Below are 72,089 nucleotides of genomic sequence, written 5' to 3' on the forward strand. Positions count from 1 at the left end.
ATTTCAGCACATCCTTTCTTAGATAACCGGCCCAAAACTGCTCACAATACTCCAAGTGAGGCCTCACCGGTGTTCTATAACCCCTCAACATTACATCATTGCTTTTATATTCTAGGCATCTCAAAATGGATGCTAACATCACATTTGCCTTCCTCACCACTGACTCAACGTGCAAATTAATTCCTACATGAGGGCTCCCAATCCCTTTGCACCCCAGATAGAGGACTACAGCACAGAAAGTGGCCCTTTGGCCTATCTGGTCCATGCTGAGCTGTTATCCTGCCTAGTCCCATTGCCCCCCCACCTGGACCATAGCCCTCTATTCTCTTCCCATCGTTGTAATTACGCAAATTTCTCTCGCCGCAATCAAACCCGCATCCATCACTTCCGCTGCCAGCTCGCTCCACACTTGCACCACCTTCTGAGTGAAGAATTTCCCCCTTCAGGTTCCCCTTAAATATTTCCCCTCTGACTCGAAACCTACGACACCTACTCTAGGGTTCAGATCTGAGGACTCAATTTGGTTCGGAATATTGCCTGTTTACATGATTTGTGTTTTTTTTTTCTTTCTCTTGCGCATCGGGTGTTGGTCTAGTATTTTTTTCTCTCTCCTTTAGTTGGATTCTTTTGGGTTTCTTGCTTTCTGACCGCCTCTGAGTGGACAAATGCCAAGGTTGCGTAATTTGTATGTTCTTTGACAATAAAAGTACTTGAACCATTCCTCCCACATTCGGAAGACGTAGGGGTTGGGGTCAGTAAGTTGTGGGCGTGCGATGTTGGTGCTGGAAGGATGACGGCACTTGCAGACTCAGCCACAGATTGTGGCGGTCGTTGAAGCAAACGACACGTTGCACCGTATGTTTCAATGTGCACGTGACACATAAAGCGAATCCTTAATCTTTAAATCTAGCCTCGCCCATTCTGAGGGGAAATAACCCGCACATATTCCTCTCATAATTGATACCTCCCATAGTCGTATAAACCTTTATAAGATCTCCCCTCATTCTCCTGTGCTCCAGGGAAAAAAGAGAGGTTGGAACGATTAGGGTGGGTTTGCTCGGAAAATCAAAAGCACGCACACACACACATACACACGGGGTTGTCTTGAGAACAGGGAGTCGTTTGCTGCACTGTGCTCGAAGTGTGTACTCACAGCAACTGGTAACGAGGAGCTTATCGCTTAGTGCTGAGTCAGAGTGACAATCACGCGGACATCTGCTGCAAATAACAATCTCCCTGCACTGTCTAGCCCTTTATTATACAAATTCGACATTTCACCTCCTGTGCCTTTATGCACCCGGCTCCTCAGTGCGATAAGTTAGGCAGTCTTCTGTGAACGGAGGGGCTTAAAAAAAAACGCTGCGCACGGGGCTTTTTTCTGTTGTTTTGATTGTTAATTAAGGCGACTCTTTATAAAATATTTTCCGCCACTATTGTGAGCCCGAAAACAGACTGTTGATCAAAGCTTCTCTCTTAGCCATTTGAAAAGGAATCAAAGGGGGTATGGTTTGTAACGCTGCTGGCCTGATTCAGTCACAGTGCGCAGGGAAATTGATAACCAACAATGCAGAGTACCATTGCAGATGCACTGTATTTGCAGGGAGCAGAGTTGATACGGTAAAGATTAAAGGTTGGCTTTATTTCTCACACGTACCTCGAAACGTCCAGTGAAATGCGTCACTTACATCAGCGACCAACACAGTTCACTTTTGTGCCAGTGACAGCCCAAGAGTGTTGCCCTGGCGTGCCCATAACTTACTAACCCTAGTGAGATATCTCTTTAGGACTGTGGGAGGAAACCAGAGTGCCTAGAGGCAGTCACGGGTAGAGCGTACAAGCTCCTTACAGGCAACAGTGGGAATCGAACCCCCATCAGTGATCACAGGCGGTGTAAAGCGGTTGCAATAACCGAAATGCTACTGTTCTGCTGGGCACACTTCCTCCCCCCCGCCACCTCCCCTTCCTCTATTCCCCAAATCTAATCTCTTATTTCCTCTCACCTGTGCAACTATATAACAACTCAATAAAGGCAAGCACGCAGGAGATGGCTTTAACTGGTGTATTCACGTTGCAGTGAGAGAGAGAGACCGCAACACATAGACAACAATCCATATGTAGTGCTAAGGGGAGTCATCGCTCTAAAAGAAATAGATTCTTACATTACACCTCTCCTCCCTTTAGTTTACTGTAACGTAAAACTGTATATGTAACAAAACATTCAAATTCCTTTCATAAACTATGTTCCAAATAAACATGCTTTCACAGTAACAGTCCACAACTAATTCACAGGTTCAGTCTGTTGGATGGCACTTTGTTTCTTTCAGGATAGCATCTCTGGACCTGTGGAGTGGCATCAGGTTTGGCAGTTGTCTTGTCAACGATGACGTTCTCGGTTGCCGATGTCACGCTACTACCGGTGGTAGTAGCTTAGAAGACTCAAGTATGACGTGAGTTGTGACACAGTTTCTGGTTTGGGTGCCTGTAGCACTGCTTCATTCTTCTCTTGTGACTGGTTGTCAATAACGTGTCCCCAATATGAGATTTCATTCTTTTAAAAAAAACATATTTCTTTCTCTTTGTGCACAGACCATACTCACTCTGCCTGGTAAGCACTTTACCGAGGTTCTGGAGGTGCTCTTCATCATTCCTCCCAGTCACAATGATGCCATCAAAGTAACATTGTGTTCCTGGGATATCTTGGATCACTTGGTCCACTGCTCTTTGCCATATTGCTGGAATTGGTGTGACACCAAAGATGAGATGATTATACTGGAATACTTGTGAGTGTTGATTGTGAGCAACTTCCTGCTTGATTCCTCACTCTCCATTTGGAGATAGGCTTGGGACAAGTCAATCTTCAAAAACCCCTCCCCACCTGCCAAAGATGCCAACGTGCCTCCTATTCATGGCAGAGGATACTGCAAAGTACGCAGCACCGGGTTGATGCTCACGTTGAAATCCCCACGTATGAGAACAGCTCTGGCCTTCACCTTTTAGATCACCAGGACAATGGGCATGGCCCAATCACTCCACTCAGCCTTGGAGAGAATGCCAGATGCCTCCAAGTTCTGAAGATCAGCATCCACTTTAGGACGTAGTGTGTAAGGCACTGGACACGTTTTATGGAATCTTGGTATTGCAGCTTCATTCAGTTCAATTCTGTCCTTCATGTCTTTGAGTTTACCAATCCCCTTCTCAAACACTTTCGCAGTAGCAGAGACTGTGCCAGTCTCTGGCTTACTGTTGTCTATTGATGACACATTGAGATCTTTGATTGTTTGCCAATCTAGTTGGATGTTTCTCAACCAGTCACATTCAAAAAGTGCTGACCCTCCACTTTTCAAGCTCTAACTGCTCTGTTTGGTCTCATGTACTTTCAGCTTGCCTTTGGGAGACACTTTTTTACCTGCACCACTGAGGTCTTCTCTAATGGTAGCTTAGAGAACAACCTGTTGTAGCCAGCCTCTGAAATTATAGACAAAGTGACCCTGTGTCCAGTTCCTGTTAGTATCTCCAGTTGACCTGTTGTCTTTTTGTGTGTTTCCCCCTAGCTGTCAGTCTGTGGTTTTGTATTGCCATGGGCTCCTGTCCCCGCTCCTGCTCTGCTCTGGCCCCTGTGTTACTGAGTACTCAGTCTCTCATCTGCTTCTCATTATTACCTGTATTGCTGCCGCCTGTGTCTCATTGTGCTCCACCTATCATCTGCCTCTCTGTTTATTGCTCGGTGTATTTCAGTCCTGTGTTTTCACCTGTTTGTTGTCAGATTGCGCCAATGAATTCTCCTGAGCTTTTCCAGCATTCGTATCTGTACTCTGTCTGTCTAAATGGCACAACCAAAGAGAAAGCCCCACAGGGCGAAAAGATCCAAGCACAAAACTAAGCAAATGCATAAAGTGACCGATTCTGGTTTTTGGATTTCGCTGGATGTTTTGATTTCTGCCTGAACTTTGACGCCAACTTTGTTTGCACCTCGGGATTTGTTACTCAATTAATATCACTGTGTGTACAGTAGGGGATCTGTGATTGGATTCCTGCTCCTGACAGTTCCATTTTCAGTTCTGCACCAGACGCATGTATCGTGATCCATATAATTTTGTAATCTGCTTCAGTAATGCTATCCAGCTGTAGGCATAACAGCTCACCTTTGTCAGACTCTGTGTTGTCTGATTCTATTTCACATTCCATCACTTTATGCATTTGCTTAGTTTTGTGCTTAAAACTTTTCACTCTGTGGGACTTCCTCTTTGGTTGTGCTTTGTGCTTTTTGTCTGACTTGCACACTCCATTTGTGTGATCTTCTCTGTAACACTTTCTGTAAACGTTTTCTTTGAACCGACTGTCATTTGCATCATTTCCCACATCAATAGCATTTTTGGATTTTTGCACCATTCACGGACATATCGTGCGTTTGATATTCTAGCTTCTTTTTCTGTAGTTCTGCTGCATTCTCTAATGATATTGCAATAGACAATGCCTGTTCTAAGGTTAGGTCTCTTTCTGACATTGGCCTCTTTTGAGTGTTTTGACTCTGCATGCCATATATGTAATGCTTAGGGCTACCAGCTTGTGTTTGTCTAGGGGAAAATCCATCAAACTGTGTCTCCCTTTTGTGTAGATGCTGCGTAATGCACTCTGGTACAAACTCGCACATTCAATATCGGACAGCACACAATGTACGTTTTACAGTTTACACTTTATAAATCTTACTGGAACTATGTAATTAATAGTGATAGAATAGAAAAAGAAAGAAAAGGGTGCCAAAACTTATCAGAGTTCGATCAATGTGTGTACAACCGTTGGAGCTCAATTATCAGAGCCTTCAGTCTACCATTCGATCTTCTCCGACCTCCTCAACTCGTCGCCTGGGACTGACCTCGGTGGTCGACCAGAACGTGTCCAGTATGTCCTTCCTCTTCGGTTCTCTTCCTGAAAAACCTGCGTACTGACTCCAGGTTCCCATACATACAGGTAGAATAACATTGCTTCCATTGGTTAATTCCTCCGTTATCAATAATTATAACCCAGTCATTTCAACTAAACAGAGCAATACCTCATCAGTTACATACAAAGAAGCCATTTCATTATAACTCCACAGTGAAGCCATTTTATATATGCAGATAACAGTTAACATTACAGTTAATAATCTGAGAACCCTGCACAAACATGCATTAGAAAGTCCATTCGTAAAGTCATAGTACTGGAAAAGTTTGCACAGTTCTGCAATGTATTCAGAAATGCTTTCATGCTTTAACTGGTTCCTTTAGTAAAATCTAAATCTCTCAGCAATTACTAGCAGTTTAGGGTTCAAACGACTTTTTTAAATTGTAACAATTTTGTCTAACGTCTTGCTTGCTGGCTTTCCAGAGGTTACTAAGCTGTGTAAGAGCCTGGGTGTGCTAGCAGCCATTCAGCTACGCAGTGTGAGGCCTGTCCTTCCCTCACCCACATTGTTCATGTTACAATACAGTTGAATCTTCTCGATGTATGACTCCCAGCCTCGTTAGCATTATTGAATATGTCAAATTTCCCGACCAAAGTCAGCACACGTTATTTCCACTTTAACTTTGATAGTTGTGCGTCTTTCACTGTGTTCTATGCGGTTTCTCAGTCATCCCTTTGTCAGCATCCTTGACAACTTTCTCCTTACTGTTTAACTCTTTCCTCTCACTGTCCCTTCTCGTAATTGTCTCATAACTGCCAGTGCAGCTGGTGGTATTCTCTGACCTTCAGACTCATACGCGTCACCAATTTGTTGCGTCTGTGCAACTATATATGACTTCAATAAAGGCATGCACGCGGGAGATGGATTTAACTGGTATATTCACATTGCAGCGAGAGAGAGTGCAATGCGCATGCATAGACAATAGTCCATATGTAGTGCTAAGGGGAGTCATTGCTTTAAAAGAAATAGATCCATAAATTACATCATCTGTCTATTAATTTCCTCTGGGTCCCCTCTCTTCCTTCCTTTTCTCCTATGGTCCACCCTCCTCTCCTATCAGATTCCTTCTTCTCCAGCCCTTGACCTTTCACACCCATCTGGCTTCACCTTTCACCTTCCAGCTAGCCTCTTTCCCCTCACCCTACCGATTAATTCCGACACCTTCCCTCCCTTCCCTCTCAGTCCTGAAGAAGGGTCTCGGCTCAAAGCGTTGACTGTTTATTCATTTCCATAGATGATGCCTGACCTGCTGAGTTCCTTCAGCATTTTGTGTGTACTGCTATGTGCGTTTGCCAGTGACAGGGCTTATCCAGTACAGTCATAAAATCTTAGAACACTACATCACAGGAACATGCCTTTTGGCCGATCTAGTCCATGCTGAACTGTTATTCCGCCTAGTCTCATCAACCAGCACCTGGATCCTAGCCCTCCATAACCTCCCATCCATTGAACTTAGCCAAACTTCACTTAAACATTGCAAACAAACTCACATCGACCACTTCTGCTGGCAGCTCACTCCACACCCTCACCAGCCTCTGAGTGAAGAAGTTCATCTTCAGTTTCACCTTAAAAGGTTCACCTTCCACCTATTATTGGGAAGGCATATTTTTACCCTGATAAATATCCCTATGATCATTGCTAATAAAAATAATTATTTAATTGCCTGTTACGCCACTGGCATTTAGGGCAGCAGTAAAGGCCCTCCATTTCTGTCTGCCCTTGGCCACAAAGGAGAAAACTTCTTTGCTATTTTTTGACCAGTCAGAGTTGTTAGCCCTGAACTGAACCCCCCCACCCCGAACCTGGAGGACCGGTGGACCACTCTTAGTCTGGCCTTTACCCTTTGACCTGTTTGGCATGGGTGACCCTGCCAAGAGCCTCCAAACCCTACGACAAGGCTGTAGTCCTCCTGGAGGACTGCTAATATAAGTCGTCATAATAATATGGGAAACAGAATAAGGTTTATTATCACAGACACATGTTGTGATATTTGTTGCTTTGCGGCAGCAGTACAGAAAAGAATACTGAAAGTTACGAAGAGAAATATATAAAAAAAACGTATAAATAGTGCAGAAAGAGAAGGAATAAGTGAGGTAGTGTTCATGGGGTCATGACCAAATGGAAATCTTATGGCGGAGGGGAAGTAGTTGTTCCTGGACAGTTGCAATACACAAAAACATTACTATGGGTTCAATAAAAAATATAAAAGTACATTTCTTAGTAGTACAAAAAGGGAAAAGGCCATTCCTAAAACATTCCATGATTCCATGATTCATTCCATGATTCAGATCCATGAAACAGAGAAAACCCTAAAGAAGGGATGACAGGAAAACGTTGGCACCCCAAAGCCCCCTTCCCACTGCTATGCACAAGCAGCGGAAAATCATTAACCCTCCCCCTTCTCCTTCCCCCACTGTTCCAGTAAAAATCATCACCCCCCCCATCCTCCACCACACAAGCAATAACAAGCCCCTAGATATCATGATCTAAAGCCCATCAAAAACTACTGTCTATCCCAACTCCTTGACATCTCTCTCTCACCAACAAGGGAGGGAGAGATGTTGCTCCTGCCACAGTGACAGGTGAGGCCAACAGCTCATTGTTTTGAAGTTGGTCTCCATTGTCACTTATTTTGAGTATCCTGATCGAGAGAGAAAGAGAGAGACAGAAAGAGAGAGAGTGCAAGAGAGAGAGAGAGAGAGGGAGAGAAAGAGAGAGAGAAAGAAAAAGAGAGGGAGGGAGAGAGAGAAAGCAAGAGAGAGAGAAAGCAGGGGAGAGAGAAAGAAAGAAAGAGAGAGAGAGAAAGTGAGAGAGAGAGAAAGCGAGAGAGAGAGAGAAAGCGAGACACAGAGAGAGAGAGAGAAAGCAAGAGAGAGGGAGAGAAAGAGAGGGAGAGGGAGAGAAAGAGAGACAGAAAGAAAGAAAAAGAGAGAGGGGGAGAGACAGCAAAAGAGAGAGACAGAAAGAGAGGGGGTGAGAGAGAAAGAGAGAGAGGGAGAGAAAGAAAGAAAAAGAGAGAGAGAGACAGAGAGATCAGTTGAGTGTGTGTCTTATAGCTTCTATACCTGCTTAATGGTAGTGATAAGAAGAGGGCCAGTCCTGGGTGGCAAGGGTCCTTCCTCATGGATGCTGCCTTCTTGTGGTATCACCTTTTGATGCTGGGGAGGCTGAGTTTACAAGTTCCCGAACCTATGCAGTTGCCCCTTCCCTCCACCCCCACCATACCAGCCGATGATGCAATGAGTTAAAAGGCTCTCTACATTACATCTGTAAAAAAACAAATCTCCTCCAACTTCTAATATAGGACTACTTCATAATTGGCAAAACAAGGTACAAGAATAACAGTGCAGAATAAAGTGTAGCCGCTACAGAGAAAGTGCAGTGCACACAGACAATAAGGTGCAAGTTCACAACAAGGTAGCTTGTGAGGTCAAGAGTTTATCTTATTTTCCAAGAGGTTCAATCAAAAGTCAGCAGGACAGAAGCTGTCCTTGAGCATGGTGGTACAGAGCCGGGTGTTGATTAATGTAATCAGAAGAAAACTTTAGCCTGTGCAAACTTAGCGAGTAGGTAAAATCATTTTTGTTATGTTATCTTGTGTTGGTTTTCTTGAATGCAGCCTATTAGGTTCATAAAGCAACCTCATGCACCCATTACATCTTGTCAGTGAATATGCTTGCTGCCGGAGTAAAGTACTGCTCTTAGTCATCAAATCTTAGAAGTCTAGTCTGTTTTAAACTACTTAAACTGCCTACTCCCATCGACCATAGCCCTCCTTACCCCACCATCTAAACTTCTTAAAAGTTGAAATCCAGCTTGCATGCACCACTTGTTCTGGCAGCTCCCACCACCGTCCAAGTGAAGAAGTTTCCCCTCCTGTTCCCCTTGAACTTTTCACCATTCACCCTTAACCCATGACCTCTTGTTGTAGTCCCACCCAACCTCAGAAGAAAAAGCCTGCTTGCATTTGCTCCATCTAAACCTCTTATCATTTTGTATACCTCTATCAAATCTTCTCTCAATCTTCTGTGTTCCAAGGAGTAAAGTCCTAACCTATTCAATCTTTCCTTACAACTCAGGTCCTCCAGACATGGCAATGTTCTCGTAAATTTTCTCAGTACTCTTTCAACGTTATTTGCATCAAAGTTCAAAGTAACGATATAATCAAAACGCATATTCCCTCAATAGCCGCTTTATTAGTTATCTCCTGTACCTCCTGTACCTCCTTCCCAATGGTAGTAGTGAGAAGAGAGCATGTCCTGGACAATGAAGGTCCTTGATGATGGCCGCCAATGATTCAACTTAGCATAGGAACTGATCGAAACGGTGCATAAGAGCAGGGTCCCTGTCATCGTAGCTCAGTACTATTCCAAGCCAGTAATTTCTCTGCAATCCCTTGACAGGACACAGCAAAATCCAGAAAGCTTTGACCTCCCTTTTCAAATAACGAGACCCTGCTTTGTACCTCTGGCACCGTCCCTGTAAAGTTCCATTTCTCTTCAAAAGACGCCGAGTATTTTTAAAAGGTAAACATTAACTTTATTTATCACGCGTACAGTGAAATGGATCATTTGTGCCAACGCCCGACACCGTTGGAGGTTGTGCTGGGAGGCTCGTTTCTGGCACCAACTTAGCATTGATCACAGTTTACTAACCTGTGGGAGGTGGGAGGAAACCGGAGCTCCAGGAGGAAACAAACGCAGTCATGGGGGAGAACGTACAAGCTCCTCACAGACAGCAGCGGGGATCGAACCTGGCTTGCTGGCTCTGGAAAGCAGGACGCTAACCACTCTTACTGTTCCACAGCTTCTTTTCCCTCTAAGACAGGTAGCGAACCCCTCTTACTGTCCTATCTCCGTAAAGCTCTGAGATCTCTCTGTTCTTTTACTTCTGGCCTCTTGACCATTCCTGAATATAATTGTTTATCTGCTGGCGACTGGACTTACAGGTGCTGAGGCACGGACCTCTGGAATTCCCTTCCTGAATTTCTCCCTCTCTCCACCACTCCTCCTTTTTAGGAGAACATTCTAACTGGCTCCATCATTTTTTGGCATGGTGACGGTTTACTGCACAGGATTGAACTAAGCTGCAGAGAGTTCTCAAATTAGTCAGCTCCATCATGGGCACTAGCCTCCATAGTATCCAGGACACCTTCAAGGAGGGACCTTCAAAAAGGCGGCATCCATCATTAATAGACAATAGACAATAGGTGCAGAAGTAGACTATTCGGCCCTTATATATTTAACTTAACATCCTGAGGGTGGCAGTCCTGTAGGCAAAAGTACCTTGCTAATGACGGAGGTCAGAGGAGAATGGCCAGACTGGTTCAAGCACCTGGGAAGGCGACAGAAACCCAAATAACCACACCTTACAACAGTGGTGTGCAGAAGAGCATCTCTGAACACACAACATGCCCAACCTTGGAGCGGATGGGCTATAGCAGCAGAAGACCATGAACACACACCCAGTGGCCACTTAATTAGGTACAGGAGTTTCAGTAGCTAATGAAATGGCCACTGAGTATATATTTATGTATTTATTTACTTATCAAGATTTGTGGAATAGGTCCTTCTGATCCTTTGGGCTGCACTACCCATAAACCCCGATTTAATTCTCTGCCTAATCACGGGACAATCTAAAGTGACTAGTTAACCTACTGACCAGTACGTCTTTGGAATGTGGGAGGAAATCGGAGGCACCCAAAGGAAACCCACGCAGTCATGGGGAGAACATACAAGCTCCTTACAGAAGCAACTGGAATTGAAACCGGGTCGCTGGTACTGTAACGCGTTGTGCTATCTGCTACGCTACCACGCCACATCCTCCCCCCCCCCCGCCCCACCCACCAACAATTCCAAAACACATCACTTTTACAACCATCTGCTTTCTCCTTTTTTTGTTGGTACTTTTTGAGCCCTTTTTGAACGTGGCAGACTGGTTCTGCAACCTGAAGTGAATTAATGACACCACACTAGAATTAATAGAACTGAGCTGAACTGGATATGCATGGACTGGTTTGATGATTTGTGGTTTGCTAGTTTATATTCTGTGTTTATCACCCGTACTTTTTTTGACATTACTTTACTTTACTCTATTGTCAACAAATAATCGATACTAGAGCGTACAATCATCACAGTGATATTTGATTCTGCGCTTCGCGCTCCCTGAAGTACAAATCGAAGTAAATATAATAAAATAAAAAATTATAAATCATAATTAGAAAATAGAAAAGGGAAAGTAAGGTAGTGCAAGTCAGGTCCGGATATTTGAAAGGTACGGCCCAGATCCGGGTCAGGATCCGTTCAGCAGTCTTATCACAATTGGAAAAAAGCTGTTCCCAAATCTGTCCATACGAATCTTCAAGCTCTTGAACCTTCTCCCAGAGGGAAGAGGGACAAAAAGTGTGTTGGCTGGGTGGGTCGTGACCTTGATTATCCTGGCAGCACTGCTCCGACAGCGTGCAGTGTAAAGTGAGTCCGAGGATGGAAGATTGGTTTGTGTGATGTGCTGAGCTATGTTCACGATCTTCTGCAGCTTCTTCCGGTCTTGGACGGGACAACTTCCATACCGGGTTGTGATGCACCCTAGAAAAATGCTTTCTACGGTGCACCTATAAAAATTAGTGAGGGTTTTAGGGGACAGGCTAACCATTAGCATGATTTGTTCTCTTTTTGTGCATTAGGGGTTTGGTATTTTTCATTAACTGGGTTAAATGGTTTTTCTTTCTTTGTTTCGTGGCTGTCTGTGGGGAAGATGAATCTCAGGGTTGTATACTGCGTACGTACTTTGATAATAACTGTACTTTGAAATCTTGAATCTTGAATATCATCTTTTATTGATGCTTCTCAAATACCCTTACTTTACACAGTAAAAAACCCTGTTTAGCAAAAATACTCAACAGATGATAAATAATTTGCTCAGAAAATCACTTGTCTTAATTATGGCCTCAGATTAAATGCTGACATTTATCATACTCAACTTCAAAAGAAATCAGATGAGATTCCTTTCCCTTGACCCAAGTGCTACTCCTGCCCATTCACCTCCTCCCTCACTGTCATTCAGGGCTCAAACACTCTTTCCAGGTGAGGCAACACTTCACCTGTGAATCTGTTGGGGTCATCTATTGTGTGCGGTGCTCCCGATGCGGCCTCCTCTACACTGGTGGGACTGATCATAAACCTAGAGTACTGCTTCATCGAGCACCTCCGCTCCATCTGCCACAAGCCAGATTTCCCAGTGGCCAAGCATGCTAGTTCCCATTTCCATTCCCGTTCCGATGTGTTGATCCGCGGCCTCCTCTTGTGCTAAAAGAAGCCCACCCTCAGAGTGGAGGAGCAATACCTTATATTCCATTTGGGTGTCCTCCAACCTGATGGCATGAATATCAATCAGTAAAAAAAATTCCCTCCCCCTCCCCTCTTCTTCTATTCCCCACTCTGGCCTCTAACCCCTTCTCACCTGGCTGACACCTCCCCTTTCCCTTTCTCCAATGGTCCACTCTCCTCTCCTATCAGTGTCCTTCCTTTCCAGCCCTTGACCTTTCCCACTCACCTGGCTTCACCTATCACCTTCCTGTTAGCCTCCTTCCCCTCTCCCACCACCTTGGCATCCCCAGAGTGGAGCTGAAGTTGGCATGCACTAGATGTGTAAAAGGGACTGCTTCTGCGTTCCAGGCTCCATGACGCTACTACAAGTCGCAAAGATATTGGATCAATATGTTGGCCTCAGGATTGATCCTCGAAGAAATTGATGCCCGACAGCTGGGAGCTGCACCTTGCTGGTGGCTGCACAAGTCGACATTGTAGTGGGGAAAGAATATGGCAATCTTGCCTTTGTTAGTCAAAGTATTGAGCTCAAGAATCAGGAAATTACGTTTCAGCTTTATAAAGCTCCAGATAGACTCCAACTAGAGTATTGCATTTAGCCCCATTACAGTAAGGATGAAAATGGTACAGAACTGCTTTCGAAGGGTGCTTCCTGGATTGAGAGCACATGCTATGACGATACTAGTGTTGTTTTCTCTGGAGCAGTAGAGGCTGAGGGGAGATCTAACAAAATTTCATAAGAATATGAGATAATTAAAATAGACAGCTGAGCAAGGTTCCCTCTTAGCTGTGCATGCCCACATGTCTTTTGCTACGAGCACACAAAGGGATTTAAATTGCGCACAAAATGTTGTTACCCTCTACCTTGCTAGCATGTTAAATACACTTCACAAATGTACGCAATCACTTCTTGTCTGGCTTCTGGTGCTGAGAACATAGAGCTTGCAATGATTTGCCTGCAGATTTCAGAACTAGCTCATTCTTGGAATTTAGAAGAATGAGGGGGGGGACCTCATAGAAACATTTCGAATGTTGAAAGGCATGGACAGGGTGGATGTGGCAAAGTTGTTTCCCATAGTGGGGGAGTCTAGTACGAGAGGACATGACTTGAGGATTGCAGGGCGCCCATTCACAACAGAGGTACGAAAAAGAATTTGTTAGCCAGAGGGTGGTGAATCTATGGAATTTGTAGCCACGGGCAGCAGTGGAGGCCAAATCATTGGGTGTATTTAAGGCAGAGATTAATAGGTATCTGAGTAGTCAGGGCATCAAGGGTTATGGTGAGAAGGCGGGGGAATGGGACTAAAGGGGAGATTGGATCAGCTCATGATGAAATGGCGGAGCAGACTCAATGGGCCGAATGGCCGACCCCTGCTCCTTTGTCTTATGGTCTTATTTATACTGTTTTGATTGAAGGAATTATTCAGTGCGCACATGCTGTTGTCACTGGGCAAAAAAAAAATTGCACAGCACAAGATTCTTGTGCACGCTGGTCATTACAAATTAGAGGAAACTCTGCAGCTGGGATCTTTTCTGCATCCCCAGATTTGAAATGTCTAATACGATTGGGGATGTGTTTAAGGTGAGACACAACAAGATCAAAGGGGGCGTGTAGGGCAAGCTTTTCACACAGAGAGTGGCGAATGCCTGCAGCTGGTGGTAGAGAGGTTAGAAAGACTTGTCGGTCTCTTCAGAAAGGCACATGAATGAGCAGATAACAGAGGAACATAGACACTGTGTAGGCAGTAGAGATTAGTTAGACGTTCAGTTACTAATTTTATTTATTCAGCACTACGTCATGGGCCATATGACCTAGTCCGGCGTTGTATTTTCTAAGAAAACAGCTTTGTAAATTAAAGTCACACAACTCTAAAGAAACCACAGCACTATATCACGAACTGAGAAACGGTTGGATTTCTTTGACTGTGAAGTTTAAATCTGATCAACCATTTTGATCAGCCACCTCCTCAGCCCCCTCTATCTATTACTCCTTTCACTGCATTGCAAACACTTTAAAACACTTTTTATAACACTGTTTAAAATTCATGTAGCATTTATGTATTATGCACATAATATTCTGTACTTTATCCTCCAATTTTATATTTTAGGATAATTTTTATAATTGTTGAATGTTTTTTTGCTGTGTGTCGCACCAACACACCGCAGTAAATTCTTAATACATGTAAATGTATATGTCAAATACATTGATCCTTAATCTTCAAAAAGGGCTCTATAGAAAGGCAAAATCTTCTTTCTGATAAGGAAAAGTCAAAAAGACCAGCTGGGTAGAGAAATCAAAGTGCAGAATTATTTGAACTCATTCTCTGGTTGTGTGAAGAGACAAGCAAACTGCATGAAAGGGTGTGCCAACATGCATCAAAGATTCAAAGTACATTTATCATCAAAGTGTACAACCCTGGGATTCGTCTTTCCCACAGACAACCACAAAGCACAGAAAAGCCATGACCCCCCCCCCAGTTCAAAGATAAACATCAAACCAACCCCCACACGCTAAAAAAACAAATCATGCAAAAAGCAACCAAAAAAAAGGCAAAAAACACAGAATATAAAACACAAAATCGAAAGATCCCAGTGCTCAGCTCAGTGTTCGTTATCTGCAGATCACCACGATTCAAAATCACCTAAAGTAGCAATGATAAAAATCAGCGACCAGAAACTAGAAACACGTGAATTAGAGACGAAATCTACAAACCATGTCGATTAAATTTTGCTCCGGCACCATCCTTCGACAGCATTGAGGGGGAGAGAGATCATTCCAACGCACCTCCCCTCAGGAGCACTGCTCCCCTCAGGAGCAGTGAGACCATCACAGGTGGATACCTTCCTCTGGCAGCAGCATGCAAGAGGCTGTTAGACAGCGCTGAACACCAGCTCACCCTCCATACCCGCCACGATGATTTCAATTTTCCTCAGAGCTTTAACCAGCAAGATGGGCGAGAAGTGAAGTTGATCGTGGCCTCATGCCCCATCTCTAGGCTTCTTGGCCTTGAGGCCGCACACTTCACTCAAAGCCTCATGGAATATCCTCAGAGACAACAAAGCAGCTGATCGCTCAAATGGCCTGAAAACACACCACCATAATGTAGATTCCAGCTGCTGAACAATGGATCACTGGCTCCAATGGTAACTGTAGCGGAGAAAGGCTAGGTGCCGATGGAAAAATATAATGGAAGACCCTATTAATGATGAAGGATCTCGGCCCAAAACATCGACTGCTTATTTCCCTCCACAAATTCCAACTGACTTGCTGAGTTCCTCCAGTATTTTGTGTGTGTGTTGCTTCAGTGTGATTAACTTCACTCACCTCAACACAGAACTAATTCCATAACCTATGGAAGCAACTTCTCCAGCTCTGTATCCCTTTTGCCAATCACCTTTCCAGCTCTTAGCTTCATCCCACCCCCTCCGGTCTTCTCCTATCATTTCGCATTCCCCTCCCCCTCCTACTTTCAAATCTCTTACTATCTTCCCTTTCAGTTAGTCCTGACGAAGGGTCTCAGCCCAAAACGTCGACAATGCTTTTCCCTATTGATGCTGCCTGGCCTGCTGCGTTCCACCAGCATTGTGTGTGTGTTGTCCTCGTGTTTGCCATAACCTATGGACTCACTTTGAAGAACTTTACAATTCATGCCTTCGATATTATTTCATTAATTTATTTTTTTTTAATTTGGATGATTTGTCTTCTTTTGCACGCTGATTGCTTGTCTTTGTGTGTAGTTTTTCACTGATGCTGTTGTTTTTTTGGATCTACTGTGAATGCCTACAAGAAAATGAACTACAGGGTAGTATATCCAAATCCAAATACAAAAATAAACACAAAAGAAGTCCAAAGATGAACCAGTCAGTAGGTTAATTGCTCATTGTAAATTGCCCTGTGATTAGGCTAGCGTTAAATTGGTGGGTTGTTGAACATTGTGGTTTGCTGGGCCAGAAGGTCCTATATCTCAATAAATAAATAAATTTACTAACATATATGTTCTTTGATAATAAATTTAGTTTAAACTATTTATATAACACCCTTCACTTCCCTATTTAATCCTCCAAAGCAATTTACTGCCACCGAGATGCTTTTGAGGTGTCAAAATGGTTCTAACGCATTTATCCATTTTGGCGTAGCAAACTCCCAGCAGCAGCAACTGGAAAAACGGATCATCTGTTTTTTGATCAGAGGAGCTACAAAAGACCTTGTCATAGGGTTTGGAGGCTTGCGTGCCTCAATGGCCAGGTGAGCTATGTTGCCTGGAGTCAGAGCTTTATGATTTGGCGCTTGGTAGGGCCAAGCAGGTCAAAGGGTAGAGGTCAGACTAGGAGTGATCCCCTGGTCCTCCAGGTTCAGGGGTTCAGCTCAGTAAAACAAAATTGTTATGGCAACAGCAATGAAGAAACCTTCTTCATCAGAGTGCGACGGTATTCCTGAGTCTCCACCCGGGACTTATCTGACTGACACGAGGAAGGTACTGACATGATGAAGGAAGCCCCAAACACCGCCAGAGATGGAGGACTTTCATTGCTGCCTTAAGAACCGGCAGCATAACAGGCAATACCCACCAATCTACAATAGGGGAGAGAGAATTCCTGTTTTTCAGATTAGTGCCCAAAGATCTCTTAGGTTTTCTTACACGGGCGTGTGAAGTCTCACCTGAAAGAGAGTCGTAATTCGTTTTAGCTCCGGTAATCACCCCCCCCCACCAAATCCCACCCCTGAGAAAAACAGAGCAGCCTTTCCTGGATAATCCGATATATAATTAGCAGGAAATAAGAGAGGCAGGGTGCAGCGCAGAGCTGTTAATGGTAAAAGCATCTCTGCTTCACTAACAGCTGCAGAGTGTGTACACCAGCTGACTAAAACCAAAAGATGACCGCCAGATTAAGTTCCGCCGGCAGATCTGGTCACCACGTATGGCTTCAGCAGGACTGCTAAACAAACAGTAATTTGAGTTCCTGATGCACTGTATAAATATATTTAAATTGCATTGCAGAAAGTGAGCGTGAAGTTATTTAAATGGGTTGTTACGACTACCATTGATTGAAACCTGCTGTATTCCCAAAGTGGATGCCCATCAATAAAAATGCTTCATGCAAAACTTAGTTGAATACAAATCAGCTACTCTCTTATGTTTTAAAGTTCAAGGTAAATTTATTATCAAAGTACGTGTATATCTCTACATACAACCCTGAGATTCATTTCCTTGAGGGCATATTCAATAAATCCAAATAACCATAATAGAATCAATGAAAGGCCGCAGCTATTGGGCATTCAACCAGAGTGCAGAAGCCAATAAACTGTGCAAATACAAAAAGAAAGAAAGTAAAAGGAAATAATAATGATAAAACTTATTAGTAGCTGGGATATCAACAAGCAAAGAAAATAGATCATAGTGTGATAAAGAGAAAACTTTTGTCAGAATTTACTTCTAAGCTTAAGAAAATCTGCCAAACAGAGCCCAATAGTAAAAATATAACAAAGGTTAATAAACACTTCTGCTCTACTTACATTGACGTGTTCTTTTGGCATAATATCGGAAATCGATCTGGAGAATTTACTGAGAAAAATAAGAATGGAAATAACAAACGTCAGAAAACATTATGTGCACTCGAACGTGCTTAGATTAACACTACCGAGGATAGAAGAGGGAGGAGGAATAACAGACATTAAAAATCTAAACAGTCAGATAAAACTTCTAAGGATATATTTTCATCAACAGAAACGGGATTCAGCACTCCACGCAAGCTTAAGAAATTCTGATAAGTCCACACCACTAAACTTCAATGAGACAACAACCCAGAAAAATGAAGAAATTGTCACTGTTCAGCAATTGAGAAATGAGTGTGCTTGGCAATAGATAGATAGATAGAAAGATAGAGAGAGAGATACATGGATAGATGGATGGATGGATAGATAGATAGATAGATAGATAGATACATGGATAGATGGATAGATAGATAGATAGATAGATAGATAGATAGATAGATAGATAGATAGATAGATAGATAGATAGATAGATAGATAGATAGATAGATAGATAGATAGATAGATAAATATCAAGAACATGAGATGAAGAGTCCTTGAATGTGAGTCCATAGGTTGGGGGAACAATTCAATGATGGACCGAGTGAAGTTGAGTGACATTATCCCCCTTGGTTCAAGAGCCAGGTGGTTGAGGGGTAATAACCGCTCCTGGACCTGGTGGTATGAGTCCTGAGGCTTCTGTACCTTCCTTGTGGTAGCAGTGAGAAGAGAACATGACCTGGGCATGAACTGGCCAGGGATTTCTTCAAAATAAAGTCTGATTAAGATCCCCGACGATGACTTGAAATGCGTCAGTGTGGACTGTATCTCGTTTGGTGACGGCATCGTGCAGTAGCTCAAGCGCTTGATTATAGTTGGCCGCTGGTGGTATGTAAACGGCGGTCAGGGTCACAGAGGAGAAACTGAACAGCAGCTTTCGATATTATGAACACTGATCTAATCTATAATGAAAACTGCAATAGACAGTTTGGAGGAACATTGGCATTTTAATCTGGTTCCGAGCATCATTTAACATTCGTGTAAGATTTCCGCTGATTATGCATCTGTTTGTTATTTATTTGAAGCCATGCAGTTTATTTTTCCCTCTCTCTCTCTCTCTCTCTCTCTCTCTCTCTCTCTCTCTCTCTCTCAATATGTTTAAGGAATACATAGAAGTGGTTCTGGGGAACAAGTACTATAATTGAAAACTCCAGCATCTGTATGCACCTCCTACTGTCACTCCAATTTTACGCCATTTCTATCTCTTGTTCCAAATAATAAAGAGAATGAAAAGCCTGCATTGACATAGCTTCTTTCCCAACCCTTTAGAGATTGTTACAGCCATCCAGTCATACGGCACACTAGCCCGATGGTCAGAGTCCTGAGTCTGCGAATCTCGGCGGGTCTACTGGGGAAGTCAAGTGCCCGATGTCCGAAAACCTGTGAGTTCGCTGGAGAGCCGAGGACCTGGAGGCCTGTCCTAGGGTTAGAGGGTTGTGCATGTGCTCAGCTGGGAGGGAGGAGCAGGACTTGTTTTGTTGCTTTGCCACTTAGTGCGTTCTGCTTTGACGCGTTCTGCCGAGCATGGTTGCCACAAGATATAGGAGCAGAATTTGGCCCTTCCAGTCTGCCCCACTGTTTCATCATGGCTGATCCATTTTCCCTCTCAGCCCCAATCTCCTGCCCTCCCCATCCCACCCCCGTATCTTTCCATGCCCTGACCAATCAAGAACCTATCAACCTCTGGCTTAAATATATACAATGCCACTTGCAGCAATGAATTCCACAGATTCACCATTCTCTGGCTGAAGAAATTCCTCCTCATCTCCATTCTAAATTCTCCCTCAATTCTGAGGCTGTGCCCTTTGGTCCTGGACTCCCCCCACCACAGGGAACTTCCTCTTCGCATCCACTCTATTGAGGCCTTTCAAAATTTGATAGGTTTCAATGAGATCCCCTCACCCCTCATTCTTCTGAATCCCAGTGAGTACAGGCCCAGAGCCATCAATCTCTGGTAACCCTCTCCTTCCCAGAATCATTCTCATGAACCTCTTCTGAACTCTCTCCAATGTCAGCACATCCTTTCTAACATAAGGGGCCCAAAACTCCTCACAATGCTCCAAGTAAGGCCTTACCAGTGCCTGATAAATCCTCAAAATTACATCCTCACTTTTATATTCTAGTCCTCACAAAATGAATGCTAACATTGCATTTGCCTTCCTCACCACTGAATCAACATGCAAGTTAACATTGGTGGCAGAATGTGTGGCGGCAGTTGTGAGCTGTCCACAGCACCTCCTTGGGTGTGTTGGTTGTTAATGCAAATGACACATTTCATGGCACGTTTTGGATGCACATGTGATAAATAAATCTGTCTCAGAATTAGCATGGAAACAGGCCTTCGGTTCAGCTTTCCATGACAACCAAGATCTCAGCTAAGCTAATTCAATATGGCCAATATCCTTGTTCCATTGACCATGTATGGCCCAATATCCTTGTTACATTGACCACGCTTGGCCTATATCCTTGGTCCATTAGCCATGAATGGCCCATATCCTTGTTCCATTGGCCATGTATGGCCCATATCCTGGTTCCATTAACTATGTTGGCTCATATCCTGGTTCCATTGGTCGTGTTCAGCCCAAAATCCTGGTTCAATTAGCCATATTTGGCCTATATCCTGGTTCCATTAGCCATGTTTGGCCCCCATATCCTGGTTCAATTTGGCTGTGTTTGGCCTATATCCTGGCTCCATTAGCTAAATTCGACCCATATCCTGGCTCAATTTGGCTGTGTTCGGTTCATATCCTGGTTATATTTGGCCACATTTTTTATATCCTGGTTCTATTTGGCCATGTTTGGCCCATATCCTGGTGCCATTGGCTATGATCAACCCATCTCCTGGTTCCATTAGCTGTTTTTGTTCCATCTCCTGGTTCCATTTGGTCATGTTTGACCCATATCCCTCCAAATCCTTCCTATCCATATGGCTATGTGTTGTTTAAATGTTGTTAAGGTACCAGCCACTTTCTCTGTCAGCTCACTCCTGACCATCCTCTGGGTAAAGAAGTCGTCCATCTGTTTCCTGATAAATTTTTCTCCTCTCACCTTATGTCTGTGCCCTCTAGATCTTGATTCCCCAACCTTGGAATCTGTGCGTAATCAAAGTTCCTCAGGATTTCACATGCCTCTTTAAGATCAACCCTCATTCTCCTACAGTTCCTTAGGGTTGTTATTGCCAGGAAGGGTGGGTGGTAGAGGGGATAAGCTCCCGCTACCTATTAAGTGCTCCCAATGGCGTGCGACTCAAATAGCCTCTGACAATCAACTCCAGCTCCTGGCCTTCACTTGTGTGTTAGTTACTAAGCCTGGTAGAACCATTTCTACCAACAGGAGAAGGGGCAAAGGGGGGTTACTGGAGCCTTAAAGCCAGTTGTTATGGGAAGATGGGGCTTGTCAGCCGTGGTTGGCAGCTCAACTAGGAGAAGGAAAACTCTGATCTCAAACCTCTGCTGCCTTGTGGCTTCAACCACCCATGAGGAAGGGTTCGGTAGTAAACCCCGAGCGAAAGATCTGCAATCTGCGAAAAATCCCCAAGGAAGTCCTACGTTGAGTTCAACGCTGACCGGCATCTCCTGGTGCCAAACTGCATCAGTCTCTGCCGTTCCTTTGGGTTCATCAGATGCGTGGAGAGGGGGAGCTTGCTACGTGGGCAACAGCTTGCTCTCCATATTGTACTGCCTGGCTTGTGTATCTAAACAGCTAGGACACAACATCCATGGTCGACCCCGACCGACGAAGCCCTCACACTCCTACGGTCTAAAGGTTGCCAACCTTCTAAACCTCCCTCCGAAACTCAGCTTCTCGAATGCAGGAAGCATCCGCACAAATCTCCTCTGCACTCTCTCCAGCTTAATGGCTCCTTTCCAAACCTGAACACATTATTCCAAATGGAGCGTGGCAATGAAATATATTTGAAGTGTTGGTTGTTAGTCAGGAAAGTACCAGTCAATCCTCACACAGTGAGATGCAGCAAACCAGTTAATCTATGCAGTGATTAAGGGATAAATTTAAACCAGGATACTGGGGACAATTCCAGAAATAATATCATGGGATATTTCATATTAATTTGACAAAGAATGTGTTGTTTTTTTTAAATTGGAATAGGCCCTTCCAGACCTTCAAACTGCACCACCTTGCAACTCCCGATTTAACCTTAGCCTAATCACAGGACAATTTACAATGACCAACAAACCTACGAACCAGCACGTCTTTGTGTGTGAGGAAACTGGAGCACCCGGAGGAAACCCACGTGGTCACGGGGAGAGCGTACAACCTCTTTACAGGAAGCCAAGGGAATTGAACCCGGGTCGTCTGCACTGTAAAGTGTTGTGCTAACCACTACGCCACGGTGCTGTGTTCTAGAACATAGATTATAAAGCAGAGTGTCAGCTTGAACCAGTCTGGCCATTCTCCTCTGACCTCTCTCATTAACAAGGTGTTTCCACCCAGAGAACTACTGCTCACTGGACTTTTTCTTTTGTTTATTGCGTCACTCTCTGTAAACTCTGTGTGCAGAAATCTCTGACACACCTTCCTGTACCACCACCTTGTCAGGGTGTTCCACTCACTCACAACACTTTGTGTAAAAAAAATGACCCTCCTACATTCCCCCAACACTTTCTGCAATCCCCTGGAAATTATGTCCCCTCATATTAGCCATTTCCAACCTGGGAATGGCTTGTCTATCAATGCCTCTTATCATCTTGTGCTCCTCAATCAAGGCACCTCTTATCCTCCTTCACTCCAAAGAGAAGAGCATGAGCTTATTCAACCTATCCTCATTAAGACATGCTCTCTAATCCAGGCAGCATCCTAGTAAATCTCCTCTGCACCCTCTCTAATCCAGGCAGCATCCTAGTAAATCTCCTCTGCACCCTCTCTAATCCAGGCAGCATCCTAGTAAATCTCCTCTGCACCCTCTCTAATCCAGGCAGCATCCTAGTAAATCTCCTCTGCACCCTCTCTAATCCAGGCAGCATCCTAGTAAATCTCCTCTGCACCCTCTCTAATCCAGGCAGCATCCTAGTAAATCTCCTCTGCACCCTCTCTAATCCAGACAGCATCCTGGTAAATCTCCTCTGCACCCTCTCTAATCCAGGCAGCATCCTAGTAAATCTCCTCTGCACCCTCTCTAATCCAGACAGCATCCTGGTAAATCTCCTCTGCACCCTCTCTAATCCAGGCAGCATCCTGGTAAATCTCCTCTGCACCCTCTCTAATCCAGGCAGCATCCTGGTGAATCTCCTCTGCACCCTCTCTAATCCAGGCAGCATCCTGGTCAATCTCCTCTGCTCCCTCTCTAATCCAGGCAGCATCCTGGTAAATCTCCTCTGCACCCTCTCTAATCCAGGCAGCATCCTGGTGAATCTCCTCTGCACCCTCTCTAATCCAGGCAGCATCCTGGTAAATCTCCTCTGTACCCTCTCTAATCCAGACAGCATCCTGGTAAATCTCCTCTGCACCCTCTCTAATCCAGGCAGCATCCTGGTAAATCTCCTCTGCACCCTCTCTAATCCAGGCAGCATCCTAGTAAATCTCCTCTGCACCCTCTCTAATCCAGGCAGCATCCTAGTGAATCTCCTCTGCACCCTCTCTAATCCAGGCAGCATCCTAGTAAATCTCCTCTGCACCCTCTCTAATCCAGGCAGCTTCCTGGTAAATCTCCTCTGCACCCTCTCTAATCCAGGCAGCATCCTAGTAAATCTCCTCTGCACCCTCTCTAATCCAGGCAGCTTCCTGGTAAATCTCCTCTGCACCCTCTCTAATCCAGGCAGCTTCCTGGTAAATCTCCTCTGTACCCTCTCTAATCCAGGCAGCATCCTGGTAAATCTCCTCTGCACCCTCTCTAATCCAGGCAGCATCCTAGTAAATCTCCTCTGCACCCTCTCTAATCCAGGCAGCATCCTGGTGAATCTCCTCTGCACCCTCTCTAATCCAGGCAGCATCCTAGTAAATCTCCTCTGCACCCTCTCTAATCCAGGCAGCATCCTAGTAAATCTCCTCTGCACCCTCTCTAATCCAGGCAGCATCCTAGTAAATCGCCTCTGCACCCTCTCTAATCCAGGCAGCATCCTAGTAAATCTCCTCTGCACCCTCTCTAATCCAGGCAGCATCCTGGTAAATCTCCCCTGCACCCTCTCTAATCCAGACAGCATCCTGGTGAATCTCCTCTGCACCCTCTCTAATCCAGGCAGCATCCTAGTGAATCTCCTCTGCACCCTCTCTAATCCAGGCAGCATCCTAGTAAATCTCCTCTGCACCCTCTCTAATCCAGGCAGCATCCTAGTAAATCTCCTCTGCACCCTCTCTAATCCAGGCAGCTTCCTGGTAAATCTCCTCTGCACCCTCTCTAATCCAGGCAGCTTCCTGGTAAATCTCCTCTGCACCCTCTCTAATCCAGGCAGCTTCCTGGTAAATCTCCTCTGCACCCTCTCTAATCCAGGCAGCATCCTAGTAAATCTCCTCTGCACCCTCTCTAATCCAGGCAGCTTCCTGGTAAATCTCCTCTGCACCCTCTCTAATCCAGGCAGCTTCCTGGTAAATCTCCTCTGCACCCTCTCTAATCCAGGCAGCATCCTAGTAAATCTCCTCTGCACCCTCTCTAATCCAGGCAGCATCCTAGTAAATCTCCTCTGCACCCTCTCTAATCCAGGCAGCATCCTGGTAAATCTCCTCTGCACCCTCTCTAATCCAGGCAGCATCCTAGTAAATCTCCTCTGCACCCTCTCTAAAGCCTCTACGTTCTTTGTATAATGAGGTGACCAGAACTGAACACAATATTCCAAGTGTGTGGTCTAACCAGAGCTTTATAGATCTGCGATATTACCTCCTCAGCTCTAGAATACAATCCCCCAACTAACGGAATCCACCACACTGTGCACTTTATCTTAAGAGCTGATCTATAAAGTAGATAATCTGGTTCTGCAGAAGTCCCTTGCAATTCTGTCAGGGAATTTTTAAATTTGGTGACACTGGGGCAGCCCATATGAAGTAAGGTCATCTATCATGCATGTCATTTTATAGCTGAGGTAATCTAGACGCTCCTTTGATTGTATTGAGAGTAGTCTCATCAACACACACACACACACACACACACACACACACACACACACACACACACACACACACACACCACATTAATAGGAATTAATGGAGGAAACCAGCAGGTCAGGAAACATCTGTAGAGGGGAAATGCACCATCGGCTTGTCAGGTCAAAATCCTTCTTCTGAGGGTGCGATCAATCCAGATGAAGGGTCTTGACACAAAAATAAGCTGGTGGAGTCGAAGACCAGAGGACTCCCCTCAGAACAGAGGGACATCCTTTTAAGAATGGAGATGAAGGGGAATTTCTTTAGCCAGAGAATGGTGGATCTGTGGAACGCATTGCCTCAAGGTACATTTAAGGCAGAAGTTGATAGATGCTTGATTAATCGGGGCATGAACAGATATGGGGAGAAGTCAGGAGATTGGGGCTGGGAGGGAAGGCAGCTCAGCCACGATGTAATGGCACAGCAAACTAGATGGGCCAAGTGGCCTAATTCTGCTCCTGTATATTATAATCTAATTGGGGATAAGTATGTGGATAGGAGGGGTTTAGCATGATATGGGCCAATGGGAAAATGGAACGGGCTTGGTGGGTTCCATCGGGGTGTGGACGAGTTGGTCTGAAGGCCCTGTTTCCTCTATCCCTCTCTGACTCTATGAATATTTTCATTATTTAGGAGCGTAGTGCTCACGAATGCCAAGCAAACTGGTTAGATAGATGGATAGATAGATAGATAGATAGATACTTTATTCATCCCCAAGTGAAAATTCAACATGTTTCCAGTGTCCCATACACTTATTGTAGCAAAACTAATTACATACAGTATTTAACTCAGTATAAATATGATATGCATCTAAAATCACCCTCCCAAAAAGCATTAATAAATCGCTTTTAAAAAGTTCTTAAATAGTTTACTACTGAGTAGGGCTGTAAAGCAATATATTCTTTCTCCAAAAGCAATCACAAAATCACATTTAAAAATCCATAATCTACAAAAATCAGTTTTTTTGTCACATATACATCAAAACATATGGTAAAATGCATAGTAACATGCTAGAAGTCCAAAGTAACACACACAAAATGCTGGAGAAACTCAGCAGGTCAGGCGGCATCCATGGAAATGAATAGATAGTCGATGTTTCAGGCTGATGTTTCATAAGGACTGGAGGCCTTTCGTAAGGACTGAGAAGGAAGGGGGAAAATGCCAGAGTAAAAAGTTGGGGAGAGGGGAAGGAGGCTATCTGGAAGGCGATGGGTGAGTGGGAAAGGTCAAGGGCTCGAGAGGAAGGAATCTGATAGGAGAGGAGAGTGGACCATCGGAGAAAGGGAAGGAGGAGAGGATCCGGGGGAATTAATAGGCAGGTGAGAAGAGATAAGAAGCAGAGTGGGGAATAGACGATGAGTGGGGGGGGTGGGGGGGGGGTTGCGAGACCTTTTTTTTTAAACCAGAAGGATAAATCATTGTCATGCCAGGTTGGAGGCTACTTTAGCAGAATATAAGGTGTTGCTCCTCCATCCTCTGACAATGGCCCCATCCCAGCACAAGAGGAGGCCATTGACTGACATACTGGAAGTAAGAATCGGAATTAAAATGCTAGGCCACCAGGAATTCCTGCTTGTCACGGGTGGTGCAGGGGTGCTCGGCAAAACAGTCTCCCAATTTACGACGGGTCTCGCGGATGTAGAGGAGGCCGCATCGGGAGCACCGGACACAATAGGCGACCCCAGGTGACTCGCAGGTGAAGTCCTGCCTCACCTGGAAGGACTGTTTGGGGCCCTGAATGCAGGTGAATGGGCAGGTGTAGCATTTGGGCCGCTTGCAAGGATGGACGAATGGACAAAGGAATCATGGAAGCAGAGATGCCTACAGAAAACGGAGAGAGAAGGGAGACAAAATTTGTGTCAAGGGTCTTCGCAGCCTGGGGGGCAGCCTGCAAGTGTTTGCCCACAACTTACTAACCCGTAAGTTTACGGGAAATGGAAGGTAAGTAGAGCTATACACAAACGTCCAAACTCCTTACGGACAATGGCCAGAATTGAAACTGCGCCACTGGCACCGTATAGCATCGCCCTAACCACTGCGCGACCAAGCCACATGATACCAGCGGGGTGTAATCTAATCGCAAAATTCAAAGAGTACTCATGAAGCACTCTGACATGCCTGCGGTAGCTTACTGAAAGAGGAGGAACCCTTCCATAAAGTCAACTTTTCCTTACATGGAATCACTCGCGACTCTTCAAGACTTCTTCATAAGTTGTAAAGTTCTGGGGAATACCCTAAAGGTGCCCTATAGATGTAAAGCTTTGCTTTTTTTTTGCAAGCCTATCCAATGGCCACCTTGTTAGGCACCTCCTGTACCCGACAAAGAGGCCAACGACTGCAAGTCGTGGTCTTCGGCCACTGCAGCCCATCCGCTCGAAGGTTTGATGTGTTGACGGTTCAGAGATGCCCTTCTGCACACCACTGTTGTGATTATCGGGGCTATCTGAGTTACTGGCTCCTTCCTATCAGCTTGACCCGCGACGCCCACCCCCGCACCCCATCCCGTAGTCAGCAAGTCCCAGCATCGGAGGTCCACGCGGACAATTTTTATTGATTTATTTCTCAAGATACAGAATGGAACAGGTTCTTCCTCAGCTCCGAGCCATGCCGCCCAGCAATCCCCTGATTTAATCCGCACCTCACCCCGGGACAACCTACAATGACTAATTAACCTACCAACCGGTACGTCTTTGGACTGTGGGAGGAAACCGGAGCACCCGGAGGAAGCGGGAGCCCAGAGGAAAGCCACACAGTCACAGGGAGAACATAAAAACTCTTTGCAGGCAGTGGCGGGAAATGAACCCGGGTCATCTATACTATAAAACATTGTGCTATGACGTATTTTGCCGTTTTATTCTATGTACATATGATTAATAAATCAATCTGAACCTGAAGCATCCCAAGGATCCTGGTCTATCTGCATCCCCAGTCACTCTCACCGGATCTTCTCATTATAGCCTTGTTATTTACAGTTTCCAAGTTGTTCAACTTGTTTTCCACATTATACCACCCTTCTAAACAGTCACTTTATTTGTTGAAAAGTATTTGCAATGATGTGGAAGTTAATACATTAATACAAAGCTTTCTTTTTTTTTTCAAAACCACCCACTTCCTGTCTCGTCTGCAACTAAAAGACCAAATCATTCCATCTCAGCCAAGAAAACCAAACACTTACAAAAAAATGATGCAATAACTCCTTATTATGTTGTGTGCAAACTCACGATGGCTGCGCTGGGAGCTGGCTGTCTCCCTCCAGAATCTGTGATTGGCAGGGAGCTCTGGGGAGAGATGCAGGGGACATGCCAGCGACAGGGCAACCAGAGGTAGCCTGGGACCTGGGCCTAGTGAAAGACACCCACAGGCCTTGGCCAAAGGTCACCAGTCATCCCGTCTAAGGTGTGCACTGTGGACAAGCCCTTCAAAATCATATGGTTTAAAGTCCTGGACGATGAACTGACTTCAGCCACCAAGAGGCCCTCCATTGGTCAGGGTCAACCTGGATGCTGTGCCCTAGGTGTCTACATTTCAGTCAATAGGCAAGCCAGGACAGTGCAATATGGAGAGCGAGCTGTTGCCCATGCAGGAGGCTCCCCCCTCTCCACACATCTGATGAATCTAAAGGAACGGCAGAGGCCGATACAGTTTGGTACCAACGGGAATTATCAGTCAGCGTTGAACCTTGAGATCCTATTTCTTGCAGGGATTCACAGTAAATACAGAAGAAACACCATAGAATCAATGAAAAGATGCATAGAACACCGACAGACAAGCAATCAATGTGCAAGACAACGAACTGTAATCAACAAGGGAAAAATAATAATAATAATAATAATAATAAATAAATGAGCAATAACTATTGAAATGAAGAGTCCTTGAAAGTGAGTCCATAGGTTATGGGATCAGTTTGGAGTTGGAGTGAGTGAAGTTATCCCCTCTGGTTCAAGAGCCTGACGGTTGAGTTCCTGAACAGTTCTGGCTTCCTCCTCCCTTCCTTTCCAGTCCTGATGAAAGGTCTCAGCCCAAATCAGTATCTGTTTATTCCCCTCATAAACACGAGATATTCTGCAGATCCAAAGCCACAGATGCTGTGGATGAAGGGTCTCAGCCTGAAATGTCAACTGTTTATTCATCTCCGTAGATGCTGCCTGCCCTGCTGGGTTCCTTTCGACATTTGTGTGCGTTGCTCGAGATTTCCAGCATCAGTAGAATCTCTTCTGCTTATGAACTTTGTCTGCCGAATCTGCACTTTCTCAGTAACTGCAACACCACATCCTGCATTCTGTCTTCTTACTTACTGCAACATACATTTGTGTAGGATGATCTGTCTGCGTAGTCTTCACACAAAAGATTTTCATTGTGAAATTGTTGCGTTGTAACTGTGAACCAAGTCAGCGGAGGACTTGGAAGTTAGTTGGTATGGATGACTTTATTCTAGCTAAATGGGTACACAGGCATCATATTTGAGACACTCTGCCTGACCAAATATTGTTCTTGTTAAGCACCATCGACTTGCCGTCGACTCATTGTGACCCAATGGATAATTGTCCTAAGTGAGTTTCAATCCTTGCAAAGGTGCCTCATTGCTGATAACAATGCGTTCATAGTTGTCCTAATGTGTCCATCCATCTGATTGTGGCCTTCTTCTCTTCCATTGTCCTTCTACCTTGCCGAGCATGATATCTTTTTCCAGGGAGCTGTTTCTTCACATGGTCTGCCCAAATTACCAAAGACGGAGTCTTGTCCTTTGAGCCTCCAGGGAGAGCCTTCATTTGATCTTGTTGAGGACCAGTTTGTTTGTTCTGTGGGAGGTCCATGAGATGTGTAGTATTTTTCTCCAGCACCACAGTTCAAAAGCGTCCAAACACTTCCCATCCTTCTTCTTCACCTTTCAACTTTTGCATCCATACGTCGTTGCTGAGAACACCATCACCTGCATAAGTAAAATCTTTGTATGCAGAGATAGATTCCCATTCCTGAGGATCTTCTCTAAATCTTCCATGGCTGTTCTGCCAAATTTTCATTGGATTTCTTGACTGCTTACTGCTTTGGTGTTATTCATTGATCCAAGTAAGTTGAAACTGTCAGCCACTTCAACTTCCTCTCCATTGAGTTTGAAATTGGTTGTGCTGTCAGTAGTCATAATCTTAGACTTCTTCAGGTTAAGGTGCAAACCCACCTTGAGGTTTTGTTCCTTGATATTGATGAGCAATTGCTTCAGGTCTTCTTCGTTTTCAGCCAGCATTGACATGTCATCAACATAATGTAGGTCATTGATGATTCTGCCACCAATTCTCACCCCTCGATTCTCCTGCTTCTCTGAAGATTTGTTTGGTATGCAAATAAACAGGCGGGGGTAGAGAATACCCCTTTACAGATGCTGAACCATTCTCTTTCTCCTTGTTCTGTTTGAACTGCTGCTTCTTGATTGATGGAAAGATTGCGCATAAGGACAATCAAATGTTCCGGTACAACCACATGTCTTAATGTGATCCACAGTTTGTCATGATTGACACAGTCGAAGGCCTTGCTATAGTCAATAAAGCAAAACCAAGTATTACAAGACATTTTTAAAGGCTAAATATTAAAGGTAAAAGCCGGACAATTCTATAGTTACAATGCTTCCTTTGAATTACATATAGTATTCACACACCTCCTTCTTCGTACCAACACTCCAGACACCCAAAATGAATGTTAATCCCCACTGACTCTGCATATGAAGACATCTTGGGTCTAAGTGGAGAATTTCTTTGTGGGCGATTGACCCCAACCTGCAGCTCCAAGAAATCCATTGTTTGGAGCTGCATTATAAATTCCATCTGCAATCCACATTCAAATCTGAAGAATGGCTGCTGGTGAAATTAATATTTGCTATATACCCTAACTCCAGAACACATGTGACAAATATAAAAGTAATTCCAATTGCATGAACTGTTGTATGCAAGTGATAACTGACATTAATGCTAACATTAAACAAGTGGAATAATCTGACTTGCGTTGAAAATGAGAGCATGAAGTCAAAAGTACAGTACAGTGCAAACACCTAGGTAGGGTGCCTGAGGCTTTTGCATGGTACAGTATTGTCAAAGTGGAGCAGAGAGTGAGTTTGCAAATCTGCCAGGAGCAAAGGATGTTGGGATTGGCAAGGGTGAAGTGCTGAGCGAGGGGTGTGGGACAGGTGGCAGAGAATGCCAGGGGCAGGGGTGGTAAGAGTGCGGACAGACCAGGCCGAAGTCAAGATAAATTAAGCAGCCAGTTGTTTAAGAAAACCATATAAACGTGCACCTTACTCTGGACCTGGACCCAACATAGCGATGCAGCTACAAAAAGGCACGAGAGCAGCTACATTTCATCTGGAGCTTGAGGAGATTTGGGATGTCACCAAAGACAGTCGCAAATTTTGACACGTTCCATGGAGAGCATTCTAACTGGCTGCATCGTCGTCTGGTACAGGGGGGAAACCTACTGCACAGCATTAAAATAAACTGCAGAGAGCTGTAAACTTAGTCAGCTCCAACATGGGCAATAGCCTCTATAGTATCCAGAACCTCTTCAAGGAGCAATTCCCAAAAAGGAGGCATACACCATTAAGGAGCCCCATCACCCAGGACGTGGCCTCATCTCATTGCTACCATCAGGGAGGAGGTACAGAAGCCTGAAGACACACACTCAATGTTTCAGGAACAGCTTCTTCCCCTCTGCCATCTGATTTCTGAACGGACATTGAACCCATGAACACTACCTCAATACCTTTTTATTTCTGTTTTTTTTTGTAGTACTTATTTTAACTTAATTTATATATTCTACACTGTATCTCAATAAATAAATGAAATATATATATTTCACTAAAATTCAGTTTCTTTCCTCTATATTTATTTGTCATGGATTTCATTGTACTGCTGCTTCGAAATTAACAAATTTCATGACATTACCTTTTTGCCAGTGATATTAAACCTGATTCTGATTCCCATTTTGATTTAATTTAACCATTTAATAGACATACTGTAATTCACAGTTTTATCTGTTGTTATGCATTGTACTATACTGCTGCCGCAAAGATAACAAATTTCATGACATATGCCAGTGATGTTAAACCTGGTTCTGGTGTCGAATTGTTCCATTGTTTGCGCAGGTTAGTGAAACCTGCCACCAACGTTAAGTGAAGAAAAGGGAAGCAAGATTACAATTGCAGAACTGTTCCTCTTTATGCAAATGTTTGCTGAACTAATAATACACATGTCCTGGTTATCATTTCCCTCTTCCTGTCTTATATATAAAAAAGTAAATTATGTTTATTCAGTGGAGCGTTTGGTGTCACGTGTGGGGCACTGAGATTGTGCAGATTCTGGCTTGGAGATGCCGTGGTCAGGGAAGGAGAAGGGGAGAGGTTTGTTCACTGGTACAGCCCTCCAATGCCGGATGGAGATGACAGGGGGGAAGGGTCGGTGGCATGGAATGTGCGTGTAATCGCTGTTTGACCAGACATGGGGCCTCCTCGCATTCCAGCCTCTTACATAGCACTTACTGTTCTATAAATCACACACAGGCTTTGCCTCATGAATAACGATTTTTCAAAGAGTTCTATTGTTAAATATTGGCTGGCAAAGAGGCAGGTGAACAAGCGTACTGAATTTTTGCTTTATCTACGGACAGTAAAATTCATGACTTGTAAAGCTCCCTTAGTTACAACATCAGCAGTTTATCAGCGTTACTCAGCCTCTTAAGCCTTCCAAGGATTAAACCCTTAATGGATGAATCTAGGCCTTCTGATCATTCTCAATTCTGGGAGATTTTACGCATAGTTTATTCCTGTTACAAGCTCAGTAGAAGTGGCAATGTTCAAAGCAGACAAGTTATCAAATCTGATATAATTTCTTGAGCAGAATGTTATTCATTCATTTATTTATTGAGATACAGCGCGGAATATGCCCTCTGGATCTTTGAGCCCAGCCCCCCCACCAATCCCTCAATTTAACCCTAGCCTAATCACTGGACAATTTACAATGACGGATTAACCTTCCAACCAGTGTGTCTTTGGACTGTGGGAAGAAACCGGAACACCAGGAGAAAACCCACATGGTCATGAGGAGAACGTACAAACTTCTTACAGACAGCACTGGAAATTGAAACAACAGGACGAAGGGTCTCGGCCCGAAACATCGTCAGTGCTTCTCCTTATAGATGCTGCCTGGCCTGCTGCGTTCCACCAGCATTTTGTGTGGGTTGTTTGAATTTCCAGCATCTGCAGATTTCCTTGTGTTTGCACTGGAAATTGAACACAGGTTACCAGTGCTGTCATTGCTTTTTATGCTAACTGCTACACCACCGTACCAGGTCATCTGGCACACAGCTCTAATTATTTCTTTACACCACTGCCAGTGACTGTAGTGTGCATCATCAGTGAGATACATTGCTGCTGCTTGTCAGACTATTCTAACTGAGTTCTTTGCTGAGCAACTGATTATGTTTTTTTTACAAACAAGAGAAAATCTGCAGATGCTGGAAATCCATAGCAACACACACAGAACGCTGGAGAAACCCAGCAGGTCCGGCAGCATCTGTGGAGGGGGATAAACAGTCGATGTTTCAGGCTGAGATCTTTCTTCAGGACTGAGAGGGCAGGGAGAAGATGCAGGAATTAAAAAGCAGGGGGAGGGGGTGGAAGAGGCCAGCTGGAAGGTGATGGGTGAAGCCAGGTGGATGGGAAAGGTCAAGGGTGGGAGAGGAAGGAATTTGACAGGAGAGAAGACTGGACAACAGGAGAAAGGGGAGGAATTAATTTAATATTTTAAAGTTACAAAATATAAAAACACCCCTCCCACCCACCCACCTTCCCACTTACCAGGCTTCACCAATCACTTTCCAGCTTGTACTCCCTCCCCCACCCCCCACTTCTTACTCTAGCATCTTTCCCCTTCATTTCCAGTCCTAATGAAGGGTCTTGGCTCAAAATGCCGATGGTTTATTCCTCTCCATAAATGCTGCCGGTGGATCTTTTGACAGTGGGAGGAAACCAGAGCACCAGGAGGAAACACACGCCATCAATTCCCTAGGGGCAGCGGTGGGAATTGAACCCAAGTCACCTATACTGTAAGACGTTGTGCTAACCGCTATGCTACCATGCCGCTCCCACAGTAACATAACTTCAAAAAAATTAAGCTAATTCAGTGGAAGACATGGGAGTCTGAAATGCGGGTCTAGGTTCAGATTTATTTTCAGCGAGATGTGCACGTATCGTGTGGTAGTGTGAAGATGTATTTTTACATATAACCCGTAATTAATTTCTAAATGAACAAGATTGCTTCATCAAGCAAACAAGATACAACAATTGTTGGCAGAATCTCAGATGGTGACGAAAGGACAGACAGGAGCGAGATACAGCTAGTTAAATGGTAGCGCAGCAACAACCTTGCACAAAACATCAGTAAGACCAAAGAGCTGATCGTGGACTTCAAGAAAGGGTGAGATGAGGGAACACACACCAAGCCTCATAGAGGGATCAGAAGTGGAGAGAGTGAGCTATTTCAAGTTCCTGGGTGCCAGTATCTCTGAGGATCTAACCTGGTTGTAACAGATTGTTGCAGCTATATTTCATTCGGAGTTTGGGGAGATTTGTTTAGTCAACTAAACTTCTATAAATGTACGGCGATGAGCGTTCTGACCAGCTGCATCACCGTCTGGTATGGATCAGGATCGCACAGGATCGAAGTAAGTCGCAGAAGCTTGTAAGATAAGTCAACTCCATTAAGGATCCCCCCCCCCCCACACCACCCAGATCATGCTCTCATTGTTACCATCATGAAGGAGATACAGAAGCCTGAAGACACACACTCAGCGATTCAGGAACAGCTTCTTCCCCTCTGCCATCCGATTCCTGAATGGACGATGAACCCATGACACTACCTCACTACATTTTCATTTCTGTTATTTCGCACTACTTACACTTTAACTTAACTATTTAATGGACTTACATAGAAAAAACTTAATGTAACTCATTTTTTTTCTATATTTATTTATCGTGTATTTGCTGGCGTGAAGTTAACAAATTTCACGACATATGCCAGTGATATTAAACCTGATTCTGATTACTCAAATATTATTGAAATATTAAATACACAACAGATTACAGAGAAGTGAAATCCCAGCTGATTTAGAATCAGAAGGAAACAATCTCCTGATCCACTACATTCAGTTTGATGTCTCCTGATGCACATGGGCAATTCATTACTGGCATAAACTTCTCCTGATGGTTTAAGCATGCTTCTCCCCCAAAAACAAGTTCCATCAGTTTACAATTGAAAGCTTATCAAATGATTTTGTGTTATAAACTAAGCCAACTGTTGTAGATTATCTGTTTAATTTCAGGAAGTGAATGAATTTATTTTTCTCAAATGCAGAATTTCAACATCCCACATTGTCGATCCATAATTGTCTCTTAACTGAGTGATAGAGTGAGTGAGAGAAAGGTAGACAGAGAGGGAAGGAAAGAAAGAAACAGAGAGAGAGAGTTAGTAAATTTCTTCATGCTCAGTCACAAAATATTATCAAAATATTGTCGATCCATAATTTACCCTCAACTGAGAGTGAGAGAGATACACAAAGAGAGAAAGTGAGAGTGAGAGACAGAGACACAGAGAGTGTATGTGTGTTTGTACTGTATGTGTAAGAGAGTGTCTGTGTGTGTGTATGTCTCTGTGTGTATATATGTGTATGAGTGTGGGTGTATGTGTGTGTGTATGTGTGTCAATGAGTATATGTGTGCGTGTGAGTGTATGTGTTTATCTGTGTGTGTGTCTGTGTCTGTGTGTGTGTTGTGTGTGTGCATATGTGTGTGTATCTGTGTGTGTATTTGTATGTGTCTGTGTATGCGTCTGTGTCTGTGTGTTGTGTGAGTGCTTGTGTGTATGTGTGTGTGTGTGTGTGTGTGTGTGTGCTGTTTGTGTGAGTATATGTATGTGTGTGTATGTGTCTGTGTATTTGTGTGTGTGTGTGCTTCTATGTGTGCATTTCTGTGTGTGAAGAAGGGAGAGAGACGAAAGGGGTAGACCCTTCACTTCAACAAATCCAAGATCATCAAACACCTACCTACCCTGATCCAATGGACATAACTTGGTTATTTTTCATTCTCCTACTTTCTTCTTGATTCCCCTCAGAATATACCACACACCCACACACTAGGGGCAATTAACCTCCCCACCCACGTCTTTTAAGAAGAGGCAGGCAACTGCAGCACCCAGAGGAAACTCAGCAGTGGTGGGAGGGAACGTTTCCATTACAGGGAGAGTCTAGGACCAGAGGGCATAGCCTCAGAATAGAAGGATATCTCTTTAGAACCGAGATGAGGAGGAATCTCTTCAGCTGGAATCTGTGAAATCTGTGAAAAGCTTGCCTTGTATACGACTCCTACAGATCACTTCAGGCTTCTGCCTAATGGGAGGTGGGAGAAGGCAGATCGTCCGGGGTGGGAATGGTCTGATGATGCTGCAGACACAATCCATGAAGGGTAGGTGCTCTTTTTGAAGGTGTTTTCCTTCCGGTGTATAGGCCAACCGGAAGAATCTTACTATCTTTCTTTTCGGTTAGTCCTGACAAAGGGTCTCGGCCTGAAACGTCGACAGTGCTTCTCCCTATAGATGCTGCCTGGCCTGCTGTGTTCCACCAGCATTTTGTGTGTGTTGGAAGAATTTTGGTTCAGGTTTTGATCACTTTTGGCTCAACCCTCTCCTCCTTCACACCCCCTAGTGCTGATGCCTTGTGGTATACTGATTGTCTAAGCAATAGCAACCTCCTATCCTCAGTCTGATACCCCAATACCCCTCTTTACCATCTCTTCCCTACCATCTCCTGATATTTTATGTCAATCAACTGCAGCGCCCCTTCCCACACTCTAATCTCCCCTGGTGGGGAGAGGGGGCGATCCTGGCAGGAAGAGAAGGGGGCCCTGGTGGGGAGAGAGCTGACGGGGGCCTGGTGGGGAGAGAATTGGAGTGGGGTGCTGGCAGGGAGACAACTAGGGAGGGAGGTGGTGGGGAGAGATGGGGGGGAAGAGAGGGGGAGAGAGAGAGAGAGAGAGAGGGGGGGAAAGAGAGAGAGAGAGGGTGGGGGGGGGCTTGCTCGGGGAGTGGTTTGTCTGGAGCAGCATATTGCAGTTCGTCTATCTGCAGGATGGGGTGGGGGTCTGTTGAGTAAATACCTTCCCATATGGGATGGCTCCTCAAGACAGAGGCACAGCAAGCAATTGTTGCCATGGTAACCTGTGCATCATTGGTTAAGTGCACTGTTCCAGACACCGAGGGAATTCTAGACCAACCTAGAGCTCGTGTCTCGTGTCTGTCAAGAAGAGACAACCACTTCCTACCCAGCAGGATACCAATCAACCAGATGCAACTAAAAATAAGGAAGTCTGAACATAAAATAATCATTGCACTATCTTTGTAGAATGCTAATAATTATTTGTCTGCCGGCGTTTTATACTTTTCACTGAGAACCATCACTTTGGAGCCCTCACCAATGCAAATGGTCCATGCCATCTTCTTGCATTTACCACGTTTACCATCGGGCACGAAGTACAAATGTCTGAAGCTCCTCACCGCCAGGTTCAAGGGCAGCTTTGAAGTGAATTGACTTCGTTTCTTACATCCTCCACATACATGAGGAATAAAAATCTTTACGTCACGTCTCCATCTAAATGTGCCATGTGCAATCATGGTAATTTATAAAATTTATAATAAATAGAACCATCAATGTAACATAGAAACACACTCAAATCAGTGTGAGCTAATCAGTCTGAAGGCCTGGTGGAAGAAGCTGTCCCGGAGCCTGTTGGTACCGGCTTTTATGCTGGAATAGGCAAAATCTGCAGAGGAAGGAAGCTGACGGCAGAGGAGAGTGGATTATGGGAGAAACGGAAGGAGGAGGGGCACTGGGGGAATGTGATAGGCAGAAGGCCAGAGTGGGGAATTAAAGAATGGGGAACAGGGAGGGGGAAAGGAATTATCAGAAGTTGAGAAATCAGTGGTCATACCATCAGGATGGAGACACCAAGGCAGTAAATGAGCTGATGCTCCTCCAACCTGAGAACGGCATCATCATGGCAGAAGAGGAGACCGTGGACCGACATGTTGGAACAGGAACCGCCAACGTCCTTGTAAATTTTCTCTATACTCTTTCAACGTTGCTTACATCTTTCCTGTAGGTAGGTGACCAAAACTGCACACAATACTCCAAATTAGGCTGCACCAACGTCTCATACAACCTCAACATAACATCCCTTCTCCTGCACGCAACGCTTTGACTTATGAAGGCCAATGTGCCAAAAGGCTTCTTTACAACACTATCTACCTGTGATGCCACTTTCAATGAATTATGAGTTGGTATTCCCAGATCCCTTTGACCTACACCTCTCCTCAGTGCCCTATGGCATTGTGCAGAAGTCCTAAGACTAGCTATATATATAGCCTAAGACTTTTGCGCAGTAATGCACCATTTAAATCACCCTGAGTGGGTAAGTTATTGTTGGTCTCAGGCTTTATGCTGCTTTGGAATCAGAACCAGAATCAGGTTTAACGTTACCGGCATATGCCGTGAAATCTGTCAACTTTGTGGCAGGGGTATAATGTAATACATGATAATATAGAAAAAAATGTGAATTACAATAAGTATATGTATATATGTATATGAAGTAGTTAAATAAACAGTGCAAAAGCAAGAACATTTTAAAAAACAGTGAGGTAGTGTTCAAGAGTTCAATGTCCATTTGAACACAGAGGGGAAGAAGTTTTCCTGAATCGAGGAGTGTGTGCCTTCAAGTTCCTGCACCTCCTCCCTGATGGTAGCAATCAGAAAAGGGCATGTCTTGGGTGGTGGGGGTCTTTAATGGAGGACACCGCCTTTTTGAGGCACCGTTCCTTGAAAATGTCTTGGATACAATGGAGGCTAGTGACCAGGATGGAGCTGGCCAATTTTCCAACTCTCTGCAGCTTGCTTTGGTCGTGTGCAGTAGCCCCACTTCCCACCCCAACCGTACCAGATGGTGATGCAGCCAGTTAGAATGCTCTCCATGGTACATTTGTAGAAATTTGTGAGTGTCTTATGTGACATACCAATTTCCTCAAACTCCTAATGAAATATAGCTGCTGTCTTGCCTACTTTATAGCTGCATCAAAACGTTGGGACCAGGTTAGGTTCTCAGAGAGGCTGACACCCAGGAACTTAAAATTGTTCAATCTCTACTTCTGATCCCTCTATGAGGATTGGTGCGTGTTCCCTCAGCTTATGCTTTCTGAAGTCCACAACCAGTTCTTTGGTCTTACTGATATTGAGTGTAAGGCTGATGCTGATACACCACTCAACCAGCTGATATCTCTCACTCCTGTTCGTCTTCTCATCACCGTCTGAAATTCTGCCAACAATAGTTGGGTTATCAGCAAATTTATAGATGCCATTTGAGCTGTAACTAGCCATGCAGTCATGTGTAGATAGAGAGTAGGCAGTGGGCTAAGCACACACCTCTGAGGTGTGCCAGTGTTGATCGTCAGCGAGATGGAGGTGCTATTTCCGATCCACACAGATTGTGGTCTTCCAGTTAGGAAGTCGAGGATCCAATTGCAGAAGGAGGTACAAAGGTTCAGATTCTGCAGCTTTCTGATAAGGACTACTATTCAAAAGGATCTACAGTTCAAAATTAAATGATAAATACCAGTACACGCAGCACCAATTTGGCTTTTCGAGTGACTTTCCCCGACTTTCTTCTTTCCTTAAGTCGTTTCTTCCTGGCGAGGTGCTAATTCCAAGGAGCCAGAAGGTTTCCAGAACTTTTGCCAAGTGTCTGATCGTCTTGTATTGAGTAATGTCTCACTTCCATTCAGACTAACCAATCGATGCCTAGAAATGGGCTTCACTCTACCTGGGCATTCTAAGCATGTGCAATGCATAGTGCTAACATCCACTCAAGCTCAAAGTTCATAGAAAATTTTATTATCAACGTCCATATATGTCACCACATTTATTTTCCTGCGGGCATACTCAGCAAAGCTATAGAATAGTAACTATGACGGGATCAATGAAAGGTCAAGCAGAGCATAGAAGACAAGCTGTCAAAATGCAAATATAAATAAACAGCAATAAATAACAAGAGCATAAGATAAAGTGACCTTAAGATGAGGTCATTGATTGAGGGAACATCTCAATAGATGAGTGTAGTTATCCCCTTTTGTTGAAGGGCCTGATTGGTGAGGGGTAGTAACTGTTCTTGAACCTGGTGGTGCAAGTCCTGAGGCTCTTGTACCTTCTACCTGATGGCAGCAGCGAGACAAGAGCACGGCCTGGGTGGTGGAGATCTTTGATGACGGCTGCTGCAATGTTTCATGTAGATGTGCTCAATGGTTGGGAGGGTTTTACCCCTGACGTACTGGGTCAAATCCACTAACTTTTGTATGATTTTAATGACGTACTGGGTCAAATCCACTACCTTTTGTATGATTTTAATGATGTACTGGGTCAAATCCACTACCTTTTGTATGATTTTAATGATGTACTGGGTCAAATCCACTAACTTTTGTATGATTTTAATGATGTACTGGGTCAAATCCACTACCTTTTGTATGATTTTAATGATGTACTGGGTCAAATCCACTACCTTTTGTATGATTTTCCTGAGAAAGGTCATAGACCTGATGTCCTGAAAGTGGCTTCACAGGTATAGTGGGTGCTGAAGAAACCACTGGGCAAACAAGCCTCCTTCACTAAGTAGAGGAGATGGAAATTTACTGTATGTTATAGTTGAATCATTGTTGAGGCTGCACCTTAACAATACAAATTTGGTCATCCTGTTATAGGAGAGAGCGGGTTAAACTGCAAGACGTGTAGAAAAGATTTACAAGATTTGGTAAAGCAACTCCTTATATTCCATCTGGGTAGCCTCCAACCTGATGGCATTGATATTGATTTCTCCTTCTGGGTTAAAAAAAATTGACCCTCCCCTCTTCTATTCTCCACTCTGGCCTCTTACCTCTTCTCATTTGCCTATCACCTACCCCTGGGTCCACTCTTCCTTCACTTTCTGTCATGGTCCACTTGCCTCTCCTATCAGGTTCCTTCCTCTCAACCTTTCCTACCCACCTGGCTTCACCTACCACCCTCTAGCTATCCTCTTTCCCCTTCCCCCTCCCTTCTTATTCTGGCATCTTCCCCCTTCCTTCCCGGTCCTGAAGATAGATCTCAGCTCATAACATCGGCTGTTTGTTCATTTCCTCAAATGCTGCCTGACCTGCTGAGTTCCTCCAGCAATTTTCTGTCTGTTGTTCTGGATTTGCAAAAGGTACTACAGGAATTCGAGGGACTGAGTTGTAGAGAGAACTTGGGCAGACTAGGACTTTGTTCCTTGGAGTTTAGGGGACTGAGATGTGATCTAATAGAAGTGTATAACATCATGAAGAATGTATCAGAATCGGGTTTGATATCACCGGCCTATGCTGCGAAATTTGTTGTTATGCAGCAGCAGTACAATGCACTACATAATAACAGAAACTGTAAATTGCAGTTACAAGACCATGGAGATCATTGTGGACTTCAGGCACGCTAGGAGCCACACTCACATCCCCATCATCCCCATCTACATCAATGGAGCCATAGTGGAGCGTGTATCAAGCTTCAAATTCCCTGGTGTCCACATTTCCAAGGATCTCACCTGGTCCCTGAACTCCTCCATCCTGATTTAAAAGGTGCAACAGCTCCTTTATTTCCTGTGGAGCATCAAGAAAGCTCACCTCTGTCCCAGGATACTGACGGACTTTTACCGCTGTATCATTGAGAGCATTCTCACCAGCTGCATCTCAGTGTGGTGTGGCAATTGTCTGGTATCGGACCGCAAAGCACTCCAGCGGGTGGTAAAAACTGCTCAGCAGAGTATCAGCATCCAATTGCCCAACATTGAGAACATATACCATAAACACTGCCTGGGCAGGGCGAAAAGCATTATCAAGGATGCATCTCACCCTAACCATGGACTTTTACTCTCCTCCCATCCAGTAGGCCCTACAGGAGCCTCCGCTCCCACACCAACAGGCACAGGAAGAGCTTCTTCCCTGAGGCTGTGACCCTGCTGAACCTCACATCACAGCGCTGAGCAGTATTGCACCCACATTGGACTGTCTCAGTACTTTTATATTTGTGTGCTGTAGCACTTACTTTTTATTCACAGCTATTTTGTAAATAACACTATTTTTTGCATTGCTGGTTAGATGCTAACTGCATTTCATTTGGCTTGGTATCTGTACTCGGCACAATGACAATAAAGTTGAACCTAATCTAATTTAATCTAATCTAACATATATATTTTTTAAAGTTAAATGAATAATGCAAAAAGCGAAACAAAAGTAGTGAGGTAATGTTCATGGGTTCAATGTCCATTCAAAAATCGATGGCAGAGGGGAAGAAGCTGTTCCTGAATCACTGAGTGTGTGCCTTCAGGCTCCTGTACCTCCTCCCTGGTGGTAGCAATGAGAAGAGGGCATGTCCTGGGTGATGAGGGTCTTTAATGGTGGATGCCACCTTTCTGAGGCATCGCTCTTTGATGGTGTTCTGGATGTTGGGGAGGCTAGCGCCCGTGATGGAGCTGACTGAGTTTACAACTTGCTGTAGCTTATTTTGATCCTGTGCAGTAGCACCCTCCTCCCCCCCCACCGCCCCATACCAGACAATGATGCAGCCAGTTAGAATGCTCTGTAGAAATTTGCAGTTGTCTTTGGTGACATGCCAAATGTAGGAAGGAAGACCTCACACGGTCTTTTTTCTCTAGGTTGGGAAAACACAAACTAGATGGCACAGGTTTAAGTTGAGAGAGCAGAGATCTAATAGGAATCTACGGGGCAACATTTTCACTCAGAAGGTGGTCAGTAGGTTGAACTAGCTGCCAGAAGAAGTGGCTGAGGCAAGTACATTAACAACACTGAAAAGACACTTGGACTACAAAAGGTTTAAGCAGATGTCCCCAACCTGGGATCCACAGACCCCTTGCTTAATGGTATCGGTCCATGGCATTAAAATGTTGGGAGCCCTGGTTTAGAGGGAAATGGGTCAAAGGCAAACAAACAGGACCAGCTTGGCCAGCATGGACAACTCAGGTCACAAGGGCCTATATGTGACTTGATGAATTTAATGTTGGGTAGAAGCCTGCCTGCCTTCTGATCACTAGTGGGATCGTTCTGCTGCCGGAGAGGGGAAAGCCTGCTGCTGTACCCAGAGAATCTTACCCAGGTTTTCTGTGTTTTGGAAATGGACCTGGACTGTGGACTATGGACTTTTTCAGTCTTATAGATTTTTAAATATTTTTTTCACTCAATCTTTCTCATTTATTTGTGTGGGGAAGGGGGATTTGGGGGTCCATGTGCCCGTTCTGTTTTTGTCCCATTTTTTGACCAAGGGAGGAGGGATTTTGGGGACTGATAATTGTGCTGCCGTTCTTTTATTTATTTTTTTTTTGGTTTTGTGGCTATCTGGAGAAGAAGAATTTCAGAGTTGTACACTTGGATAATAAATTAACCTTTGAACCTTTGAAATTCATTGAAAATGTGCCTCCATCGGTCGACCATGGGTACTGCGACTCTTGTAGTCACTGGGAGTGGCTTCTCCAGGGCGCAAGCCAGGGCAGAGTTGATACAGCAATCCTTCTGTTGCCCAGGCAGTGGAACTGCACCCCCCCCCCCATCCATGCTGGTGACAGGTCCAAAGGAACGACGGAAGTCGGTACGGTTTGGTGCCAGCAGCTTCGCAGGAGTTGCCGTGCCGGTGCTGGGTACAGCGGTCAGCCGCCTTCGGGATTCCGACTCCGGATTTTTCCTCGGGGTTTACTCCCAAAGCCTTTCCCATGAGTGGGTATAGCCGCAAGGCAGCGGAGGTTTGAAATCGGAGTTTTCCCTCTCCTAGATGAGCTACCATCCGTGGTTAACGAGCCCCATCTGCCCAGAGCAACTGGTTTTAAGGCGCCAGTGGTCCGCTTTTGCCCCTTCTCCTGTCAGTGAGAGCAGCTCCACCGGGCACAAGAACTATGCCACACGTGAGGCCGGGAGTTGGACTTGGTTGTCAGAGGCCATGAAGAGCATTTGTTTAGCAGTGGGAGCTCGTCCCCACCACCACCCTTCGGCTATGACTACCCTTGGAGCCTCATTGGACAAAAATGGGGTTGTGAATCCCTTTTTCTTTGAGTACTCATTTATTGACCCTGATTGTCTACTGAAGCTAACCTGTCCTGCAGAAATAAAGATTCTATGGTTGTACAAGAGACTCTAGACACTGGAATTTGAAGCAAAAATATAAGACGAGCTGCTGGTGGAACTCAGCAGGTCAGGCAGCATCTGTGGGGGCACATTGGCAGTTGGCATTTCAGATTAAGAACCTTCGGCTGGACTGAGTGTGGATGGGAGATCACCAACATAAGTTGCTGGTTGCAACCATGAACTCGGTCAGCAAATTTGCCTGAGCAAGTAATCAAAATAGTCCCCGAATCCAAACATGTTCTCACCATTACTTTGTTAATAGGAATGGCAATTCAGATTGAAATGGGTGGCCACAAATGAGATTTTAAATGCTTCTGCAGACCATCTATTCCAATGGTTCAAAGTACATCTATTCCTCTCCTTCTTCTTCTTTGGCTGTCCATCGATTTTGATGTTGACTGAGCAGAGTTGTATGGGAGACCGGCAGTTGCCCAAGCTGCAAGTCTTCCCCATCCACGCCACTGATGTTGTCCAAGGGAAGGGCATTAGGCCGATACAGCTTGGCACCGGTGTCATCGCAGAGCAATGTGTGATTAAGTGCCTCGCTCAAGGACACACACGCAGCATCAGCTGAGGCTCGAACTAGCAACCTTCGTATCAGTAGACCAACACCTTAACCACTTGGCCACGTGCGAACACCACATCTATTAGCAAAGTATGTATGCAGCATACAATCCTGAGATTCACCTCCCCACAGATAGCCGTGAAACAAAGAAACCTCTTCCAAAAAAAGCATCAAACAGCCCAACACACACAAAAAAAGTACAAATCATGCGAACAGCAGAAAACAAATGAACAATACGAAATATAAAGTATCAAACCACAGAGTCATTGAAGCAGTCCAGGAATGTTCAGTTTAGTACACTTTAGCGTTGTGTCTTTCCAATGAGACAGCCAGTCCCAGAGAGCATTCTCTGCCGTGCGGGAACTCGTCTGATCCTTCAGGTTCCAATTCAGGTCCAGGTTCATTAACTGTGCATTCATCCTGCCTATGACAACAGTTGGACATGATGCTCAACAAAGTGGATGCCGTGCAGGTTCTCCCGAGGTTAGAACACCTGACATGTTTATTTTTTTTGAGATACAGTGTGGAATAGGCCTTTCTGGCCATCCAAGCCGTACTGCCCAGCAAACCCCCGATTTAATCACAGCATAATTTACAATGACCGATCAACCTACCAATCGGTAAGTCTTTGGACTGTGGGAGGAAACCGGAGCACCCGGAGGAAACCCTCATGGCACAGTAAGGACATACAAGCTCCTCACAGGCACAGGCAGGAACTGAACCTGGGTCGCCTGTAGTAGAAAACATTGTGTTAACAACTATGCTACCGTACTGTATGCCCGTACATACAGTACATCCATGCGTTTGGATTTGCCGGCTGCCACTAGGCTGCAAAGAACTGTTATTGACACCAGCTAGAACTTCGTCATGTTGAATTCATGAAGAATATATTCTACTTAACATCTTGTTGTCCATTTTGTGAGTCCTATCTACAGACATCAGATCTCTGAGCCCATGAACTGTTTTGTTCTCTTTTTGCACTATTTACAGAACTGTGTAAAAGGCTTGGACACATATCTATAGCTAGGGTGCCTAAGACCTTTGTGTAGTACTGAAGTAATTTTATATACTGTATTGCACTGCTGAAACACAAAAATAACAAATTTCATGACATATGTGAATGATGATAAACCAGATTCTGATATGGGTCTCTATTGTGGACTGAGAGTGGGGAGGGAGCAAGGAGAGGGGAATCAGGGTTGGGAAAAGGGGGAAGGGAGAGGGGAGGGAGCAGGAAGCACCAGAGAGACATTCTGTAATGACCAATTGCTTTTGGAATCAAATGACTTTTTCCTGGTGTCTCAGAGCTGGGTGCGTCTGCACCCGCGGCACGCTGGCACTCCTTCTCTTCTGCCTGCCCCGCAACCCTCCCCGTTCATAAACATCTTTTGCTTCTGCCAGATTGGCAAACTCACTCTCCACTGCACGTGGACAAATACAGTACTGTGCAAAAGTCTTAGAAACACTAGCAACAATGTGTGTGCGTGCGCGAGTGTGTGCATGTGTGTGTGTGTGCGTGTGTGTGCGCATGTGTGCATGTGTGTGTGTGTGCATGTGTGTGTGTGTGTGTGCATGTGTGTGTGTGTGTGAGTGTGTGTGTGTGTGTGTGTGTGTGTGAGTGTGTGTGTGCACGCACGCCCCTAAGATTTTTGCACAATATTGTACTTTTTTAAAATATTCTTGTTGTAACCCACAGAATGTTTCTTTTGCTTTGCAAAATACTGGTATTGTAAAACAACAAATTTCATGACATGTGTCAGTGATAACAAACCTGATTCTGAATCTGATTTAGAGACACTCCATTCTGGGCCAGTTGTAGAGTCCTCTCTGAAACCATCAATAGCATTTAAAAGCTCATCTGAAAAGAATACTTCAATGAGTCCAAAGAGGCCTGGGTTAAATTGTTTATCATCGTCATCATTATGTACCGTGTTGTATGCGTTAGTGATCATGGTCTCATGACCATGTTTGTTCTTGGCAAATCTTTCGACAGAAGTGGTTTGCGATTGCAGTGTCTTTACAAGATGGGTGACGCCAGCTATTACTCTGTAGAGATTGTCTGCCTGGTGTCAGTGGTCGCATAACCAGGACTTGTGATGTGCACCGGCTGCTCGTACAACCATCCACCACCTGCCCCCATGGCTTCACGTGACCCTGCTCGGGATGGGGGGGGGGGGGTCCAAGCAGGTACTGCACCTTGCCCAAGGGTGACCTGCAGGCTAGTGGAGGGAAGGAGTGTCCTACACCTCCTTTGGTAGAGATGTATCTCCACCCTGTCGCTCAATCTTAACATCAGCTAAGATTGGCAAATGAAATTTAAATGCTCCTGCTAACTGTCTATTCCAATGGGGCAAGCAACCTTTGTAGGCATTTTCTGCCGTGTAGGAGCTCAGTTCATGGCCATAATTCTGATTTGCAAATTGTCTGGGTTACAAACAATCTTCGGAATTGAAGACGCAGGAAATTGCCGTCGTCCGAATCTATAGTAACAAGCAATCACGTGCAGGAGCTCAGCAGGTTTAGCAACTTTTGTGGGTGGTGGTGGAGGGGTGGGAAGGAATTGATATTCTGGGTTGAAACCATGCTTCAGGATTTACGCAGGGTTTTGACACAAACCGCCAATGCCTTTGCCCCCCCCCCCCCACCTCACCCCAGAGATGGTGTTACGCTGGCTGAGTCTGTCCTGCAGAGTTTCTCCCAAGAATGGAACCCGGCTGTGCCACACACAGGATGCCGGAGGACCTCAGCAAATCAGGTGGCATCTACAGAGAGGAGTGAACAGGTTGAGTCTCGGCCTGAAATGTCGAAATGTGTTTATTCCCTTCTATAGATGTTCCTCCAGCATTTTGTGTCTGTGTGTGCATGTTGTTTAAGATTTTACCTTTAGAACGTAGAAGTCTGAGGAAAGATTTGATAGAGGTATACAAAATTATGAGGCGTATAGATAGGGTAAATGCAAGAGGACTTTTTGCACTAAGGTTTTGAGTGGGAGGGGGCTACAGCCAGAGGTCATGGGTGAAGGGTGAAAGGTGAAAAGTTTAAGGGGAACACGAGGGGAAACTTCTTTACTCAGAGAGTGGTGAGAGTGAGGAACGAGTTGCCAGTGCAAGTGGTGCATTCAAGTTCAATTTCAACATTTAACAGAAGCTAGAACAGGTGCATGGATGGTAGGGGTATGGAGGGCTACTGATCCAGTGTAGGTCGATGTGACTTGACAACTAAAATGGCTCGGCACGGACTAGATGGGCCGACAGACCTATTTCTCTGCTGTACCTTTTATGACCCAGTGAAACGATTTCAAGCATCTGCAGAGTCTCTTGCGTTCAGGATCCCTGTTGTAACCTGGGAGGATGGTTCTGATGATCCCTGATAACTTCTGTCCTCCAATTCAAAGTAACTGTTCCAGAAGAGTTCCAATTATAAGAATGTAACAAACTTGGCCGTTGATGGGTAATTGACTTCCAAATCCTTTGCTGCACATGGATAAGTTTCCAATCATGTTAGACCTATGAGGTTATCAGCACTGTGCATAGCATATCACCAATGAGCTGATGTCTTCTGGCCAGATATTATGCTTACAGGGTGAAAACGGAAACCAAATTTAGACTGAGCTGATCCAAGAGATGTTCAATCCCCAGACCGATGCCAAGTTTTACCTTACTTTGGAAGTGACGTATCTCTGCCCTGGTTCCATATTTGCTTCAGCATTACATGCCGCCAAGCCCCTCTATAAAATCGATTATGCATTGCCCGGCAACAGGGCACACCTTCCCTGGGTCCGCCACAAAAGGCGGGATCGCCTGGAGAACACAAAGTACACTGCAGATGCTGTGGTCAAATCAAGACGTACAAAAAAGCTGGATGAACTCAGCAGGTCGGGCAGCTTCCGTTGAAAGAAGCAGTCAACGTTTTGGGTCGAGACCCTTCGTCAGGACTAAAGAAGGAGGGGGCAGGGGCCCTATAAAGAAGGTGGGGGGAGGGTGGAAAACCAATCAGAGGAAAGATCAAGGGGTGGGGGAGGGGAAGCAGGGAGGGGTTAGGCAGGAGAGGTGAAGAAGGAATCTAAGGGGAAAGCACTATGGGTAGTAGAAGAAGGCAGAGTCATGAGAGGTGATAGGCAGCTAGAAGAGGAGATGGAGTGAAGGTGGGATGGGGAAGGGAAAGGGAGGGAATTACCGGAAGTTGGAGAATTCGATGTTCATACCAAGGGGCTGGAGACTACCTAGACTGTAAATGAGATGTTGTTCCTCCAACCGAAGTTTGGCCTCATCATGGCGGTAGAGGAGGCCATGTATGGACATATCGGAATGGGAATGTGAAGGAGAGTTGAAATGAGTGGCAACCGGGAGATCCTGTCTGTTGTTGCGGACGGAGTGGAGGTGCTCGACGAAGCAGTCCCCCAATCTGCATCGGGTCGCACCGATGTAGAGGAGGCTGCACCGGGAGCACCGGATGCAATAGATTACCCCAATAGACTCACAAGTGAAGTGCAGGGACTGTTTGAGGCCCTGAATGGTGGTAAGAAAGGAGGTGTAGGGACAGTGTAGCACTTGGGCTTGCAGGGGTAAGTACCAGGTGGGAGATCTGTGGGGAGGGGCATGTGGACTAGGCACCTGTGAGGGAACGATCCCTGCGAAAAGCAGAGAGGGGGTAGAGAAGGAAAGATGTCCTTAGTGGTGGGGTCCTGTTGAAGGTGGCGGAAGTTGCAGAGGATAATATGCTGGATCCGGAGGCTGGCGGGGTGATAGGTGAGGACAAAGGGAACACAGTCCCTGTTGTGGTGATGGGAGGATGGGGTGAGGGCCGAAATGGAGGAGATGCGGGTGAGGGCATCATTGATGTTGGCAGAAGGGAAGCCACAATTCTTAAAGAAAGAGGACATTTGGGATGTCCTGGAAAGGAAAGCCTCATCCTGGGAGCAGATGCAGTGGAGATGGAGGAACTGGGAATAGGGAATAGAATTTTTGCATTTGGCAGGGTGGGAAGAGGCATAGTCAAGGGAGGTATGAGAGTCAGTGGGTTTATAGAAGATGTCAGTGGACAGTCTATCTCCAGAGATGGAGACCGAGATCGAGAAAGGGGAGAGGAGTGTCCGAGATGGACCAAGTGAATTTGAGGGCAGGGTGAATGTTAGAGGCAAAGTCGATGAAATTGATGAGCTCAGCATGGGTGCAGGAAGCAGACCAATGTCGTCGTCAACGTATCGAAGGAAAAGTTGGGGAGCAGTACCAGTATAGATTTGGAGCACAGACTGTTCCACATAACCCACAAAGAGGCAGGCATAGCTAGGGTTTTTCACCGTCCCCCCACCTTCTTTATAGGACCCCTGCCCCCTCCTTCTTTAGTCTTGACGAAGGGTCTCGACCCGAAACATTGACTGCTTCCTTCAACGGATATTGCCCGGCCTGCTGAGTTCATCCAGCTTCTTTGTACGTAGGGATCTCCCAGTGGCCACCCACTTCAATGTGACTTCCTAGTTCCCTTCCGACAAGTCAGTCCACGGCCACCTCTGCTGCCGCAATGAGGCCACACTCAGGCTGGAGGAGCACCACTTCATATTCAGTCTAGGTTGACTCCAATCTAATGATGAACATCGATTTCTCAAACTTTCAGTAATTTCTCCTCCACCCCCTCTTTCTCTATCCCCTATTCTGGTTCCCCACTCACCTGTTCTCTCCTCTTCACTTTCCCTTCCCTTTCTTCCGCTCTCCTGTCCTATCAGATTCCTTCTTCTTCAACTTTTTACCTCTTCTACCTATCACCTCTCAGCTTCTTACTTCATCTCTCCTTTGCCACCCATCCACTTTCCTCCCCACCTGGTTTCACTTAGCAACTGCCAGCTTGTACTCGGCCTCCTTCCACCCCTCTCACCTTCTTATTCAGGCTTCTGCCCCCTTCTTTTCCAGTCCTGATGAAGGCTGTCAGCCTGAAACATCAACCTTTTGTTCCCCTGCATAGATGCTGCCTGTCCTGCTGAGTTCCTCCAGCATTTAGTACGTGTTGCAATAGAGTATACCAATTCAAAGATGTTCTTTCAGCTTGTTGTTCCAACTGTTTGTGGATACAATGAGCTTTTATATCATTTGATTTCTCCTGTGGTGTAAAAATAGATTGAAAAGAAAACAAGAAAAAAAGTTCAAGTGGAATCTATTTGTCTTTGTGCGAAAAGCTCAATCAAGCTGGGTGCAAAACATTTTCTAAATTGAGATCCGGATTTACTTATCACATGTACATCAAAACATTCAGTGAGATGTGTCATTTGTGTCGACAACCAACACACCCAATGACGTGTTGGGGGCAGCCCGCAAGTGTTACCACACATTCCGCTGCCAACATAGCATGCCCTCAATACCTGGCAGAAAAACACAGAGCTCAACGGAACAGAACTTACCAGGAAACAGAACAACAGCGAAACAAGCCCCATTCCTCTCGTCCTCTCTAAAAGCACGTACACAGTCCTCCAACCCCACTCCAAGCTACCTTCAGCCTCCAGACACCTGGATTCACAGACACTAGACCCCTTTATTTATTTATTGAGATACAGCATGGAATAGGCCCTTCTGTCCCTTCGAACCATGCCGTCCATGATCCTCACCTAATCACGGGACAATTTACAATAACCAATTAACTTACCAACCGGTACATCTTTGGACAGTGGATGGAAACCAGAGCACCCGGAGGAAACTGACGCGGTCATGGGGAGAACGTAGAAACTCCTTACAGGCGGCGGTGGGAATTGAACCCTGGTCGTCTGTGCTGTAAACCGTTGTGCTAACCACTACACTAATGTGCAGCCCTATGAACGTACTATAGCAGTGATTTTTAATTAAATGTAGGCGTATCAGAGACTAGGCTGATCATCAGTTTGTTCAGGATCAGCATTGATGGTGGCGACCAGCCATTCACTAATTCAGCTGAAATCCTCTTTCTGTAGATCAGCAGGTTCCCAACCTGGGGTCCACTGAGTTAATGGTTTGGGTCCATGCCATTAAAAAAAAGGTTGGGAACCTTGCTACAGATTTTCTCCCTTCTGAATTAGGAAAGAATATTCACTGTTTTCTCCAGTTTATAGGATTTTGTATTGTTGTACAGAATTTTGTCACCTCAAAAGTACTAATTAGTTCCACCAGCTTTAATCTGGACTAGATACAGCAGAAACTCTTCTTGAGTATAACAGTACAGAAAAGATATACAAATATGTTGTCAGGTCTGGAGGACCTGAAAGATTGAATAGGTTAGGACTGTATGCTTTAAAACGCAGCAAGATTGAGAGGAGATTTGATAGAGGTATACAAAATTGTAAGGGGGTATGGATAGGGAAGTAATCAGGCTCTTTCCGCTGAGGTTGAATGGGCGTGAGATAAGGGTGAAAGGTGAAAAGTTTAAGGGGAACATGAGGGGGAACTTCTTCGCTCAGAGGGTTGTGAGAGTGTGGAACGAGCTACCCGCATAAGTGGCAGATGCGAATTCGATTTTAACATTTAAGAGAAGTTTGGATGGGTACATGGATGGGAGGGGTATGGAGGGCAATGGTCACAGTGCAGATCCATGGGAGTAGACAGTTTAAATGGTTTTGGCATAGACTAGATGGACTGAAGGGCCTGTTTCGGTGCTGTAATGACTCTATGAGCCCCCATCTCTCCTTTGACTGCAACTACAAAATTTTCACAATTCAGCAATGTCCCGAAGATTTATTTATTTATTTACTAATTTAGTGAGCAGCCATGGTGAAATGCAGACTCGATGGGCCAAATGGCTTAATTCTGCTCCTATATCTTATTTTCTTATGTACAGTTCACATCACCTTACTAGGATTAAATCAAGGATTATTATGGGCTTTCTCTTGGAAGGTTTTCTCTGTTTCATGGCTGTCTGTGGGGAAAACGAATATCAGGGTTGTGTGCTGCATACACATTTTTGATAATAAATATACTTTGAATCATTGGGCAGGAGGAAAGTATAGATGCCCAAAGTCCCACACCACCAAGTTCAAGAACAGCTACTTCACTTCAAGAACTTGGCTCTTGAACCAACCAGAACTCTCCAAATCTTTTCTTCAGTAACAGCAACACTGTGACCACTTTGGTTACTTAGCACATCAATTAACTTTATTTAATTTTTGTTCTAATTGTGCTCTTTCTTGTAAGAATTGTGCATAATTCATGCTAACATATTGATGCAGCTACAAAAAGAGGCACAACCTGCTGCATTCTGATTGTAGACTTCAGAAAGGGTAAATCGAGGGAACACACACCAGAATTCATAGTGCAACCGGAAGTGGAAAGAGCAAGCAATTTCAAGATCCTGGGGTGTCAACATCTCTGAGGATCTGACCTGGACCCAACGTATTGATACAAAGAAGGTACGACGGCCGCTATACTTCATTAGGAGTTTGAGAAGATTTGGTATGTCACCAAGCACACTCAATAATTTCTACAGACGTACCATGGAGAGCATTCTAACAGGCTGCATCAATGTCTAGTATGGGGGGGGGGGGGGTTACTACACAGGATCACAATAAGCTGCAGAGAGCTGTAAACTTAGTCATCTCCATCATGGGCATTAGCCTCCATAGTATCCAGGACATTTTTAAGGAGTGATGCCTCACAAAGGTAGCATCCATCATTAAAGACCCCTATCACCCAGGTCATGACCTCTTCTCATTGCTACCATCAGGAAGGAAGTACAGGAGCCTGAAGGCACACACTCAATGATTCAGAAACAGCTTCTTCCCCTTTGCCATCAGATTTCTGAATGAAGATTGAACCCATGAACAATATCTCACTACTTTTTTTATTTCTATTTTTCCTCTACCTATTTAACTACTTAATGTAAATATATTTACTGTAATTCACATTTTTCTCTACTTTGTATTACACAGTACTGCTGTCGCAAAGACAACAAATTTCACAACATATGTAGTTGATATTAAATCTGATTCTGATTTCTTTATGTTCCTGTAAACACCTGCAAGAAAATGAATCTCAAGGTAGTATATGGTAACATATACATATGTACATTGATAATAAATTTTACTTTGACTTTGACTTGATCTCTGTGTGTGTCTGGTCTCTCTTTCCCTCTCACTCTGGGAGCTAGTGCCGGGGTTCTGGGTCTTGGGCAAGGATTAATCAACGCGGTTTGTGGATCGGACTCTGTAGTTCATGATATGATGTGCTTCTGGTTTCTGGTCGCCCTTTTTTTGTTTGTTGCTATTTTGAGCGATTTTGATTGGGGCGGACTGGCTCTGAACTGAGCTGAGCTAAACTGAGTATGCCTGGACTCTTCCAATGACTTTGGGGCTCGGCGTTTTATATTCTGTTTTTCACTTTTTTTTTGCTGTTTATGCAATTTGTTTTTTTTTCAAGTTCCCAACATTCTGAAATTCGGGATAGTAACTGTTTACCACAACCAAATCACCCCAGCGACAGCATTACCATCCAAGGCACTGGAGTGTACACTCTGCCTTCAAGGCCTGTATCTCAATGAAATACTGCATATTGGCAAGACCCAATGTGGATTGGGAGACTGTTTCATCTGGTACCTCTCTCCATCCGCAAAAAGCAGGATTTTCCGGTGGCCAAACATTTTAATTCCAATCCCCATTCCCATTCCAACATGTTGGTCCATTGTCCATGGTCTCCACTACTGCCACTTTGGGGCCACTCTCAATTTGGAGCAACCAACCTGATGGCATGAATATCGATTCCCTAACTATCAGTAATTTGCCCCCATTCCCATTCTCTCTTCTGCATTCCCCACTTTAGCTCCCCTCTTACCTCCTCTCTCCTCCTCCTGGGCCCCTTTCTCCTTTCCTTTCCCCCATGGTCCATTCCCCTCTTCTCTGTGGATTGTCACCTTGTTGTGGTGGAGAAGCTCGTGTGGTCCTGAGATCCCGAGAGCGATACCATCTGGAGCTATGCTCCTGGTAGGGTCACCCATGGCAGTAAGGTTGAGGGTGAGGTCCCTGACAAAGAACAATCCAACCAAGACCTCAACGGTGGAACAGGCGGACAAAGTTACTTCAAACTCAATGGCTGTGAAGGTGGATGAAGGCTGCAACAAATCCATCAGTTCCAATTGTCATGGTTTCCATGCCATTGGAATCAGTTGGTTGATTTGTGAAGTATCGTGTGCTTCTTGGAGTGCAGCATCAAGTACATGTTACACAAATACACGCACAGGCGTCTTTGCTCTGTGATAGATCAATGGAACAAAGACCATCATCCTCGACCTCGAGGGATAGCCACGATGATTCCCCTCTCCTATCAGAATCATTCTTCTCCAGCCCTTTATCTTTTCCACCTATCACTTCTTAGCTTCTCGCTTCATCCTACTTGGCGTATTTATTGAGACAGAGTGTGGAATGGGCCCTTCGAGCCACACCAGCCAGCAACCCCCTGATTTAACCCTAGCCTAGCCATGGGGCAATTTTTACAATGACAAGTTAACCAACTAACCAGGACATCTTTGGACTGTGGGAGGAAACCGGAGCACCTGGAGAAAACCCACGCATTCCACGGGGAGGACATACAGACTCCTGACAGAGGGCATCAGAGTTAAATTCCAGACTCCAAACCCCCAAGCTGCATCAGTGTCACATTAACTGCTATACTACTGTGGCTTTTCTTCACCCATTACATTCTAGCTTGAGCTTCTCCTCCCTGCACCTTATCGTTCTGGTTTCTCACCCCTTCCCCAACGCCCAACTGTCATTTCCAGTCCTGATGAAATCTTGGCCCAGAACGTTGACTGTTTATTCCTTTCCATAGATGCTGCCTGACCTGCTGAGCATTTTGCACATGCTACTCCAACAGTAGAATGCATCCCCTTCGAGTTTGCTAACTCTGACTCACAATTCAGTAACGGCTACAAATCCAATGACTAATCATTCTTTTCAGTGGCCCACCTGCGGCAAACTGGACCAAAGATCTGGAAGTTGAATAATGCTTTCACACTCTGACTATGGGTAAAATACGGGTTTGCTACAGGTTCGATGACTATTTATAGTGCGATATTTTGCATGCTTCCAATAACACCAGCTCAGAATCAGAATCAGGTTTAATATCACTGGCATATGTCATGAAATTTGCTGTCTTTGCATCAACGGTACAAAATGATAAAAACTGTGAATGACAGTAAGTATATATATTTATTTATATATTAGATGGTTAAATTAAATAAGAAGTGCCCAAAAAAGTAGTGAGGTAGAAATTGGACAGCACAAGGGAAGAAACTGTTCCTGAATCATTGAGTGTGTGCCTTCAGGCTCCTGCACCTCCTTCCCGATGGTAGCAATGAGAAGAGGGTATGTCCTGGGTGTTGGGGGTCTTTAATGATGGATGCCACCTTTTTGAGACAGTGTCCCTTGAAGTCGTCTCTATGAGGAGGCAAAAACAAAAAGGATAGGTTTTAAACTATTGGCATTTGCCACAGCTCTGTGCAGCCAGTGAGGTGCTTCTTGCAGCACAGGACAAGGTGCACCACCGCCTCAACAACAATGGGCCTGTTCTATCTGTCTGTCCATCCATCTATGATATCTGCCTGTCTATATATCTATTATATATTGGTCTGTCCATCCATTTATTGAACTGCCTATCCATCTGTCTGTCTATGTCTATCTATCTATCCATTGGTGTTATTCCTCTCCGTGCCTCATGGTGTATCAGTCGGCGACCTTGCCATTTTAAATTGAATTGAATTTATTCCTTACATCTTTCGCATACATGAGGCGTAAAAGTCTTTCCGTTATGTCTCGGTCTAAATGTGCAATGTTCAATTTATAGTAATTTATAATAAATAGTATGTACAACAGGACAGTTAATATAACATAGAAATGCAATTGTATCAGCATGTATTAATCAGTCTGATGGCCTGGTGGAAGGAGCTGTCCTGGAGCCTGTTGGAGCAGCTGGAACAGTTTCTTCAATGAGGCCGAGTTACTGGCTCGATGCTCAACCCAGCACTGATTTAAAGTGTGCAAGGAGCCAGCCGGATTCAAAGTCCATTGCTAGTGCCTTACACCACCAGCCAGCATATGTCTATCCATTCATCTACCTATCTATCCATCTTTCTATATTTCCATCTATCTGGCTGCTCACCTATCCATTTATCTACAGTACCATGCAAGAGTCTTAGGCACATAATGTGGAGTGAGGGTGCCTAAGACTTTTGCACAGTACTATATTTGTCAACGTGGAGCGGAGAGGGAGTTTGTAGATCTGACAGGAGCAAAGGATGTCGGGGATGGCGAGGGTGAAGAGCTGCGGGAGGGGTGTGGGACAGGTGGCAGAGACTGAGTACCAAGGTGGGGGGATGGCGCAGGTGCAGGCACACCCAGCCCTGAGACAGCAGACAACGTCATTTGATTACAAATAATTGGTTTATTGATCATTACAGAATGTCACTCTGTGCTTCTCGCTCCCTCCCCTTTCCCTCCTCCCTTTTCCCAATCATGATTCCCCTCTCCCTGCCCCTTCTCATTCTCAGTCCACAATAGAGACCCATATCAGAATCAGGTTTATCATCGCTCACATGTTATGAAAATTGTTTTTTTTTTCATGGCAGCAGTCCAATGCAACACATAAAATTACTGCAGTACTGTGCAAAGGTCTCAGGCACAGTAGCTATATATGTGTGCCTGAGACTTCAGCACAGTACTGCATTTTTCCATCCATCTCTGCATTGTTGTAACTTTCCATCTACCTGTTTATCTATGAATCTATATGTCTTGTCTATCTGTCTATGTAAGTATTTATGAGGTGTCTATCTATCTATCTATCTATCTATCTATCTATATATGTCCGTCTATCTGTCTAGCTGTCTGTCTGTCTTCTGGGCTATATCTATCTATCTATCTATCTATCTATTTATTTTGTCTATCTGACTATCTATCTGACTGTCTATCTGTCTATCTATCTATATATGTCCCTCTATCTGTCTAGCTGTCTGTCTGTCTTCTGGGCTATATCTATCTATCTGTCTATCTAACTATCTACCTGCTTACCTATCTATCCATCTCTCTATCCAACTGTCTATCTATCTATCTATCTATCTATCTATCTATCTATCTATCTATCTATCTATCTATCCATCCAACTATCTATCTGTCTGTCTATTTGTTTGTCTGACAATCTATCTGTCTATCTATCTGTTTGTCTATCTGACTATCTATCTCTCTATCAATCTGTCTATCTATCTGTTTGTCTATCTGACTGTCTATCTATCTATCTATCTATCTATCTCTCTATTTATTCATTTATTTACTTGGGTTGCCAGTGTTGTCAACAAGCCCCAGCATTTACTGCCCATCAATATTTGCCCTGGAGAAGGGGTTGGTGAGGCCTAGTGTTAAACCATCCTCAAAGTGAGCAAGGTCATGCAGTTCAGTGGAGCACAGATTCCTGTGTTGGAACCACCAGCAACGACAGGGTCACAGTTAGATTGATCTCGGAGTAGGTCAGCACAACATTTCGGGCTAAAGAGCCTGTACTGTGCTCTACAGTTACATGAAGTTCAAAGTTCAAAGTAAGTTTATTATCAAAGTGCATGTATGCAGGCAGCCAGCAAAACTTCTAAACCCCACTTCCACAGGCTCATAGTGTGCCCTCCGCCCCTTTTACTGGCACTGCTCCTGGTATTCGGCTTTCTTACACTCAAACACCTCAATTCGGTCTTCCCAAGGGACTGTCAGTTCTACCCTGATCACCTGTTTCGAGGTTTCTGTCAGAATGACCATATCAGGCCTCAGGGATGGTGATGCGATGAAGCCAGGGAATTTTAATTGCTTGCCAGCTTTTGATCGACTTCCAGTTGCCAGTCAGACGCCATGGTGAGCAGTTACATCACTGATGATGTGACCCAGAGCAACCTAGGATGTATCTCAGTATCACCAAATACAACCCTGGGGGCCACTTTCTTGCGGGCATACTCAGTAAATCTATGGAATAATAACCATAACAGCTTCAATGAAAGACCACGCCAATTTGGATGTTCAACCCTTGTGCAAAAGGCATCAAACTGTGCAATTACAAAAAGAAAGAAATAATAATGATAATAAATAAGCAATACAATGCCTATAAAATGTATTCACCCCCTTGGAAGTTTTCATGACTTATTGTTTTACAACATTGAATCACAGTGGATTTGATTTGGTTTTTTTGACACTGATCAACAGAAAATGACTCTTTCATATCAAAGTGAAAACCGATCTCTACAAAGTGATCTAAATTAATTATAAGTATAAAATAATTGATTGCACTTCCCACCCCTTTAATACGACACACCAAGTTATCACTGGCGCATCCAATTGGTTTTGGAAGTCACATAATTCGTTAAGTGGAGAACTGTTTTTGGACAGCTGCGTGCAGTCAAGGTGTTTCAGTTGGTTGTAGTAAAAATACACCTTAAACTGGAAGGTCCAACTGCTGGTGAGTCAGTATCCTGGAAAAAACTACGCCATGAAAACAAAAGAACTCTCCAAGGAACTCCACAAAAAAGTTATTGAAAAGCACAAGGCAGGAGATTGATACAGGAGAATTTCCAAGTCACTGAATATCACTTGGAGTACAGTTAAAGTCAATCATCAAGAAACGGAAAGAATATGACACAACTGTAAATCTGCCCAGAGCAGGCAGTCCTCAAAAACTGAGTGACCATGCAAGAAGGGTACTAGAGAGGGCAGTCACCAAGAGACTTATGACAACTCTGGAGGAGTTACAAGCTTCAGTGGCTGAGATGGGAGAGACTACACACACAACAACTGTTGCCCGGGTGTTTCACCAGTTGCAGCTTTACGGGAGAGTGGCAAAGAGGAAGCCACTGTTGAAATAAACTCTCATGAAATCTCAGCTTGAGGGCATGTGGGAGACTCCGAAGTCAGCTGGAAGAAGGTTCTATGATTTAATGAAACCAAAATTGAGCTTTTTGGCCATCGGTCTAAACGCCACGTCTGGTGTGAGCCAAACACCACACATCGTCGAAAGCACACCATCCCTACCGTGAAGCATGGTGGGGGCTGCATCACCTGTAGGGGTGCGTCTCTGCAGCAGGACCTGGAAGGCTTGTGAGGGTAGAGAGTAGGGAATAGTGAGTGCCTAGAATGCACTGCCCGGGAAAGTGATGTAAGCAGAGGCACTGATGACACTTATATGTTTGGACAAGGAGTTAGGTCACCCAGATACAGGACAAGTGGTGGAAAATGAGGTTTGTGCTGATTGGTCCAAAATTGTCAGAGGGAACATGGTGGGCCAAGTGGCTTGATGTGACCCTAAGGACTAAATCAGCTTTCAGTGGGGGAGGGTTGTGTCAGAAGCGGGAATATCTCTCACAGACTTATGGTGTAATGATTGCACATTAAGCTATTGGCTCTGAGTAACGTGTTGTTGCGGGCAAGGTTGAAGAATCATCCTTTTATTCCCTCTCTGCCTTGGTCATTCCCCAGTCGGCCACATCCCCATCAGCAGCAGATTACACAACTTGAGCATCACACACAGAGTGCTGCCGGACGTCAGCAGGTCCGGTACGGTCAATGGAGGGAAATGAGCAGTCAATGTTTGAGGGCCAAGACCCTTTACTGGGACTGGATTAGAATTACAGAGCTTAACCAGATCCTGTCTGCCAAGTGAATTTGTCCTATCAGAGAAATTCCCTTCCTTCACCAAGCCTCCTCCATCTGCAATATTAACTCTTGCCCTTCCAGTCTGACTTGCTCATTTTTCCATCCTTTTCTATTTACTTATTGAGATACAGTGCTGCATGGAATAGGCCCTTTGGACCCTTCAAGTTGTGATACCCAGCAATCTCCTGATTTAACCCTAACCTAATCACAAGACAATTTACAAAGGTCAACTAGCCTACAAACCATAGAACCATAGAACATTACAGCACAGAAACAGGCCTTTTTGGCCCTTCTTGGCTGTGCCAAGCCATTTTTCTGCCTAGTCCCACTGACCTGCACCTGGCCCGTATCCCTCCATACACCTCTCATCCATGTACTTGTCCAAGTTTTTCTTAAATTTTAAAAGTGAGCCCACATTTACCACTTCATCTGGTAGATCATTCCACACTCCTACCACGCTCTGTGTGAAGAAGCCCCCCCCCCCCCATATTCCCTTTAAACTTTACCCCCTTCACCCTTAACCCATGTCCTCTGGTTTTTTTCTCCCCTAGCCTCAATGGAAAAAGCATGCTTGCATTCACTCTATCCATACCCATCATAATTTTATATACCTCTATCAAATCTCTCCTCATTCTCCTACGCTCCAGGGAATAAAGTCCTAACCTATTCAACCTTGCTCTGTAACTCAGTTTCTCAAGTCCCGGCAACATCCTTATAAACCTTCACTGCACTCTTTCAACCTTATTAATCTCCTTCCTGTAATTTGGTGACTGATATGTCTTTAGACTGTGGGAGGAAACCCACGAGGTCACAGGGAGAACATATAATCTCCTTTCAGGCAGCAACAGGAATTGAACCCAGCTTGCTGGTAATGAAAAGCTTGTGCTAACCACTATGCTACCATGCTGCCTTAAACATTAATAGTTAATATTAATGTTACATCGGCTCAATTAAGCTTTAATATCACATTGGCTCAATTAGTCATATCTGACTGGTATAAGACAGCCCTGCCAGGCAGTTTCTACAGCCTTACGGTCAATGATTCATTGCACAGACCAAAGAGCCTAGCGTGTAGGTTCCTTCCTTGTTAAGCCATTTCAACTAATCCCATCAGGGACATTCCCTTTCTTCTATACATCCATTCTGCTGCCTTCTCTCTTTCTGAAACTACTTTCTATCGCTCTTTCCCAGTTTGATGATGGGTCCTGGACCTAAAACATAGAAACATAGAAAACCTACAGCACAATACAAGCCCTTCAGCCCACAAAGCTGTGCAGAACATGTCTCTACCTTAGAAATTACTAGGCTTACCTACAGCCCTCTATTTTACTAAGCTCCATGTACCTATCTAAAAGTCTCTTAAAAGACCCTATCGTATCCACCTCTACCACTGTTGCCAGCAGCCCATTCCATGCACTCACCACTCTCTGATATCCTTTTACCCCTGATATCTCCTCAGTACCTTCTCCCCAGCACCTTAAACCTGTGTCCTCTTGTGGCAACCATTTCAGCCCTGGGGAAAAGCCTCTGACTATCCACATGATCAATGCCTCTCATCATCTTATACACCTCTATCAGGTCACTGCTCATCCTCCGTCGCTCCAAGGAGAAAAGGCCATTTTCTCTATATGCAGATGCTGTTAACTGTTTCTCTATATGCAGATGCTGCCTGACTTGTTGAGTTCTCCTAGCACTTTCTGTTTTCGCTCCAGATTCCAGCATCTGCAGGATTTTTATTTAAATTTTTAACCTCACTGTAGTACTTTGGGCGAGTTGCCCGTCTTTTGATGAGATTATAAACAGGAGCCCATCTACTCTTCTAGTTGGAACTGAAAGATCCCATTGTGAGAGGAGTGAGAAAGGGGCTTGATCACAAATATCAGTTCAATTCCCACCAACGTCTGTAAAGAAACTTATGTACTCCCCATGACTATGCGGTTTCTTCCCATGTTCCAGAGACGTACAGATTAGCATTAGCGTGCTGCGTTGGCGCCAGAAGCACATTGACACTTGTAAGCTGCCCCCAGCAAAGCGATACTGGAATTTAGAAGATTGAGGGGGGGATCTTATTGAAACGTATAAAATTCTAAAGGGATTGGACAGGCTAGATGCAGGAAGATTGTTTCCGATGTTGGGGAAGTCCAGAACGAGGGGTCACAGTTTAATGATAAAGGAGAAGCTTTTTAGGACCGAGATGAGGAAAAACTTCTTCACACAGAGAGTGGTGAATCTGTGGAATTCTCTGCCACAGGAAACAGTTGAGGAAGGTTCATTGGCTATATTTAAGAGGAAGTTAGATATGGCCCTTGTGGCTAAAGGGATCAGGGGGTATGGAGAGAAAGCAGGTACAGGGTTCTGAGTTGGATGATCAGCCATGATCATACTGAATGGCGGTGCAGGCTCGAAGGGCCAAATGGCCTACTCCTGCACCTATTTTCAATGTTTCTATGTTTCTATGACACATTTCGCTGTATTTTTTGATGTTTCAGGTTCAAAAAAAAGATACAAAGTACATTTATGATCGAAATATGTACGCAGTATACAACCCTGAGATTCATCTTCACCGACAGCCATGAAACAAAGAAAACTATGGAACCCATTCAAAGAGAAGTATCAAAACCCCAGCCCATGCCAAAAAAAAGCACACAAACAGCAACACAAAAAAAATGGGAGAAAAACACAGAATGTAAAACACAAAATTGAAAGCATCCGGGCATACTCAATTCAGCTCAGTGTTTGTTACCTACAAGCCGTCCCAATTCATAATCGCTCAAAATAGCAACAAAAAAAGAAGAGACCTGAGACCAGAAGCAAATCATAACGTGAACTATAGAATCCAATCCACAAATGTTTCAATATACTGTACCTGTGAAGAGTAAAGCTAATCTTTCTCCTTTTTATGTCGGTGTCAGAATGTGTGGCGGTTTTGCAGATGTGCCCAACACATCCTTGGGCTGCGTCAGCTGTTAATGCAAACAATGCATTTCACTGCATGATTTGATGCTTTTGTGATAAGTAAATTAATCTGAATTCCGGTTGTCCCCGGTACTTTGGCTGTGATTGATCTCGTGCTCAAAAATCACAAACCAACACCTGATCGCAGCGTTTGGTGCTTGTGGGATCTTGCATCATGCAGATCAAATTTCAAAGTAGATTTTATTATCAAAGTATGCATGTGTCAGCATATACAACCCTGAGATTTGTTTACTTGGGGGCATGCTTAATAAATCTACAGAATAATAGCCATAACCAAATCAATGACAGACCACACGAACTTGGGTGTTCAACCAGAGTGCAAAAGACAACAAACAGTGCAAATACAAGAAGAAAGAAATAATAATAAATAAATAAGCAATAAATATCGTGAACATGGGATAATTAAAGAGAGTCTATTGGTTGAGAGAACATTTTAGTGATGGGCAAGTGAAGTTGAGTGAAGTTACCCTCTTTGGTTCAAGACCCTGATGGTTGAGGGGTAATAATTGTTCCTGTTTCTGTTTGTGCGAGTCCTGAGACACCTCTAGCTTCTTCCTAATGGCAGCAGCGAGAAGAGAGCACGTCTTGGGTGGTGGGAACCCTGATGCTGGATGCTGCTTTCCTGCGACAGTGCTTCATGTAGATGTACTCAGAGGTGGGAGGGCTTTGGCAGTAATGGTCTGGGCCAAAACCACTACATTTGTGGGATTTTCCGTTCAAGGTGTTTCCATACCAGGCTGTGATGCAGCCAGTCAATATACTCCACCGAGATGTAACACTGAGCGTTATAGGAAGTCATTCCTGCCTGTGGCCATCAAACTTTACAACTCCTCCATCGGAGTGTCAGACATCCTGAGCCAATAGGCTGGTCCTGGACTTATTTCCGCTTGGCATGATTAACATTATTATTTAATTATTTATTGGTTTATATTGCTATATTTCTACACTATTCTTGGTTGGCGTGGCTGTAACGAAACCCGATTTCCCTCAGGATCGATAAAGTATATCTGTCTACTCTCCACCACACATCAGTGGAGGTTTGTCAACGTTTTAGATGTCATGCCGAATCTCCACCAACTCCTCAGAAATTCAGAATCAGGTTTACCATCACTGGCATGCAAAATGGTCTACCAGCACACGGAGATATCCGTGGGGGAATGCTGCCGACTGGCACATTTTCAGCTGCAGGAGTACGTGCTGAGGGACGCACTCAAACTCATGCAGCCACCGCAAGGGCCCGGTGGGGAAGGACAACAGTCTAGGGTCCTTCTCCCGCGGGAGTTGAGTAGAGGGTTAGGGGTATACCCCCTGAATGTAAATATGAAAGAACAAAGTGCCACGTGGATGGCAAAACATCAGAACTTTGAAAATGTAAAGACAGTAATGGTACCAACTGTAAAGAATTGAAAGTCTTTGAATGGTTATTGAATATAATTCTATTTTGGAATAAAGTATATTCTGTTTAAAAAAAAAATTTGTAAACTTAGCAGCAGCAGTTCAATGCAATATGTAATATAGAAGAAGAAAATTAAATAAAATAATAAAAAATAAAAATAAAATAATAAAAAAATTTAAAAATACAGTATACATATATTGAATGGATAAAAAATCTGCAAAAAAAAACAAATAATATATATTTTTAAAGTGAGGTAGTGTTCACAGGTTCAATGTCATGCAAAGATGCTGCCGTGCTTTCATCGTAATTTCATTTACCTGTTGGGTCCAGTGGATGAACTTGCTGTCTCTTCACCAGATCCTTACCCTGATGGGCACGGCAGCATGTCTGCGTAGCAGATGCCATTGCAAGGATCAAGAGCCATAAGAAGCACCAACAAATCTGAAGTATTCCACTCCTCGAGAAGAAACTCAAGCTCATTGGTGAAATTGATTTAATTTGGACTCTCTGGGAGCCCAAGAATCACATTCAGAGTCATTGATTTTCAAACACAGCGGAGAGCACTGAAGTTCTTTGCTTGTGCGAGGCTACCAAATATTGAAAGGCCTAGAGAGAGTGGATGTGGAGATATTGTTTTCTACAACGGGGGAGTCTAGGACCAGCGAGATCAGCCTCAGAATACAAATATTCCCGAGATGCCTCTGGAACATCTGTGGTTATACTTTATTAGGAGTTTGAGGAGAATTGGTTGTCAACAAAGACACTTGCAAATTTTTACAGATGTACTGTGGAGAGCGTTCTAACTGGCTGCATCACCGTCCGATATTGGGGGGGGGGGGGAGCTACTGCACAGGATGGAGGCAAGCTACAGGGAGTTGTAAACTTAGATTAATCATGGGCACTGGCCTCTATAGTATTCAGGACGTCTTCAAGGAGCAATGCCTCAGAAAGGCAGTGTCCATCATTAAGAACCCCCATCACGCAGGATACGCCCTCTTCTCATTGTAGCCCTCAGGGAGGGGGTACAGAAGCCTGAAGGCACACACTCAACGATTCAGGAACAGCTTCTTCCCCTTCTGCCATCCAATTTCTGAATGGACGTTGAACCCATGCACACTCCCTCACGACTTTTTATTTTTGCACTACTTATTTAATTTAACTATTTTGATTTATATATATTCTATTTCACTGTTTTTTTCTTTATTATGTACTACATTGCTGCATTGCACTGCTGCAACAAAAATTCTGATTCTAATTCCGTGGACGCCAAGTCATTGTACCAAAAGAGGAGATCAACAGGTTTTTGGTAAGTAAGTGCATCAAAGGTTAGGGGGAGAAGGCAGACGGATGGGATTTAGAGGGAAAATAAATCAGCCATGATCAAATCAGCCATAGCAGAGCAGGCTCGTCGGGCCAAATTACCTAATACTGCTCCTGTGTTTAGGGTCTAATGATGTTACCTGTGTACCAACGGGGAGGAGGTACAGAAGCCTGAAGACACACACTCAGTGATTCAGGAACAGCTTCTTCCGCTCTGCCATCAGGGAGGAGGTACAGAAGCCTGAAGACACACACTCAACGATTCAGGAACAGCTTCTTTCCCTCTGCCATCCGATTTCTGAATGGACACTGAACCTAAGAGCATAGCAACGTTATTCCTCTTACACTATTTATATACAGTATTGTGCCATATATATATATATACACGTTTGTATACTACATATATAGCAGAGAATGCTCAGGGCAGAGGGTGGCATAGCTGCAGACACACCCAGCCCTGAGACACCAGGCAAGGTCACTTGACTGCAAATAATAGGTTTATTGACCATTACAGAATGTCTCTCTGCTGCTTTCCTTCTTCCCTACCATGATTCCCCTCTCCCTGACCACCTCCCACTCTCAGTCCACAATAGAGACCCACATCACTCACATACGCAGCAGCAGCACAGCGTAATACATAAAATTACTACAGTATCAGGGCACTGTATTACGAGGATGCAATGTTGAGACTTTACGAAGCACTGGTGGAGCCTCACTTCGAGTATTGTGAGCCCCTTATCTAAGAAAGGATGGGCTGAAACTGGACCAGCTCCACAGGAGGTTCATGTAAGTGATTCCAGGATTAAACGTCTTGTCACATGAGGAGCATTTGATGGCTCGAGGCCTGTGTTCAGAACAATAAGTTGTGATATCGTTGAAACCTATCGAATGATGGAAGGCCTCAAAAGAGTGGATGTGGAGAGAATGATTCCTATGGCGGGAGTGACTAAGACTCGATGACACAGCTTCAGTATAGAGGGGCGACTTTCAGTATGGAGATGAGGAGGAATTTCCTTAGCCAGAGACAGGTGAATCTGTGGAATTTGTTGCCATGGGCAGCTGGGGAGGCCAGGTCATTGGATGTATTTAAGGCAGAGGTTGATAAATTCTTGAAGAGATACAGAAGGAGGGGAAGACAGGAGACTGGGGCTGAGAGGGAAAATGGATCAGCCATGATGAAATGGCAGAGCAGACTCGATGGGCCAAATGGCCTAATTCTGCTCCTATATCTTATGGTCTTATAGTACTTGGCAAAAGTCTTGGGCGCCCTAGTTAGTTATATGTGCCCAACAATTTTGCACAATACTGTATTTTGTAATCGAATCTCCTCAAACTCCTAATGAAATATCACCACTGGCTACATTCTTGTAATTGCATCAGTCTGTTGGGCCCCAATATACTTTGCAAAGATTGTAAAATTACGAATGTAACGAAGGTAAGTCGCTGCAGAAGTACAAGCTGAGGTGATGCAAAAAGAAATTCTCCGCAGACAGTACAGAAGTGGTCAAACGAAGCGTCCGAGATCGCGGTGGCTCTACTGGGAAGGGGATGTGAGAGAGGTGCTGGAGTCCGACAGCAGTGAGGAAGAAGCTGTTCTTCAGTCTGGTCTTGATATTGGTCTCATCGGGTCATAGAATCAGGGTTAATATCAGGGCATACGTCGTGAAATTTGTTAACTTTGCGGCCATTTACAATATATTTACATAATGATTGAAAAAACTGTCAATTACAGTAAGTATATATATATATATATATATAAAATAGTTAAACTAAATAAATAGTGCAATAATAGAAATAAAAAAGTAGTGAGGTAGTGTTCATGGGTTCAATGTTGATTCAGAAATTGGATTACTTGTCAAGTTGGAGACAAAAATTTAGACCTTAACGTCAACCCACCAATGAGAGGATAAGAAACCATCTGCTGGAAGAACTCAGCAAGTCAAGCAACGTCTGTGAGAGGAAGGAAACTAAGGACGTTTCAGATTTAATCTCTGCGTTGGGGCTGAAGGAGTAACATGGGGGCTTAAAGGGGTCCAAAGGAGCTTGAAGCAGCATCGCTGGTGAGCTCATATAAGCATCGCTGCGGACTGTAACATCGAAACAGCGATGCTGTTGGCCTCCCCTCTCGCTGGGGAAGGAGCGACACCTCTCCCTTCCTTGTTAGTGAGACATTCCTGTAGCATGTCTAAGTGCTGGGTTTGATGCTTTTGATGGACGGACATAGATCATGGTTTCTTTGCTATTGCTTGCACGGTGGGTGGTCAGAAGGGTGCCGAGGCTTCCTGTTGAAACAAGTGGGGGTAGGGGGACGATTGATGATTTTGTTACTGCTCGTGCATGGGAGGGGGTGTGAGGGCTTCGGGGCTCTAGCGTTTTTCTGTCACCCTTTCTTTGGTGACTCCTGCTTCGTGGACGTCTGCGAAGAGTAGGAATTCCATGTTGTACACCGTATACATTCTCCGACATTAAGTGGGACCACTGAGCCATCGAAAGGAGAAAGCAGCAAAAAGAGGGAATAAAAAGAACAAATCGTAAGAGACCACTTTAATGCTGGCGTGTGTCAGTGCAGAAAAGCTGTAGGGTTCTGTTTATAACTCTGGCACAGACATCTAAATTAGCACCTGACTATGAAAAGCACTGGCTTTAAAAGAGTCAATCGTCATAATTTATATTAAAATTGAGCGCAACTACATTGGCTCACCACTGCCACTATTAAGGGAAAACATGCTCCTTTGTCAGGACCGATATTCAGTCATGTTTTCCGGTGTCTATTTTCTTGCTGGAGGCAAGAAACATAAAGAAATGATTACCGAAAATTACATTGATATCTCAACTCTGGCTATCAGCTTTATGAGTGACCTGGGGGCTGCTTCAAATGTATTCTCGCAGGAACTCTCTCTCTCTCTCTGAGAATCCCATTATACAGCAAAGTAAACGATGCCAGTATGATTTGGGCTGACTGCATCTTTGTAATGCGTGCTCATTGCTGAACCCGGGTCACCCTTCCCTTGATAAGATCTTTTGTTATTGTTGGTGAAGGAGATTCAAATTCAGGCTCAGATTTATTTATCAACGCGGCCTCTCATTGATTCTGTTATGGCTATTATTGTATTTTGTGTTTGTTGAGTATGCCCAGGAGAAAATGAATCTCAGGTGACAGATATATGCTTTTTCATTGAGATACACCGTCGAGTCACGCCATGCTGTAACCCCCAATTTAATCCTAGCCTATTCGCGGGACCATTTACAATGACCAATTAACCCTTCAACGGGTATGTCTTTGGACTGTGGGCACCCGGAGGAAACCCACATGATCACAGAGAGAGCGTACAAACTCCTTACAGACAGCAGTGGGAATTGAACCCTGGTTGCTGGTACTGTAAAGCATTAGTGCTAACCGCTACACCGCTGTGCCACGACTTGCATAATGAATTTACTTTGAACTTCGAACACGTACGGTGAAACGTGCAGTGGAATTTCACCGTGTGGCAACAATTCACCTGCGAGTCTGCTAGGACCGTTTATTGTGCCCGGTGCTTCCTGTACATTGGTGGGGCCTGTCGTAAATCGGAGGGCTGCTTTGTCAAGCATCTCCACAGCATCCACCGCAAGCGGGAATTCCTGGTGGCCAAACACTTTAATGCCGATTCTCATTCCCATACTGACAGGTGAGTTCATGGCCTCCTCTTGTGCCAAGATGAGGCCAAGCTCAGGGTGGAAGAGCAAAACCTTATATCTCGCCTGAGTAGTCTCCAACCTGATGGCATAAATATTGATTTCTCCTACTGGTAAATAAATTTCCCCCCTCCCCCACACCACTTCCTCTATTCTCCACCCTGACCTTTTACTTCTCACCTGCCCATCACTTTCCCCCAAGTGCCCTCCTCCTTCCCTTTCTCCACTCTCCTCTCCTATCAGATTCCTTCCTCTGAACCCCTTGACCTTTCCCACTCATCTGGCTTCACCAATCACCTTCCAACTAGCCTCTCTCCCCTCCCCACCCCACCACTTTTTCATTCTGGTACCTTCCCCCCCCCCCTTCTCAGTCCTGAAGAAGGGTCTCGGCCTGAAACATTGACCGTTTACTCACTTCCATAGATGCTGCCTGATCTGCTGAGTTCCTCTAGTGTTTTGTCTGCGTTGCTCTGGATTTCCGGCATCTGCAGCCTTTCCTGTGTTTATGAACAGCAAAACAACCCCCTCTCCTCCCTCCCTCCCATCCATCCCTCCCCCCACCCCCCCCCCCCCCCACACACACAGACAGACAATCCTCCAACGCCAGGACAGAACTCCAGTCTCCCTGCATCCTTTCATGGTCACCTTCAACAGCATTGTCCACCAGGCAGGAGGTGGAACCTCTAGTGGGGGGGGGGGGGAGTGGGAGGTAGTGTTGCTACTCCACAGGATCAAAGTAAGTTGCAGAAAGTTGTAAGATCAGTTGGCTCCATCATGGATACTGGTATCCAAGAGATCGTCAAGGAGTGGTGCCTCTAAAAGTTGGTGTCCATTATTAAGGACCCCATCATCCTAGACATGCTGTCTTCTCATTGCTACCATCACGGATGAGGGACAGGAGCCTGAAGACCCCTCTTCCCATTACTACCATCAGGGAGGAGGTACAGGAGCCTGAAGACCCCTCTTCTCATTACTACCATCAGGGAGGAGGGACAGGAGCCTGAAGGCCCCTCTTCTCATTACTACCATCAGGGAGGAGGTACAGGAGCCTGAAGACCCCTCTTCCCATTACTACCATCAGGGAGGAGGTACAGGAGCCTGAAGACACACACTCAACGATTCAGGAACAGCTTCTTCCCCTCTGCTATCAGATTTCTGAATGGACATTGAAACCATGAACACTATCTCACTGTCTTTTTATTTCCATTTTTTGCACTACTTGTTTAATACTTGTTTAATTTAATTTTATATATATATACCATGCTTTTTCCATGATCATGTATTGCATTGTACTGTTGTTGCATAATCCACGACGTACGCCAGTGTTATGAAACCTGACTTTGATTCTGATTCTAAGCTCCAGCCTGCTCTGCAAATAATTCCCTCTTCCCTCTCCCCACCAGCTTTCCTTCAGCCACTGACTTTTGCCAATGTCCCTGAGAAACCTTGACTCGACTTGCACCTTGGGCAAATTCAATTTCCCCCACTTTGATCCCTCATCAAAGGAGTTCTCCAGTCAGTCTCCAGCTGTTTCGGTAAGTTGGTGTGAATTGCCCACTGTCTGAAGTTTTGTTCCTATATCCAGTCAAAGGACAAAGACAACAGAAGCACCTCACTCAATAAGATCATTGAAGTCTCTTTAAATTCATACTCCCTCCCAATCTGCACATTGATGCCCAAAAAATCTTCGCATCTCAAGGAGATAATTCCAAACATTCACATCCCTCTAAGGTGAGGTCCACAGACCCCTTGGTTAATGGTATTTAAAAAAAAGGTTGAAAGCCCCTGCTCTAAGGAAGGAACTTTCTCCTTATTTTGACCGTAAATGCCCAGGAATGAGGAGCGTTGGGCGGCTCTGGGCCTGAACTCACGGGAGTTTAGAGGAACAGTGGGGGGAGGGGTTGGAAGGGAGAGCTGGGCAACCTCACAAAGGTGAACAGAAGGGATCCTAGGACCAGGAGGCAGAGCCCCAGAGAACGAGAATGCCTCTTCAAAACAGATGTGGAGCGATTTCTTTAACAAGCGGGCAGTGAATCTGTGGAATTCATTGCAAAAGGATGATTTGGAGGCCTGGGCATATTTAAAGTGGAGGTTGATAGGTTCTCGATTAGTAAGGGTGTCAAAGGATACGGGGAGAAGGCAGGAGAATTGGGTGGAGAGGGGAAATAAATCAACCATGATCAAATGGTGGAGCTGACACGTTGGGTGCAATCAGGGAAGAGGCAGAGGAGTTGTATGTACAGTACTGTGCTAGGGTGCCGAAAACTTTTGCACAGTACTGAATATATTTAAATTAAAATCAGCCACGCGGTAATCCA

Source organism: Hypanus sabinus, chromosome 24, assembly GCF_030144855.1.
Source record: "Hypanus sabinus isolate sHypSab1 chromosome 24, sHypSab1.hap1, whole genome shotgun sequence".
Classification (NCBI taxonomy): Eukaryota; Metazoa; Chordata; class Chondrichthyes; order Myliobatiformes; family Dasyatidae; genus Hypanus; species Hypanus sabinus.